Genomic DNA, 71,392 nt, shown 5'->3' with positions numbered 1-71,392 from the left:
AAAAATGGTTTGTAGCTGCAGCGTGTGTCACCTGTTCATTCTTCACTACGTCAGGGTTTAAAGAAAATAATAATTCATACAACCTTTGTAGCTTCTGAAACTGAATTTACAGTGTACAAGGAAAAGCAAGCCTTGGGGTTTTATTTTTATCTTACCTATTCCTTTTTATTTTATGTAAATCTTTTTAATTTAAGTATTTTGTTTTATAAGTTTAAGTGTCTTTCTCAGACAAAACATTTCATTTACAAAACGTAGCATCAAGATGGATAAATTACAAAAAAAGAGACACTAGAATTAGAGAAAAAAGAGGAAGAGGTGGTTCAGTATGTTTATATATACATGTGTGTGCACATATATATTTGTATATGTGTATATTCCTGTACACACAAATTAATACATAAGAATATTTTTTTTATAATTCTATTTTATTATATTTAATACACTGATCAGAAACAGACTAAAGCAGGAGATATGCAACAAAATGTAAATTATATTTTACGAGAGCTAAGAACTGATGAGTTATTTTAGCTTATAATTAAAATCATTAAAAATCACTAATTAGTTAGACATTCAATTCTATCTTTCCTTAAAATGCAAATGTTACAACTGGATTTAAAGTACATGGAAAAAATCCTTATTTTCTTCTTGACATCAAACTAAAAACACACCTGTATTTGTGAATGTGTCAGGTACTCTCTATTGAATCTAACATGATTGCATCCATATATCTTTAAATATAATCAGAATTTAAAGCAATTAATCTACAAAAAAAATCTGTGCTTTCACGTGGAATAAAATACAGATATGCAAAGGTTTGTTATCTAACAAAATAACAAAAAAAGGAAGCTAAAGGGAATAGCTTTGCTGGTTGTTTTTAATGTGCACACAGAAAAAGAAGATTCAGTGTGTGTGCTTGCAGAATGATTTCTGTTCTGATACTGCATCAGTAAGTAATAGCGTCCGTCTTCACTCTCTCTCTCTCTCTTCATGTTACTTAACATGACGGTTATCGCTGCAGGGCTACAGCTCTCATGTTGACCCGGTTGCACTTCATCACCATTCCTGACCACCCAGACTTATCCTTAACCCTTCACAGCATTACTAGGTCCAAAGCTGCCGTGTTTAGCCCTGGGGCACGTATGCAGGCCGGAAGCATTAAGTCCAGCTAATACACCAAGCCCTGAGGGGCCAGAGAGCCGCTCATTAGATATATCGCCACAAGCTGAGTAGAGGAAAGTGTCACATGTTTGTGCAAAGAGAAAATGGCAAGAAACATCCAGGCCTGGGGCAAAAGGCACAGATGTCCCTTCATCCCTGGGTACTGGTGTGGGCTGCAGACCACTGACATCAATTGGCTGAGAGACACTAGCTCCTCTGATCATGTGGGCTCGGTGGCAGTTTTTATGAGCTCTGATAGTAATTGAGGGAAGTTCAGAAGGTTGGCAGAAGATTCAGTGGTAATTTTTTGTGACCAGTAAAGCTGCCTGAAGTGCAAATTTAAAAAAAAAAAACCCTTCAGAAGTCAAGTAGAATCTGTGCTGAAAAGTTCAGATCTCACTTTACCAGCTCCCTAAAGAAAATGTTTAACTATAAAAACAAGTAGGTTGGTGTCAGTTCAGCCGGAGATGTGAGAAGCTTTTGTGAAACAGCTTTGCACTAGTAAAGTCTGTTTTTTCGCGGGTTCTTTAGAGGCCTGCGCTCTGTTTTCACACATATTCCTTGTGCCTTTTATTGAGCGCCCTATGACAAAAGCTGTTTTAGTTGTCCACACAAAGGCCCGAGCCTACTCCTCCCTCTGAGCACAAGATCAGCACAAGAATGTTTCATTTCATTCCCCCTCCCACCTTTTCATCCCTGCCTTTCTCACCAAAGTTTTCTCACTGATTAAAAAAGAATATTTAACGACAGGAACCTTTTTTCCCCGTCAAACACTCCATTCCTCTCCTCCTTTTCTTTATTTTTTTTTATTTAAGGAATAAAAAAAAAATTCTTCCCTCCCTCCTTTCATGCCAACGGAGTGGAGAGGAAAAGGAGACAGAGAGGAAAAATGTAAAGCAGTAATTTTTCCTACAACTGTGTCTGCGCTCCCATTGTCTGCACTGTTAGGCTGCGAAAAAAAGTGAAGAAAAGGATCATGGGGAGAAAAAGAGCCTTCAGTGAATGATCGAACCCGCATGATGGAGAGAGCTCGGGAAAAAAGAGAGTGCAGGCAGGAAAAGGCCAGCCCCTACACTCCCACGTTCAGACACTTAATTTATTTGAACTTTTAATCTAATTATTAGGTATCTGGGAGGGGGGGTTTACTAATTCATCATCCATACTGCCCTCTCCTGCACCGGGAGAAACTTTTTTCTTCTTCCATGGGAGCCTCTGAGATTCCCGCGATATGAGAATGGGCCGTCAACAAAGCCCTTGTCTAAAAAAATTTGTCAAGTGCTTCACGTGTCATTCCTATCGGGGGCTTTGTGAGCGCTGGCTGAAAGGCCACTAGAAGTGCTGCTCTTCTCTTCAAAGCCGTTTGAGTGGCGGCTGCAAGCACGCCAACCTGTCCAAACTATGTACAAGTCTATGGGAGATTTTTGGATGTTATTTTTGTTTCTCTCTCTCTCTCTCTCTCTCTCTCCTTGTGCTCGCTCTTTAAATGGACGTATTGCCTTCTCAAAACACACATGGGTCATGTTTGTTTCCTCGCCTCCACCTTTGCTCCACGCTGCTCATTGAGAGTCCCTGACAGTGATTGATGTGTACTCGCTTTAAGTGGCTCTGGAGAGGAAATGTGCGGAGCTTACGTGGGTGTCATTATTTCAAAGTGTGTGTGTGTCAGAGACATATTAATTGGAGGATGGTTAATGAATCCACAAGTGGTTTTTGTCTCCCGCACATGCGCAGGAACACTCTAACTTGTTGGCGCAAAAAAAAAAAATCTCAGCACCGAAGAGAGTTTGGGTAATAAAGCTGCGTGAGTAATTGAATTAGGTAAAGGCCTGCCCACGATTTCACAGCTTTCAGACGAGCAGGGCCTTTGAATTTATTAGCCTTTCTCACCACCTCATTTTGAATTGGTTTTCACTTTAAGCTGATGACTATTCATTTCAGTGACTGACATAATGAGAGCTTGTCAGCAGATTTGACCGACTCCTTACGCATTAGGTTGGTTAGTTGGGGGGAAAAAAATCCATTTTTATTTTTTTTCCTCCTTTAATCCATTTCCCAAAACGGTCTATACTGTTTAAATGATGCTGTGCAAAGGCTCTTTTTCATTCTAGTTGTTTTCTGTGAAGTTAATGTGCACCTATATAGTGTTGTTCTGGAGGTGAATGATACCGTTTAATTCCTGCAGGGGGGGGCAGGTTTGTTTTCTATAAACATGTTTTGTAATTATAACCGTAAGCTTTGTTTTTAACCCTCCTACAATTCTAGGATTTGTGTTACACCTTTCGCCCTACGACCCAAAAAATGCTCCAATAAAGACTGCCATAGAAAAATTATCTATTAATGTATAATTCCAATTTTTTTTAATGGTTAGTATTATTAACTGCAGTCTTCACCATACATAGCAAATATTCATTGTGTTTCAAGCATCCAATCCACTAAAAGACACCAAACAAGAGTCAACAGCAGAATACACTTTTTGGCATTGGCAGAGAAGATTTGGCACGTTTTTCATGGGCGCAACCCACATACTCAGCTCTGCTGCTCATCCCACAAATGACACCATTTAAAAGGGAAATAAACCGGCTTTCCAACGGTATAGGATTGATTGCCAAGAAGCATTGTTACAGCAAAGAAATAATCTGCCAAACACAAATTTCCTTGCATTTTGTGTAATGTTTATAATAAATGCTACACCTTTGGCCCTGTTTCCCTAGTTTAAACAAAGACATACTAGCAGGCTTTTGTTTTGGATACTATGTCGGTAAAACAGTAAAAACTAAAATTCCAGTCCCTCACTATCATGGATCCATGAAAAAATTAATAAAAAAAATAATTTCATACTGCAATGGCAGTGTACTCAAAACATGTTGTTTAAATGGGAGTTAATGGCACACAAAAAATGACGAAGGGCTAAGGGTGTGATTATTTTTTTTAACATACATAAAAAAAAATTCTTGAAATTTAAAAATTCACCCCAAAATACACACCTGTGACAAAATCTGTGCAATATGCATCAACACAGCCAAAATTATCCACCAAAAACTGTCTTTAAATGTCAAAAAATGCATTAAGACTACAGGAGGGTTAAAGGCTGTTCATTTCATAACATTAAATTATCCTCAATCAGAATCACAGGACTTTAATTTGAAGGAACTGAAATAGAGAAAAAATAAATCTCAAGTAATATATGCCAACAGTCAGATTTTACTGTTAATTTTCACAACTTAAGAATTTGCCCACTATTATAGATGATCAACGCTTTAATACTCGAAGGGTTCTAACTGCAGAGGAAGCTGCGGTATACAGTTTTTCAAATCAGGGATAATTTGAAGGGAATGTACTGTAAGTAGGCATTAAATGTGTAATTCTGCTTAGTGCATAATACTAAAGTCCTTTTAGGTAAATGTGTATGTAATTAATCAGTAAATGTGCAGTATTAAATGTAACAACTACTTGATTTCTGCTCTGCTGCCAGTTAAATTTTTTATTTAGACTTTAGCTGTGTTCTGGGAATGATTTATGTATTTTATTAACATTATTTGTGAGTTCTAGATGAGTCTCAATAAAGTTATACATGTCATCTAAAACAAAGAATAAGTGCACCGTAATTTGAACTCCTCATTTTTAAAATCTTAAAATCTCTCTCTCTCTCTAGGAGTGCCAGTTATGGTGAACAATTTGAAAGAAGGCCAATCCAAGTCTTCACCTCTGGAGATCTTTTCTTATCTCAATGAGATTGGGTAAGTGCATTTCTTTGAATCCTAATGTCAACCAAGCAAATATTGAACGCAGTTTTTCCTTCCTTTCTTCCTTTCTTCCTTTCTTCCTTTCTTTCTTTCTTTCTTCCTTCTTTCCTTCCTTTGCTTTGCTTTGTATGATTGATTAGAAATTCATTCTAAAGAAGCCTTCCAGTAAGAAATGTATTATAGTACTCTGAGGTCAAGCAGTGGTTGAGCCTACCACCTTTGGATTAGTGTGTGTGTGTGTCTCTGTCTCTGTCCCACCTGGGTTTTCTCTACTAGTTTTATTTTTAGCAGAAGTCTACATATGAAGATTTTCCAAAAGTTGTTTTTGGTAAAATGTCTTATTTTTTCAGTTGTCGTCATTTAAGTCATATCGCTTCTTAAAACAATGCCTCACTTCTCGTCCACACAGAATAAAGGGAATGACATTTTTCAGTGACTCATGGTGGAAGTTTTGATGAAGTGAGATGTCCTTTTCTGTAGATGAAGATGGCTTAATGTCTCCTATTGTACAGAGAACAGTTTTAGCATTCATTCATTTCAATAGTGAAGGGAAACATAATCATTTTTTAACATATATTTTATTTTATTATATTTCCAGTGAGTAAATTATATATAGTTTGTGTCCACTAAAAGTTCTCCTCTCTTTGTCTTCACGTCTGCAGTGGAAAGCATGGTGTTGGTCGGATTGACATTGTAGAGAACCGTTTCATTGGCATGAAGTCTCGAGGTAAGGAATTAAACGATCATATTTATGTTAATCGGTCTCGCTCATGAAATCTTTCAATTTATGCCAAACTAGCAGACAGGCTTCACCTCACTTACACACACGCTGATATAGACTGTAAATGCAGTGAGACGGAAGTATTCACACTCACTGTGAAACACGTCTCAATATTTTTAATTCAACATCCATTCAGAAGCTTTCCTTTCAGTATCTAGGGCTTTCAAGCCATTGGCAGTTATTTTACATGAGTGCTTTAAGTGTCACACTTGCTTTTCGACTTTTATGAAGAAAAAGGAAGGGGGGGGGGGCTGGATGGCAAACACACTCGTCAAAGGAAATGTTTTTACTCTGGTTCACCTGGAATCATAGACGCTGAAGTTACTTCAATTTATTTATGCATGCACACACTTAAAGAAAACACACACACAGTGACAGCGTGCATGCTTCACTGGATACACACAAATACAGACTCACATGTTCAGAGATGTTTTTGTCTTTTTCTGTTTGCTTTCAAAAGGGTACAGGAAAAGCTCTTTTGTTAGACCCCTACATGTGTTACAGCTGCTAATACACAAGAGCAGTGAGCTGTTCTGTCCCTGTATGAAGCTCACACACACACACACACACACACATACACACACACTCCTTTATCCCTACATCGCTATGTGCTATGATTGGCAAATTGACTGGCCAACAGGCTGTGGCTGCGGTGCAACTTGGCAGGTAGAAATTGGAAAATGGGATGCACACTTTTCTCTCCCCTCGGCTGAACAAAAGATCAAAGCTCTTTCCTCCACGGAAGCAATAGGAAGAGGTGGAGCACAAGGTGTCCAAGTGGTTGAATAACTACCACAGAGTGTACAGGTTGGTCTTCTCTGGAGTGATGGCAGTCATGTCAGCACAATAGATGATTGGTGGGATTGAATGGGGACATGTCATACCTATTTGTGTTGGGTCATTTTTATTTGTGTGGGGTCAGGGGGGCGGAGGGGATTGAAATGGTTTGTCATGAATGTTGTCACAGCGCTACAAAACATTCAACAGTGGCAGAGGAACGTTTCCCATCTGTCACGACGCTGTCAGGCCTCTGACCTGAGCACCAATGATGACAATGTGCACCTATCAAAAGCAGAGGGAAAAAGGCGCTTTCTCTTGATGATGAACGGGCTGCTTTAGATCCAGTTGTTGATGTAGTGGAACAAAAATAGTTGTTAAACGCTCCAGAATAATTTGACTTTATTTACATGTTAAGTTTTATAATTTCATATTTAAATATTGGGGGGGTTACGTTACATTCTTGTGGCTCAATAATAGATGAAATGATCAACCATTCAATGAGTCAATACAAGTGAAAACATCGATCTGTATTGTCTTTGTAAAGATACAGCAAACAATACATTGGCCAACCAATATTTATAAGTATAAATTTCATCCAAAGCTCCTTTGAGGAACTTTTTTTTAGACTTTGTGAAATCAGCAAATATGGCATCGTCATCCACAGATTTGATATAATATTGTATCAGGATTAGATGCGAGTTTTGATTTTAGCAGCTTTGTAAAAAAAAACTTAATTGCAAACTCCATGCATATCCTAGCTATACTAAGATCTTTTTTTTTTTTAACCAATGTTACCTGTTTATGGAGGACTAGCAGTTTGCCCAAAGGGTCAGAGGGGATCAGCTCAGGAAGAATTAATTCCTGACCTGCGACCCGTCAGGCCTGCAGCATGGGTTAGCATACCTGCAGTAGCTGTATAAAAGATTAAAACCTCAGAAACCACTGGGGGTGTTGTCTCTTGAAGCTTAACTAAACTGCCACTGTCGGAGCTTACCCAGATAGCGTTTCATTGTTTGCTCCTCTCCATTAAGCTCGCTCTCTTTAGAGCACTTAAGCCAAGTTGTGTTGGAGGGCAGTTTTAACTTCTCTATCTGATAGAGCCAGCGGAAATGTCCCTACGCGCCCTCTGTGGCCTTGGATCATCAAAAAAGCCACAAGTCATGCTAGCTCTAGCTCAGGTGACAACCTTTTGAGGCTTATGACAATTAGCAGCGTTGCTAAGCTCTGCTTTTGGCCGCTAGCGCAAAGTAGGAGCTTCTCCACTTTCAGATCAAGACCAGTTTGTGCTGGTGTATTTTGGGGTTTGCACGGATTTGAACTCCGCTGCTCACCGGATTGTAAGAGATTGAAAAGAGTTTTCAAGTCAGTCGAGCACTTCATCCATTCTGAAATGTTGGATCTTGGTGTTAGCTGTAGTGAAGTATCTGTGTGGCAGCTTGGCAGCGTAAAGCGTTATGACCATCATTCAAATTGACAGATGAAGTGAGGAACCATGTATTGCTTTGGGGGGAACGGCACTTACAAAAATGGATGTCATTGATAAAGCTCCCATTTCTCTTGTCAGATCTGCCTGCTAGCGTTTTCCCCCCAGCCCTCTTTTTGTTTTAGCTGACATTTGAGTGACAGCTTCATTTCTCCTGTCATCCACCTCATCTTTTCTCTTCTCACCCCTCCCTCCCTGTCCAGAGGGGGTAAATTGCAGGGTAGGCAGAACCCTGGTCCAGGCTCCAGGTTGGCAGGGGCCTCCTACCCTGTCATTTACCCAGGACAGACTCATCCGTGTTGTGTGATTGCTCTGTGGGCCTGTCTGTCAAATAGTCAATGGCTAATAGAGCTGTATAGCTTATAGTTAGTTCAGAACAGGGCTTGTATAATATTCTTGAATGATTGGCTTTTGACGATGATGATGGAGGTGTCGCTGGCTGAACCAAGAAAAAGGGGATGTTTTGGAGGAATAGTGCAGAGTATTGTATTTTTGTCTTTGTTTCTTTCAATTGGGAATCAAAAAGCTTATAGAGCAGAACTTGGAGTGTAACGGATCCTAAATCACAAACTTGGGATGAGTTCATTGATTTCTGTCACATTTGATGTTTTTTACTGATCGGCCAAAAAAAACCAACATATTTATAGCAGAACCTTTGTACTCGTCGGCCTGCCATGACTCAAACTACGCTCTTTCACAGCACTACAAGTCAAAATGCATCCTCATGCAACTTGGTTGTGTCTCACATCTTCAGTTTTGTTCACTTATTATGCACAGCGCTACAATTCCACTTCGCATAATACAAGCAGTTATCTACAAAAACACCTTTTTTTTTCTTTTTTTTTTCTCTAATGAGCTTTGAAAATGTTGAACAGGTAGCTTAAGCTCACATTTCATTTATCAGATGTGTGTGTATCTGTGTACTGGCTGCTCCTGCAGTGCAGTGAGTGTGATTCAGACAAACAAGAGATTTGCATTTAGGGTGTCTTCCGTTCTTGAGTCAAACGCAGCGCTCGGTTATGTTTGTTTTGTTAACGGCTGCAGAGTACTGCTGGCTGTGAGATAACGCTGCTAACTTGAGGTTTTCGACTGTTGTCACACTCAACCAGCGGCTGATTCATGCCTGATAATTGCAGACATGGTGAGAGTGAGAGGAGAAAAGCCGTTAGATACATGGTATTCTTACACAACAACACTTAGAAACCGGTTTTCTAGAGAACGACTGAATTGTGTGTTTGTTCAGAGGATCTCCATGGCACCTCCACGCACTACTTGAACACTGCCTTCTTTTCACTAAGCACTCTGCATGCACGGGGATTCATTTGCATTAAATGTATTTTACACAACAATGATATCTTTTCCATTGATCTGCGGATCACATGTGGTTGAACCATTGGAGGTGATTCAAACGGATCACAGATCAACTTCTTTCTATTTGGATCCCAGTTGATTCACTCTGAAAGAAACATGAATATTAAAGATAAACATTGAACAGGCTGATAAAGTTGCTCACATCTCCCTGATGTCTAAATTAAAAATACATCATCCTCTATTATATTTTGTTCAAAGACTTATATCTTCTAACTTTTATTCTTCAGGAATATATGAAACACCAGGAGGCACAATTCTGTTGGCAGCCCATTTGGACATCGAGACCTTTACCATGGACAAAGAAGTCCGTCGGATCAAACAGAGACTGGGTGTCACGTTCTCTGAGCAGGTCTACAACGGTAAGTTCCTCCCTTAAGTAATCCTAATGTGGATTCTTCACTTGTTTTGTCTGTGGTCAGATTCACTGCTGGTGTTAAATTGCATGTGAGACAGAAAATTGTCCACAAAATTAACAATATTTGATTGGTCTTTAATTCCCTCTCATAAATGTCACAATTGGCCTCTAAAAGTTCCGGTCAGTCGGGCTACAGTCAAGACAGCTAAACGTCATTCTGGTGTTTACGTAAGAGAGAAAGCGACATGCTCAGTGACGTGTACCTTTGGTGTTTCTGTGTGTTTGAGCTTTTCTTGGCTCAGGTGTCTTAATCATCCCTTCTGCTTTGGTCTCCTGTCCCCTGCACCTTCATCCTCATAATAGGATCAGTGCCATTAGAGACTCCTTCCTCTCTCTGGAGGGTATAATTGAAGTGGCCTAGTACTCACACACAAACACACACAGAGAAACACACACACACACAAAGGTGCTACCTTCAGAGGCAGGGCAGAGATTAAACCCATTGTGGGTTTAAATCATTAATAGCTCTGCATATAGATGGCAGACGGCTGGCAGTGGGGCTTATGTTAACAATCCACCTGTCCTGCATCTGTTTTGAATGAATACGTCACCATTTCATTAAAAAAACAACATTTTCAGGAGGTTGTGCACTGATTAAGGGTAGTGCAGTGGTCTATGTGACATGTCTGCTTTGTGCTTGCTTTATCAAATGGTATTAGTATTGTACATTTTGCCATTTCTAAACATCAACCCCCTATAAAACACGTTTTAGTTACTGAAAAATGATGAATCAGTTATAATGAAATCTCCAGATAAGCAAAGACTGAATAAAATCTACCACCATAAAGTGCAGCCCGTAGTTGTAGTTGTCCTGCCGACCACATTGTGTCTATTCAGAAGCGGGGAGCGATTGTGTCTTTGAACATGGCCCCGTTGTTGAGGTGGAGGTCAGCTGCTGATGAGAGAAGGACCCCTGCTGAGTGGGGCGTTCCTGACCTCTTAACATACACAGACACATCCCTCGCCCATCTGTCTCCAAAACTGATGGGCCAGGGCAGCCGAGCGAGACAAAAGAAAGAGGTGTGTGAACTTCACCTGGAGCAGAAATAAGACCAGAGCACAGATACAGATTTTAAGCTCGGGGAAAAAACTGAACGGATCACACACACGCACACACACCCCTGTGGAATCAGCTACACATGGAGGATTTGCAGAATAAGGTTCCCTTTCTTTACCTTGCCATTCTGTTTGTTTTTGTCACGGACTGTCTAATTACACTTATATAATATGTAGATAAATGTCTATCCAAATGAAAACAGTCAACAACACACAGGACATTTTATTTAACAAATAGGTAAGTTACGATGATATGATCAGATTGTGCATTTGGGCCCTGTGTCCACCAGAATTTTTGTATTTCATTTTTTAAAATCTGTGGCCTTCCCTTTTTTAAAATTATTTTGCAATGGGGATGCATGCAGTGGGGATGCAGTGTTTCTACACTCTTCTAAAAGCTCTCCAACATGTTTGGTAGGGTGGTCACAGTACCAGAATTTTTTAGCATCAGTGCCATACTAGATCATACTTTAAATCAAACCATATTGATACCTTTTTCGATACCACAGAAACACAAATAAAGGTCCTACGCGCCCAATGTTGGATTATATTTTGTTTTATTTCCAAAACATGCAGAAAAATCTCCTGCAGTGCACACTGTCAAAATTGTAACAGTACATTGTCAACGTTTTGGTAAAAATGTCTAATTTGAGTTCAATAATGTGCTTGTCAATGTTACTTTTCATAAAGGTTTTAAATTACAGGGTGGGGCTTAACAACAACAAAAAGAAAACATGAACACCTTAGCCTTCCCTTAATCATGTGACTCGGAAAGAACAAGTTTGTTCACTCTCCTTGTTCCGACATTTTAACTTCTGCAGAGAAGTGTCGACTTTTTCAGCTGGGAAAAATGCTTATATGTCAGGGGTTTGTCTGTGGACTTTAAAGCATACATTTTGTATTCATATGTTCATGTTTCTTGCCTCAGGTTTCTGGTACAGTCCAGAGTGTGAATTTGTTCGACACTGCATTGCCAAGTCCCAGGTGAACGTGGAGGGCAAAGTACAGCTGTCCGTCTTCAAAGGTCACATCTACATCCTGGGACGAGAGTCACCCAAGTCCCTCTATAATGAAGAGTTGGTCAGGTAAGCAAGGACTGGAGAAAAAGAGTGTGTGTGTGAGTGTGTGTGAGTGTGTGCTTGGGATACATAAGAAGCCATGTGTCAGTGAATCACTGTGCTTGTTCTGACCGGACAGCTGTGTTTGGCTGCTCTGGGCGCAGTGCAGCGATTCCACATGTGTTCAGCAGCCAGCCTGTTGTCAGATCGGCCTGCCCGGGTTCTCTTATGACCTCCACATCAACACACTGCACCGACCCTGCCTCACAAAGACATCAGAGAAGTTTCCAAATCAGTTCCTGGAGGGCAGACCCCGACCCCAACCCCTCCCACTGCACCCCCATGGCCCTCTTAGCCCTGCTAACAGTGGGTTTGTTCAGGGGGCTGACCCCTGATGCCCCGTGGGCAGGCTCAGCACTGACCAAAGTAAAAACCCCTCCATATGCCCCTCCATCTCCTCCTCAGTCACACACACTCCAGTTGTACCCTAAAGTCAGCGAGCTAATGGGGTTTTCAGCCAGAGGAAAGAGGTGATTTCACTGGGCTTTTAAAAGGAAAGTACGTGGGTGTCATGCTAGTTTAGCAGGTCAGAGCGAGGGACAAAAGGAAAGATTTCTCACACAGTCAGCCTCTCAGATTCTTGAACCGGAGCACAGAACACACACAGAAAAGAAATCTAACACTGATGGCGTTTTTATTTTTTCATTTTATGAATGAAAGTTATCAAGACAGAGATAAATAGATATTTACAGAGCACAGATTGTGCATTCATTCAACCCTTTCGACCCCGTATTATATTAGCATGTCACTTTACCCCAGCGTTCTGTTTTCCAGTCAAACATTTCAGAAATAACTGCTGAGTCACTATGAAGATAAAGTGCGACTCACTTGACCTCTCAACTTGTGTTGCTAAGAAACTCTCACTATTAAAAGGCCCGTGTTCTGAGTACAACACCTGACCTTGTACAGACACATTTCTTGGACACATGTGTGTGTGACAGAGGTGTTGTGTTGCAGCCTCACAAAGACCTCCAGGCCTCTGACAGATGGGCGCAGTGACTCCTCACAAGGGAGCCCATCACAAGAAGTCCAGTCCGAAAACCATTATAGATCAGTTTGAAGACGTCCATTTATTGCACAATTGAAAACCTGCCAATGAGGGATCAGTTATGTGTGGCTGACACGTTGTTGTTTACTTGTTGTTTTTGAAGCAGAATATGAGTTAACTTGCATCGCTATACATACAAACGTAAAGGCTGCAGGTTATGATTTCTTTCTACTTTTATTAACTATTTGTAAATTATTAATTTTAACACTAAGAAAGCAGAAAATCATTTTTAAAAAGCTGATCATATTTTAGATTTAAAACATGAAATATTCCTCTAGCTTCTCAGCTGTATCATCAATAGGATTCTCACGATGGGAAAATTCTAAACTTCGATATGATTTTTAAAAAAAAACGAATATTATTGCTACCTATTGTGATACCATGGCAACAAAAATGTACGCCTTAGACACCCAGTATTGGATTATTCCTTGTTTGCTTTTTTTGACAAAGACATTGGCGTACATAAGTTTGAGTACCAAAACTTTAATGCCCAAAGGGTCTTGGAAAATTATCTGGGGAACCATGATGAAGGTCGACGACCTGGATAAGGAAGTTATCGTGAATACAACTCTTAAAGTGTCACTCGCATGTTCTGTTCCTCACAGGTATACTCATGGGAGCATCAGTGTCCCTCTCTCGCACACTTCTTTGTGACTACTTGATGACCTGTCACAATCACTCACACACACACACACACACACACACACACACACACACACACACACACACAGACAGACACACACAGAGCAGATTAGGCATGAAACCTCTGCTGACATCCTGTTGGCTCTCCACAGGCAACAGTAAACGGCGTCATTAACACAGTGGTAACACAGCCCGTCACCGCACCCATCTGAGACAGAAATGTCACCCTCCTCGCCGTCCGCTGGCTCCGCTCTCAATTAGACTGCAGGGTTTCTTGAAGGAATACACAAAATATCACATGCTTACACACACACACACACACACACACACATATTCTTTGTGGCCACTCGCCCATTATGGTGTTCAGGTGCCGGGTAGGGAGCCTTGTATTGAGAGTTGATGATTTAGTTGTCGGCCTTTCTTTTTATAGTGTTTATCCTATCATTTGTTGGCAATTTCCTCTTTTGCTAAGTGCTTCTGAAGAATGAGTGCAATCCGTACGGTGTGCGTTGGGAGTGTCGTAGCGACGAGAGGACTGTGTGAGGGAGTGTATTAAGCACTGCAGGTAGAAACTGCTGTAATTACACAGCACACGGACACTCTTTGTGAGACACACTAAGAACAGAAGACTCGACAACATGCAGCCTAAAAGAAACAAGACGCGGCATAAGTTTAGATTAACTTCTTTTGAAGAACAAACTCGGAAACAGAAACATTAGACAACAAAATCATATCGACACTTAGCTCGGAGTTGATATGATGGGATTGTTTTAAAATGGGTTATGTGCCTCTTTAGTGGGCTTGTCAACATGGGTGTGTTTTCCTTCTCTGGTATTGATTCTCTGTTATTCAGGACAAACAATGCTAAAGAGGAGCATTCGGAGGAAAATCGATGGGAACAATATTTCAAAAGAGCACATTGTCAATGATCCAGTTATCCCAGTAGTTGACTAGGCTTCATGTCTCTTATGTTGTTGCAACAATACCAAACATTTCAATCATTCTGTAACTAGTAAACCCTCCATTTTTATTATTTTCTTTCCTTGAGTACTTTGTTTCTCTTTGGCCATTTTCTTTTCTTTTTTTTACCGAACTTAAAATGTGAGAATCAGTCTCACCTGCCTGTTTTTTGTTTTTTTTTCACTCCAGCATGGACGTGCAGGGAGACTACAACCCGTGTGATGCATCTGGATTCATCAAGATTAACGCTGTCAGGTTAGCATCCTTTGAACCCTTAAGAATTCTTCCATACATCTGTACAAAACTGTTATAAATCCGCCCTCATCCATTCACTCTAAAATCTTATCGGTATACCTTCTTATTCTCCACAACAGGTTAAGGGAACACCACCGTCTGCAGGGTTACGCTAACTGCAACGGCAAGCAGTAACAGCAAGCAGTAACAGCAAGCAGTAACAGCTGCAGTCATCGGAAACATCTTTCTTCTTTCCACCATTCCTGGGGCGGTAGTAGGTTTAGACTTTGTGCTTCTGTTGTCTACATTTTGCCTTGCTGGTACTGTTATTTATTAGCATAAGGGTATTGAACACACTACTAGCCACATGTTGCTATTACTGTATAACTGGGATCTTCATAGCTAGTGAAGAGCGGAGGAAGAAGTAAGATGTAAAAATAAGTGTCATGACAGGAGAATAGTTTGGGTGTAAATGTGTTCAATTAATAGCTTGTGGTTGAGCATATTAGTAGAAAGTATTTCTTAGTATTTTATTTCATGACAGCATCAATAGGTGTCATGGATATTAAAACTCAAACATTGTTAAAGAAATAAAATTGTGTTTTTTTCTTCCCTAGTTCTTTGTTGAATTGATTACAGTGCATTATGGGTATTTATACAGGTTTCCAAGCAAACACCGAGGCGCTGTCACTTTGAATGTGTGAGTGATTAATAGGTTGTTTCTTTGGCAGACAGCCTTCTTATTAATGCCTGCCTGTTTAACTCTCGGGGCCGTACAGTCACTGCCCCGTGAGAACAAAACGGATCATATTTACAATATGCAGATGAAGCAGAGCAATGTGTAAGGCACCAGGGGTAGTCAAACGTGGTGGCTCGCTGATCATCGCTGGAGCAGAAATGATGGGGCCATTTCTGAGCTCAAATGGCACAATGTCAAATGGAAGGAAAACCAATTGGCCACATATGTATATTTCCCCGCTCTGCATGGGGTCTCCAGGTTCAGAGAACAGAAGGAAGGGGGTAGAAACAAAGACAAGACAAAGCAACAGTAATGTCACAATCATATCTTTATATACCTAACATGTTTCCATTCTTCAATGTCACATATTTTCTTTGAATTAAAAACAATCAATATGAAAAAATATCAACCGGGAGAATGCAATTTAGATTGTTATGGAAACCAAGCAAGGAAAGCAGTAAACCTTGCACTTAAATATCACAGGTGACATGCAGCAAAGGTCGGATTTAAACCCACGGTCGCTGTGACGACAACTGTAGCCACTGTACAGGGGATGTGCGAAATAACCACGAGGCTACCGGCACCCTTCTGGAATTGTTTAATCTCAACAATTTGTGAATACTTAGGTTTTTTTTTTTTTTAATTCTTCAAGAAAATCTAACCTCTTACACAGTTATGAAGTTATTTTTTTCAGTCCAATGCATCCCCAACATCAGTTCCAAAGAGAATGAGTATGTGTTCAATGTTGATGTAATAATAATAATAGAATTATCTTCACTGTCCTCTGTACACTTGAATATTCTCCATACGTGCTCAACACTTGAGTCTATAGGACACAGCAGCTGCTTCTGTGGGTACCACTCCCTCCTGAAGGCTGTCAGTCCTGCATTGTGGCACTGGGTACGGTGTGGGCTTCAAGGTGGAGTCCACAGGCACAGGAGACCCCCTGCCAGGTCTAATGGGCAGTGACGGATCCTCGGACCCTTTCAGTCCTTAAAGAGCACCGCAGCCCCCCCCCCCCCCCTCCCCTTGTTCAATTACACGGCAGGCGTCTCAGTCTTTGCCTGGTCAATTACCAGCCAGGCCCTGCATTTACTGTCGTGCACACACAGGTTGTAAGATAATCAGCGTCCAAAATTGCTCGGTTAGAATGAAGGGATGGATGGAGAGGTATTGAGATTAGTCAGTCAAGCTGAAGGGGAGGTAGGAGGGACCGGGACAGCTATCAATCTCAATCTGGTTTCAGTGGTTGGAGGGGGAGGATCGTGGTGACCTTTCGTTTTTTTCTTTGAAAGATATGATCCTGGGAATTTTTTATTGATGCAATACCTGTTGTATACAAGATGTTTGTTTTAGGAATAGAAAGGTGTATGTGAAGTTCTCTCTGCCTTACTTTTTAAACACAGACTCCAATAATAAAACATGGCTCTGCATGTACTCTCCTTACCCACTAGTCTCATATTCCACCCCCACCCCCCTTCCTACCTGTCTCCCCAGCCAGCCAGGTATGAAAACTGGCTGACACCTGACCAAGGGAATTAATCATCCTTGACCCTGGACCAATTACCCCTCATTACCCACTCTGTGTCCACCTCTCAGGGGAGAGCCGTGTAACAATAGCATGACATGAAAGTCGGCGGCGTCACAGGGCCGAGGCCTAATGGACGCTGCTGTGCGACTGTGTCTCCTCAGGAGTCCAGGTCGACTCACCTTCAAGTCCTTGTCACTCTCCCGACAGCACATGTACAAAGGGGGCTATTGTTGGTGATCAGAGTCCATGACCTCTTGAGATGAAGTGCAGAAGGCCACTGGCGGTAAACAGGAACACAGTCTGGATTATAGAGGAGCCAAGAAAATGAAGACACACCTGGTTTAAAAGTTTTTTTCTTATAAGGGATCCTTTTGGGAATGGTTTTATACTGAAACATATTCAGGTGTGCTGATAAATTATTGAGACTTAGAACAAATTTAGTTTTGTCAAAGTAAATAAATGTTGCAAGTGAACAGCGTGATGAAGTCATCATTTACAACTCAAACTCCGTATTAGAAGGTAACACATTAGTTAGTTCAACACTTTAGTTCAAAGCGTAATATCTCAACAACTGCTGCATGGATTGCTATGAAATGTGGTACAGCCGTTCAGTGTCTCAAGAAGATCATTCATTTACCTTGTTGAATTGCTGACTTGCAAATCTGTCGTTCAAAGAAGAAAAAAAGTATCAACTTTTGAGACCATTTCTAAAGCCGCAATGCTGCAGGTCTTCGTGATCTGAAGAACAATTCTTTTGACTTTTGTTTGAGACAAAACTTTCAAATTTCTTATCACAGTTCAAACTTAAAAATCAGCCATCAGTACACTCAGGTTTTTTTTTTATTCTGCATCGCTGATTTTCTACTTATGGGGACAAAATGAAACAATTAAGACAACAAACCACATCAGAATGTCTTTTTTTTTTTTACAAGTCAGGATAATCATTCAGCTTTAATTGGTCAGGTATGCGTACTCATACAAGGAATTTTACTTCGATAGCTTGTGCTCTTTATGTACAAAAGTATATGTTAAATATTATACAATGAAAAAAACAATAAAAACTTAACATGGGCAAGCCTGCATGAGACAGCAGTGAGTAGTGCAAACGATGCTGAAATAACCTGTGGGCATATAATCATGTACCTGTCTGGAAAGGGCAACTGTGTTCACTGACCTCTCCTCTTAAAACACAATAAGACAGGAACAATGACCGGTGAGTGGGGGGGGGGGGTAATTATAACCAATTAGAGGCAGATGTGGCTCTCTAAGGTTTGTGTAACCCAAACCAAGTAAGGTTGTATCAAGGCTCTATTGTTATGTCAACCATCCTATCTCTGATCATTAGCCATAGATTCCCACATTTAAAACAACCTGTGCATTGATTTATAGTTTATTTTTAACATCCTCCAGTTAAAGCTCCTGTGTGCAGTTTTTATCTTGTTATGAAACCCATTGATATTAATATCGATGCCTCTGTATGATCTACAGAAACTAACAATATCATACTCGACAAGATTTACTTTTTCTATATAGTTATTTTAGGCGCCTGAAACCTCTGCCAGGGGTAGGTGTCAGATTAAAAGCATGCTGCAGAAACAGCATTTTACTACATTTAACTTCTAAAATAAAGCAAAGCACTGAGGTAAGAGGTTCTGCTTCGTCAACAGGGGGCGCCAAGATTGACGCAAACCAAGATGTTCCTCACAGGAGCTTTAAGCTTCTTCTTAACCAGACAATTAGACCCTAAACCTCTTAAGTAACTCGGATTACTCCTTCATGATGAGCTTTCCTTTTTCCTGCTATCACCACTATTACCTCCTATTTTATCTGTGGACATGAGACTGCCACTCGTTGAAATCTCAATAAACAGTTGCTTTTTGTTTCATTTCACTTACTGTTACTTTACTTAGCAGGTAAGGGGTTAATGGACAGGTCTCCTGGGGTTTGTGTGGAACGCTAATGGGCCAGTCAAAAATGATGAGGTCACTCACTCCACTGCTGAGAAACATTTGGGGATGTACAGGCCAGCATATCATGCCAATGCTGCTGCTTAACATCAATATATTATTTATGTTGATATCTTTAATATTCCTGGGGAGCATTACAAGGACTCAGATAAATACTGATGCTCACAGGGTAAAATTCTCATTTTCTCTTTGGATGTATTTCACCAAATTGGATTTCTGAAAGTGACCCTGTATAATTCTAGGTAATTAAGGACAGAAAACTATATCAGCAGTATAATCCCTAGTGGTTTTTAGTTTAATTCGTCAACAAATAAAGTGACTCAAATCAATTATTGGCAACAAATATTCTCCAGCAGATCAGATTTTTAATAAGGCCAGACATCTCTGCATCTCAGCTTCTGAAACATGATCTCCAGACGCAACATCAAGAGACCATCTGTGAGGAACCATTAAAATAAGGCAGGATACACTTTGCCTTCCAGGCTAGCTAACATCCATGGATCCTGTGAGTGGGTGCAGTGTTTTTCCTTGATGTAGAAGCCTATTTTCTGGTGTCAAAGGACACCCATACTGATGTCCTTAAGATCCATAGACAGATGGGGCCATTACTGACAAAGCCCCTGGCTTTGTTTGGCCTGAGCTGGTGATGAAATATTGATGGAAAAATACAAATATTTTGCCTGCTGCTCGATGTTGCCCATCTAAAAGGGTTAATGAGTATGATGACTTCGCTGTCTCCTGTTTCAACAAAATGTAGATCAACTACCCACCAACATCGACTGGACCAGAGTCTGCATGCTCTATGGGGCCACGAGGAATCAATAACTTTTTCAATGCAGGATTAAGTGACCATGTTATAATTGCCCTTGTAGCTGAATTTGTACCTTCGGTAAGTGGTAGGTTGTTAACTTTGACATTTTCAAAACACCAAAAGGAAACTCTTGAGAGACGAGTGTACCATTTTGGAAAATATATTTCCGTTTTCCGTTAACTTCTACCAGGATATTGACACCACTCTTGTCTCTGTGTGGCAATTTACTTTAAGTTAAGTTACTTCTAGATGCCTGTTAGCTTAGCGAAGCACACTTATTAAAACTGTGGCTAACTTGCTTTTGCTATAGGTAACAAAATCCCATCCAAAGCTTGCAAATGAACATGGCCTTGCCTGTTTATCGTATTAGTTAAAAGCTTTTTTTTTTTTTTTTCTGTTTAAAGTTGTGGTTTCATGGAAGGTTAGACTATTTCTTGGCCAAAAAGTGAATTCCTGGAGTCTCGTTGTGACGTCAAGGTTGCCAGAAAACCTGAACTAACTCTTTTAAACAGACGAGCATCGACATTAGTTAATGACCTCGTTCATTTTAAATGCTAAGAGCTCACAATGACAAAGCTATAAAGCTAAGCAGATGTCATGTTCACCATGTTCCACATCTTCATTCATCTTGGTGATGGCATGCTCGACTTTGCCAAGTAGAGCTTAACACAAAATAAAGCCTTGTAAAAATGTTGGTTTAAGAATGTAATCGGTCATATACAAAAGTTTGAAGATTCAAATTGTCACTAGATGATGGGGCTTCATGAAAATGGAAAATCTCCAATTATTACAACTAACGCAAATTCTTGCCAGATGTTATCCCTCTAACTGATATTTTGACAGTTTACTAAAAATCTGGACCTTCAAATGGTTTGCATTAAGTCGGTAGATAATAAAAGTTATAAGGGTTCACCCTATGGGCATTTTAAAGGTCCAAGATTTCATTGCACTATAAACGCAAAAGTTTTCAAAAATATAAAAAAAAATGGGAAACTGCAAGTGGCACTTCAAGAAATGTAATGAAAGGAAAGAGTGAGTAGGGTTTATCCTCTGGGGATCATGAATGTACACGCAAAATTTCAAGGCACTCCACCTAGTATGGACCGAATTTCACACTGAGCCATGTCCCATCCATGACTTAAAACAACCTTCAACCTTTACACCCTCCTCCACTTCCCCGGTCCCGCGGGCAGCAGCAGTAATGTAGCATGATGATCTCAAATCAATAGATTTATCCCCTTCATTTAAAAGGAACTTGGCTCCTGCCTCTCCCCTTCCACTCCTCTCCTGGGAGAACCACTGGTGGGGTTTGTTATTGCTGACACACACTCTTTATGTTCTTCGATCTGTTGGTGTGTGAGGTGGGGAATGGACGAGTGGCCTATCAGGTTCAAGGTGGCGGTCTTGGTAGCTTTGTCTGCTCCACTCTCACAGAATCCCTTGGATGATCTAAATGTTTAATGGCGCTGGTTATTTGGTTGATATGGGGTGTGTTATGATGGATGATAATGCAGCGATGGTTATTTCCTGAATTACACCATAGGGTACGCAGGCTGTTTTGGCTGGGTGTTTAACTGGTACTCATTAGTGAGCCTATGTCAGTAATGTCTTTGCCACAGACTCTTTGTTTTTGATCAAATTTTTCAAGGGGCAAAATGAATCCAATGCATAAGTGCAAAGAACTGCAGTTCCTTGAGTGTCCTCTTGAGGCTGGGTCCAAAAGCCAACGAAGCCCCCATTAAGCTCCTTAAGTCCCATGCTAAAATGCCCATTTTAACATTGGAAATAAACATGGTTACAGCTTTGTACAAAAAGATTATAGTCTCTGTAGCTAATATCTTTATCGGTTAAAACTGTGCAGGGGTGATTTTTTTCCATCAATTGTTGGTTTTGATTATATCAAGGCCAAGAGTTATGAATATCTGGACATAATTAGGGTGGCTGATTTGACCAGTAGGTGGGCCCATTGTAGTTATTTTCCAGGAGGCTTAAAGCCCACTAAAAACCTCTTCAGAAAAAGACGTGTGAGGTCAGTTTTAGTATATGATTTGTTTTCTTTGTGTGTAATATTATTCAATCTTTGAACACAAATACACTGTGTAGGTAGCACATGTTTTATATCTTACGTAATATATATTTGGTCCTCCAACTTTCTTAACCAATTACTGCAATCACTGGTCCCCTAACCACCAATCCTAAATGCCATCCTGCGCACTATAACCTCAATATAAAATATAAAAATGTTTATAAAAACATTTAAAATAAAAATAATGTAGAATAAGGGAAATTTCTTAATGACAAATTTGGACTCATTTTTCAATGCCTTATAGAGATTTTTTTAATGTCTTACATTACATTACAGATATTACAGATACATTACATTTATTTCAAAGGCTTTGTTGGCATAGCAGTTTTAAAGACAATATTCTAAAGTCTGCAAATTGATAGCATTTTTGCACAGTCCCATTTATTCTTTATTGAACAAATCCGAACATACTCAATGAAGACAAACATACCCACAGTGCTAATTTGGCTTAGTTGGTAAAGCAGACACACTGGTCGCACTGGTTGTAGGAGCGACTCCCAGTCCTGTCGCTGGAATTCCAACTGGCAATATTTTTTTTATTTGCTCTTATTGTTGGGTTGACATTGAGAAGGAGTGGACGGAGAATCATTCAGGCATAACAAATTCAAAAACCAAAACTGTGCAACACTAGAAGACTGTTGTTTGCACAGAAAGCCCAATCCTGCCTTTAAACCTAAAGGATTTGATGTTTTATTTTAAAGCTCCTGTGATGAGTTTTTAACAAATAATGAAACAGACCGAAACGTACACTGATTCCTCTCTACGGCCTTCAAAAACAATTTAGACCATTAGGAGTAGACAGTTTCTATATTGTTATTTTCAAAGCCTGTATCTGCTGCCAATCGATAAACGAAAACAGCCTTTGTGTACAGTCTCCACGGCAAAGATTTACAGTGAGTGATACGTGTGATTGTTTAAAGAAAGCAGGGGGATTTTTGTTGGTGAACACTTTTGAAGGTACAGGAGAACATCAGCAATGAGATAACGTGCCAATTTATCAATTGTTACCAAGGTTGACAGAAAACAGAAGTTTCTCACAGGAGCTTTAAGTTGTTTAAGAACATTGGCTTTAATGTACCACACTGATTTAAGCTTCACTTCCTTTAGCAGTAAGTAACGCTCTCAAGTGTTTGTTGTTGGCCATCTCTACAAGAACTATGCTCCTTTTTCTTGTGTGAAATGAGAAAGACATGTTTTTCTCCCTGGTACTTGGGGATGTTTTTTTTTTTTTGTCACCTTAAAGCCGATCGAGCCGTACACTTTGGTTGAGCATTACTTGCCGCTTTGCACCTCAGCGAGTCTGAGCGACACAGCAGTAGGTGAGGGGTTTTTATCTTGAGAGAGTCAACACCAGCAGAGTACATCAAAGATAGATTCCACTTTTAAAAAGCCCTGCACCCCCGTAAGCGGTGGGTTTAAAGTGCTGAAAAGAGTCACAACAGTGCTTTTGCTTTGGATGAATAAAAAAAAATAAAAAAAACATTCTGTCCATCTCTGCAGCTCTGCCTGCTGATGTGCTTTTATTTCTGTCATGCCTGGTGTTTGGATTTGAACAGCGCCTTGTGTCATCCTTAAGAAACTCTTTTCTGTGGCTCGTCGTGTGGTCACAGCAGAAGAATTACCTGCAAAAAAAACACTCTTTGTCAGCTCACCGTGCAGAGAGCTCACAAACAAGACCATTTAGCTATTATTTCCTCTCAGTCGCAGATACACACACACACAAAAAAAACGAAACGTTTATCAAGAAAAATGGGTGACTGTGGGAGAGAGGGGGAAAATAGGACAGGTGGAGGGGGAGGCGAGGAGGGGGGAGGGGGGGGGAAGAAGAGAAGGAGGAAGGAGTGGGTTATTGGACCCGGGGAGGGGTCATGGTGTCCCAGTGGAGAGAAATAGTGGAAAACATCCGTAATTTTCACCGCGGGATCCCATGTAATTGAGTCATTTAAAATACAGATACAGAGCCGAATCAAAGCAAAGTGGCTTGAGGAGGAGGAGGAGGAGGAGATGGAAGTGAGGTAAAAACAAGGAGGTAGAAGTGAGTGTCTTCCATTACTAACAAAGCTGGTCTGTTTATCCCGTTCACTCGTCAATTCTCTCCTTTGAGACAGGATGTTACCTGTCAGAGATTTTTGTTTGTTTGTTTGTCCTTTATGTTACTCCGTCACCTCCCATGATTTTCCCTCTTCATTTTCTTTACTCGCTCTCGCTTTAATTTTTCTCTCTCTTTCGTTTTAAGCATTTAAATCTATGGTTTCTGGACGACCGGGGTAAATTTCCTTTAAACACCTATTTTTATTATATTCTAGATCAGTGGTTCTCAACTGGTCTAGCCTCAGGACCCCACCACCAGCTCCTTCATGAAAAATTGCGACCCGAAATTTCCGACATTTTTAAACCAATTAGATTTGTTTGATGTGAAGTAGTGCAGTTTGGACAGTACAACATGTGACAGAACAAAGAAACTAAATAAAACTGTCTGTCATACGTCGCTTTGGATAAAAGCGTCTGCTAAGTGAATTGTAGAATTGTAAAACAAAGATGTTGGAAAAGCGCTTCATACCCTTTTTTGACGCAATATTTTTGCCAGGCACACATATAGCGGACCCACTGAAAATGGCTCCGCGCCCCACTTTTGGGTCCCGACCCACCAGTTGAGAAACGCTGTTCTAGATATTCTAACTGAATTTACAGATTTTTGTGTGCATCCTGAATGTTTCTCAGGAGGCAGTACATGATGCAAAAAGAACAATGCAGAAATAGCAGACAATGACGATGGTTGGTCGGGTTGGTCAGGGGAGGTATGAATTCACCCCATCACCTCAAGTGATGTCATATGAGTCAGAAACAGTCAGGACTTTGGAGGTAGAGAGAAGTGGAGTTACCAAACCAGTGTAGCCACTCTCTCCACGAGAAACAGGGCTAGCAGCTAGAGGCTAGTGGCTAGTTACCAGTTACCACTACGAGCATAACATTCTCAGGTTTTCTGATTGAACTGTTGCTGCCCAAGACGTGGGCACCAGGTTCTTATAATAAAGAATAACATGTAGGAGGGATTTTTTATTTTTAATCTTATAAGTGTTGATAGTTGGTCTGGAATGAATTCTAAAATATTTAGGCACATAATAATAAGACAGTGAAACATTGAGGATTATATTTTATAAATATTTAAAAAAGATTAAAAAAAAATACATTTAAACATCCAAGAATTGGCGTCAAAGTGAGTTCAGAAATTTTTTAAGGGATTTGCTTTCTGTGTTGTTCAAAGTTCTTTTCAGATTTGACCTGCTAATAGGTCAAAATCACAAACCTTTTTATTCCCTCTGCAAAGAACAATGTGTAACTGAATGAAAGCCGTGGCTACCTCGGCGATCTCTGGTTGAAACATTATCTTGTGGCCTGCCTTTAGAAATTCACGCCCATAGCAGAACCGTGGCAATTATGAAGCAATTACAGTTTCATATGGCTGCTTCTTTTCAGATTGAAGGCGAGGTTAAAGCTCAGTAGTTCAAAAGAATAAGTGTGCCAATATAGCTTTTTTTATTTTTGTTTTTGGTATACTCTCCATTCGCCTGACCACAAAACCTCATGTCTTTACTTCATTGAAAAATAAACTAATGATTGATCCTTTCTCTTACTTTTTATCACTTTTTATCTCCAGCCTGAGAACAAGAGTCTTTTCTCTGCAAAACAATGATGGGGAGGAAGCTGGGTATGTGTGCGACACCTGATCAGCCAGCTATGGTAACCACAGCTCCACGTACACACACCAAAACAAAAAAAAACTACACACTTGGTCTAACTCAGTTGTCACTGCTTGACTGGCAGGACGCCTCCCACCCACACCTGCTCTAACTTCCTTTACCGTCTGCGTTGTTTCACCAGATGTGTGATGAAATCATAATAACTATCTGTATGTCTGTGCTCTTGAATGCATCGTCTGAGTGAATATAATGACCACCACCTGACTAACCCTTTGATACCAGAGCTCTAAAATCACTTCCCATGCAGCCACCCTTGAATACATTGCAGCCACATGGTAGCAATATGTTAGGATCATACTTCAGTCATGCTAAATTGAAGGTCTTTATTTTGGAGCTGCTGGTCTGGGAAAATCCTTCAGCTCCAGTTTGATTTCTCTGCTTCTTTTTTGGAGGTGCTAACGTGCCCGGGGGCGAACAAGGAAGGGAAGTTGATATCTGCACTGATGTCTGACAACACAGCAGCCCAATCTGTGTGTCTCAAATTCGAGGTCAATCATCCCTGTTCTAGCAGCTGCATGTTGCATAGAGGTAGCCATCGGGGAAACAGGTATTTATGTGTTAAGAAACAGCATAAATGCAATATTTTTTTGTTTTATTTATGGACTTGTATGCCTTTATTTAGAGATAGGATAATGGATAGAATCAGATAGATAGAGAGAGAGAGAGAGAGAGAGAGAGAGAGAGAGAGAGAGAGTGTGGGGAATGCTATGCGGGAAATGAGCTACAGGTCGGATTCGAACCTGGGTCACACACTTGGACGACTCCAGCCACCTCACATGGGGAGCGTTCAGAAGATTTCAAGCCCTGAAGAAAAGTTTAATCAGAAACTCAGAAACAAACACTTAAATAACTCAGAACTGTTTCTAACTCTGCTGGACCACACATCAATTTTAAATCATTTCTGGCCGAGTTTTGCTCATTGAGGTTTGGACTCAATTTATGGAGCAGGAACTGTTTTGCATAAAATTTGCAGCAATTTGACTTTCTTCTGTCTGGCTGCTGGCATCTTCCAGATGTGCAACAATAGATGTTTCCACATGTGCAGAAAAGGAGAAAATCACATATTCCTCAAAGTTCATGATGTTGTGTCAGATGGGATTTTTTGATTCTGAGACAGCTCGTAATTTCGGGGCTATAAACAGCATACATTTTGTGGACCATCAGGACGTTAAGAAACTATGAGTCCCCCAAAAGTTAAAACAAGAAAGTATCTTGTGCACACAAGTTCAAATCTTTGTGTGCATAAAGATTTCATATATATTATATGTTGTTTGTAGGAGTTGCAGTATCTTGTAGTTATAATTGTTCCCGCAAGTTATATATTTGTTTTTACTTTTTGGGACTTAAGGAGCTCTGTAAGAAAGAAAGACGTCCGAAGAAGAGCCTAATACAGTCCAGAATATGTTACGTCAAGTTCAGCTGCCATTGACTCCTACAGCAAGGTCATCTGTAGCTGACTTCCTTCAGGTGAACATGAAGGAGAATTGTCATCAGTAATGTATCACATCATTATCAAAATGTACGGAATAACAGGTTTTGGTTTCATTTTTCAATTATTTATGTTTCTACGTTTTTTTTAATATTTTTAATATTTTTTGTCAGCATTGGAATTTTTTTTTTTTTTTTTTTTTAAGATTTATTTTTGGGCTTTTGTGCCTTTAATGGAGAGATCGGACAGTGGATAGAGGTGGAAATCAGGGAGAGAGAGAGGGGATCGACATGCGGGAAGGGAGCCACAGGCTGGATTCGAGCCCGGGCCGCCCGCGTTGAGGACTACAGCCTCCATACATGGGACGTGCGCACTAACCACTGCGCCCCCAGCATTGGAATTTAAGCAAAAGAAGGAAAGCCTTTATCATAACAAACTCAGGTTCAATAAGATGAATTTTGTGTTTATGTATAAAAAGAGATTTTGTGTATGACTTTTGTTGTCTCTTGATGTGCTAGTTACAAACATGCAGTTACTTAAGCAGCTCCACTTATCTGTTTTTCTCTTCTTTACATTATGAATCTCACATATATGTTTTTTGGGCAGTTAATCATACAAATAAACATTTAATATCCGGGCTCTGGGTAACTCTGACGGTATTTATAAAGCAATTTTACAGATTGATTGGAAAAGGGACAATAATTTAGCCTATGAATTGTAATGCATTGGTCCATTAAAGCGTAACTGTCATTTGTAAGTATTTTTATCATTCATTTATTAACAAATAAACAATCACATTATATTTATATACTACATTAGGCCTAATATATTATGTATGATCCAATTGGATAATTATGCATCATTGCGGACTTGAATTTCATATATAATAGAATTACTTTATTGATCCCAAACTGTGAAATTGTGGCGTTACAGCAGCAGTTTATCCAAACACACAATATGAGTAAAAAACACACAATGTTAGCAAATCTAAACATAATATAATATTAAATACAAAGTAAATAAACACTGAAAATATCAAAACTAAGAATGTGAATATATAAAACCAGGATTTAACTAAGCATTACTAGTCTTAAATATGAAAGATTAAATGTAAATGTGCAAAAACAGAGTCGTAAATGGACAGTATTGACATAAGTTAAAGTGCATGAGTGTAGACATATAAGCAGAAACTATTCAATATAACGGTGAGTAGACAGACAAATGAAGTGAACATGAGTGCAGGGATAATTTGTTTTTATCAGTGAATTTGAATAAATGTAACTATATATTTAAAACATACTGATAATGAGCAATTAATTTTTTCCATGTGTTATGTAAAAATGTGATCACCCATTTCCATCATTGGACATATGAAGGGATTAAAACATGCAGGTACACACAGTTTGTTTATTCCTGGACTGTAAACTAAACAGGGGAAAGCTCAACAAGTATGACTAAAGTCCAATTTACACTCTATACACTGAAGTCACTAGTATGCTAATCTGCTCTCAAAGCACACGAGACTGCTCTACTTTGACATACTTAGACTAGTAATGCTTACTTAAAGCAGTATTGACATGAGTTAAAGTGCATGAGTGTAGACATATTATAAGCAGAAACTATACAATATAACGGCGAGTAGACAGACAAATGAAGTGAACATGAGTGCAGGGATAATTTGTTTTTATCAGTGAATTTGAATAAATGTAATTATATATTGAAAACATACTGATACTGATAATGGGCAATGAATTTTTTACATGTGTTATGCAAAAATGTGATCACCCATTTCCATCATTGGACATCCTGGTTGTATATATTCCCATTCTTAGTTTTGATATTTTTAGTACTTATTTACTTTCTATTTAATATTAAATTGTGTTTAGATTTGCTAACATTGTGTGTTTTTTACTCATATTGTGTGTTTGGATAACCTGCTGCTGTAACGCCACATTTTCCCAGTTTGGGATCAATAAAGTAATTCTATATTCTAATGGTAGCACACATAAGCAGAAACTATACAATATAACGGCGAGTAGACAGACAAATGAAGTGAACTGTATATATAATTTTTTTTTAATATAATATTTTCTAATTAAGTCGTTACATGTTAGATAATGTGCTTTTTTTAAAGACATGTTATAGGTGTTGTGTTTTGGTTTTGTGGTCTTCTATAATATAATCTCGCGAGATCATGGGGCTCGCGTAGCTTTGGCTTGGCACGTGTGCTGTTCTTTTTTTTTTTTTTTTTTTTTTTTTTTTTTTTTTTAAAGTGTGGCTCTCAGCTGCCGAGGCGGATGATGATGATGGCGGAGCTGGTTCAGGGACAGGCCTCGGTGGCTCAGCCCGGAACGAAAGATGACTTCGCGGACACGATACGCCGGGTTCGACAGGTAAAACGTCCTTCAGCGAGCAGGAGGTGCGATGCTTTCGGAATCGCGAATATCTCGGGTTTTATGTGGAGCTGGGCTGGACTTTTTTTTGGGTCGGGGCAACCCTGGACTCCCCCCCTCCCCCTCCTCCTCCTCCCTACTACTACAAACACTCCTCATGTACCCAGCGAGCTAACAAGCTAACGCTAAGTAAGCACAGTGCAGAGGACAGATTAGAGTTTTTTTACACTGCGTGAAGACGCGTTCACGGACACTGGTTTAACTCTAAACTCTAAAAAGGGCAAAGTCGTGTCTCGATTGTAAACGCTAAGGCCTGTGGTAATGTCGAAGTTTGTGCAACTTTACTAAGTTAAGCCGACACTCCTGCAACCTGTTGTCAAGTCGCAGAAGTTGCAGTTAGGCTATGTCGCGGACCTTCTGTTGTAAATGTGATGCCTCGCAGTTTGACCCACAACGCGGATTTTCCTTATTTCAGACACGAAGCGAAGTGTCTTGACACGCTGTCAGAAAGTTAGCATGCTAGTTTTGAAGTTAGCTGCTCACTGCCCCCATTTTAAAGACACGCATTGAGAGCCCCCCCCCCCCAAAAAAAAAGAAAAAAAAGAAACCAGCAACCACACTCATAAACCTGACATTTAAACCCCCTTGTTTCTGCATCTCTAACTGGTTTATAAGCTTTGGTTTCACAGGGTGTAGCGTGTATTGCACATGACAACGCGGAGCTAGTGTTAGCTGGCTGGCTAGGTAGCATGCGTGGTACTGTGTGTCCCAACAGGCAGCGTTGGAGTAAGGCCATGCCATGTAATGTAACGTCATCTGGTCAAATAAGACCCCCCCTCTCTGCTTCTCCTGTTGAGCACACTTGGATTTTTCCATTGCTGCATGAAAAATATCACCTGAAACCCACCTGCACAGACCTGCACACCTGTTTCAGGAATACCTGGGTAGTTTAGGTAGTGGCTGTGTGAAAGTCAGTGCAACCATTAGAATATAGAGTTACTTTATTGATCCCAAACTGGGAAATTGTGGCCTTACAGCAGCAGGTTGTTCAAACACAAAGAGCAAAAAAACACACAGTGTTAGCAAATCTAAACCTGATATAATATTAAATACAAAGTAAATAACTACTAAAAATATCAAAACTAAGAATGGGGATATATACAACCAGGATTTAACTAAGCATTACTAGTCTAAGTATGTCAAAGTAGAGCAGTCTCGTGTGCTTTGAGAGCAGATTAGCATACTAGTGACTTCAGTGTATAGAGTGTAAATTGGACTTTAGTCATACTTGTTGAGCTTTCCCCTGTTTAGTTTACAGTCCAGGAATAAACAAACTGTGTGTACCTGCATGTTTTAATCCCTTCATATGTCCAATGATGGAAATGGGTGATCACATTTTTACATAACACATGGAAAAAATGCAAATTAATTGCTCATTATCAGTATGTTTTAAATGTATAGTTACATTTATTCAAATTCACTGATAAAAACAAATTATCCCTGCACTCATGTTCACTTCATTTGTCTGTCTACTCGCCGTTATATTGAATAGTTTCTGCTTATAATATGTCTACACTCATGCACTTTAACTCATGTCAATACTGTCCATTTACAACTCTGCACATTTACATTTAATCTTCCTATTTAAGACTAGTAATGCTTAGTTAAATCCTGGTTTTATATATTCACATTCTTAGTTTTGATATTTTCAGTGTTTATTCACTTTGTATTTAATATTATATTATGTTTAGATTTGCTAACATTGTGTGTTTTTTACTCATATTGTGTGTTTGGATAACCTGCTGCTGTAACGCCACAATTTCACAGTTTGGGATCAATAAAGTAATTCTATTTTATTCTATGACATGCCAAGTACGTTAAAACCACCTCCATTAAACCTGTTCTCCCTCATGTAAGGGCACACCTTGTCCACAGAAAGAGAGCACCAGAAATAAGAGTTTTCATACATCTTAACCATATATTAGTAATAATAAGTAGGATAAAAGGACTTGAGTCTTGCATCACATATTTGTAGAAGGCGTTGTAAGCCTGTTAATGATAAACACAAGAATTAATCACATAAGAGTTTTTTTTTATATGTGGGGCACTTTGTGTGTGGCTTATGTTACAGAGGTTATTTAGTTTAGTGAGTAATCACGAGTGCTGCAGAGTACTTTATAGAAAAGGGAAGTCATACTGCGATATCATATGACATATGTGGCCTAAGTGTGATAGATAGGAAGTGTGTGTTCTTATGCCTCTTTCCAGTGTGGGGTGTTGGTTCCCACAGATGCAGTTATAGCAGTCACCTGCTTCTCCTTGCACACGGAGCAGCTGGTGAAAATGTCTGACATTTACATGTTTCGGCCGTGCACGCGTCAAATCACATTTCCATTTTCCTCATGTCAACTTGTTTTTTTTTAAATAATAACCAAATACAACACATGCTGTGTACAGTTAAACATTAGCCTAGATCCCCAGATGTTGACGTCTGTTATAGGTCTCTCAATTACTATATCTTGTATTCTGCGTCCTCCTGATCTGCTTACCGAGAAGTGTTGCTAAATGTGAAAGTTGTGTTCCTAAATATAACCATTAGGATTTGCCCTGTGCTAACTTTTTTATCGAAGATATAACCACTGGATTTATTTCTCTGTCGACAAATAAAAACATGAACACAACTTCTTGTGAAATGTAAAAACGTTGAGTTGAAGGTAGAGTCATGAATAGTAATAATGCCACAGAGCTTATTGGACAGCATGTTCTTGTAACCTAAATATAAACTATACATTCTAGTTCTCATGTGACCACAATTCACGTGATTTCTTTGTCTTTATTTTTAGACTAATTTGATATTAAAGTGCATTTTGTGAGGTGTAAGTCATGAAGCTCGAGTGTAGCAGTCCTTAGAATGTTTTCTCTTTAATCCATATATTTAAGAAGTTCATTTGTGTTTGAGGGTCCAGTCCAGCCCACAGAAGTTTTTACCCAGAGAAGTTAGTGGACACCCAGGAGTCTCTTTTTAGAATCCACAGCTTGTTAGACTCTGTGCTGTAAAAACCGCCCAGACTGCATGACTGTAAGCTATCTAACAGCAGCAAATGTGTTTAATTAGCACACATGCATCCATATGTAGTATGCTAATGTTAATCAGCATCTGACAAAGAATATTCTGTTTATCAAACAAGTTTCTCAAGTGCTTTTATCTTTCAAGCTGTTAAGACTTTAGTCAGAGCTGTAATTGTTTCTTCGCCATTATTCATTTAAAAAAACGAGTTTGTCTCCCTTAAAACAAGAACAATGATGGAAATCAACACGCAGCGTGCGCAGTAGCATTTCCAGTTCCAGACGTCACCCGGCGCTTTTCTGAAAAGTTTAAATATTTCAACTGAAAAAGGCGTCATCCTTTTTCTTTTTTCCATAGGCTTGTATGTAAAAAAAAAAAAAAAACGCGCTGGCAGTTAAAAAAAGAAGTCAAGTGTGAACACGGCCTTACTGTCCTTAAAGATACTGCACAGGTATCTAATGGCTGTAGCAACAAAACAAAAAAAACTTCTGAATATAGTCCGTAACTAAAATGCTTTTTGGCCAGATGAAGCTGTGGCAATGTCATGGAGAAAAGCAACCCCACACCTGCTTCCTTTTCTGCCTCCTTATTTCCAGCTCACCCCTCTCACTTCCACTTGTGGGCTCTGAAGTAGATAATCGTCCCCGAAGGTGATGGTAGACTCTAATTGCCGTCACTTTATTTTCATATTGTGAAAAAATTCCAGTCTTGCACAGATGTCAATTTTGTGTAATTTTCTGAAATTCTATACTTTTGTGTGGAAGGAGAGGTGGCAGATTAACATGGAGCGGAAAATACTGTTTGCACTCTCAAGCAGCGGAAGTGAAGATTAACATGTCCATCACTGCAGAACTTCAGCTTTGGCTTTAGGTTGTAGTAGAAACACCGTTACTAAGCTGTGAAGCAAATTAGAGCAGTCTTCTTGAAGTGGCCTGTCTATACTTTTCTTCATAAAGAAGAAACATGTAGGGAGCCGTGAGGCTGGGAGTCAATTTGTGGATTTTGATTTGCCTCATTGTAACTGAATAAATATAAAACTGCATTTGTTTTTTTATACAACATGACCAATTATTACATGGTGAATACTTTTTGACTTGTCCTAAAAAAATTGTATATCTATTGTTTTCTCGTTTCTTAAACAATTCTTGTAAAAAAAAGTTTGACCAGATCGTCCTCGATTTTATTGTTTATTTGTTACCTCCTTTTGACTTTCTTAAGTTTTGTTAACTGTCTGATAAGTTCCTGCACAGCTGCTTGTGTTTAACAACCAACATTTGAGTAATTTATCTTACGTCAAATAGGGTTTGTGTATAAAAAATAGTAAAACAAAGATACAAAATGTTAAACTAACTTAAGTTGCAGCTCGTAAATGGCCATATAATTTAACTGGCAGCAATTTGGTGTTAGCTTGAACCAACCACAACTGGCATTCAAAAGATGTTGTTCTAGGTTTTAAAGCTAAATATGTGATATGGCAACACGGTGTCATTTCCGTCAGGTCTACTGCACCTCTTTGTAATTTCCTTTGGCTTCTTCCAGCAGTGTCTCGTTGACAGACTTTGTGTCTGAACATGGAGCTGAATGTTTATTGTTGGGTAGTAGTTTAAGGTAGTTCTCAAACCTGTCAAAACTTTCAGGCAACTCGTCTACAGTTGTTCTGAAGAATTGCCATGCGCCATGAAAATCTGTGCCATTTGTCAGTGAAGCATAAAAAAGAATTGGTGCACTTGTTTCGAGGAAGCATCAGCGTAAGTTGTCTCAACGAAAACTTGAGCGGACTGCTTCAAGCCGCTGTTATATTGTACAAAGTGCAGGTTTCTGTTGCTGTCAAAAAGAAAACGCTCTGTAACAGATTGCCATGTCAAAACCCGACTTCACTGCAAACTTGAAGATGTAAGGGGAGACGAGAAGAAAAAAAGGTTTCACACTTATCATGAAGGGGTTGCCCTGGAAAGGAAATGTATGTTCAAAGAGAATGTCACCACACATGCACTGTTTACCTTTATTAAATCTGTCTTACTTTTTTTGTGTCTCCAGATGGCAGCCAAGATGGGAGGAGACCAGCTGCCCAACATGAACAGCTCCTCTCCAGTCCTCGACCCCTCCCTCTACGGCTTTGGAGGCCAGAAACGTTCCCTAGACAATGGAGGTAAGGCTTCAGCACTCACACAAACCCTACATCCATACACCCACGCCATCAGATAAAGACTGTGGTCACGTCATTAAAAAATAGTTCCAAATATTTCTGACAAAGATCGTCCCTACACCTGAGCGTCCCTTAGAACGGTTCAATACACTGTTCCACCACCAACCAGTTGCCATGTTGATATGTTCCTCCATGTGCATGACCATCTTCTTGCACCAAAGGCCCACAAAGCAATACTGGAACACATGTACAAAAACCTGGCCCAATATGGTAACTAGTAATCAGCAACTCCACAACATAACTTTTAAGGAATGAACAATAAACCTTAAAAAAAAAACAATCAGGAAGGCAAGTGAAAGATGACAGACAAAGCAGCAGAGTCCTCTGACATAATGACAGTACTGGCCTTGTATCAGAGCTACATGTAATTGGATGTATTCACAGTATCATCCAAGAAAAATGTGGGCAGGAAAACATAACAACACTGTTTCATTATGTGCACAAATATCTCTGCTCGCTGGGATTGTTCTGAATATGAACACACACACAGGGCTGGAAGTCTTTGGCTGATTCGATTCAGAATCAGGTTTCAATTCAAAACGATTCTGGATTTGTGGAGCCATGGACTCAAAGTCTGTTTATGAAGTAGTACATACTTCAGGATCTACTCCAGTCATCTGTGAGACTGAATTTCTTGTTGCTCTATTTGGTATTCTACTGAGTTAAAAAGCTAGCTTTAGCACTGAGCAGGGAGTGACTGATTAGCCACCCCCCCCCCCGCCCAAAAAAAAAAAACCAACAACAAAAGAACAATTTTCTTAAGTTATTCATTTTAAATCTTAGAAGAGAAGAATCTCGATTTTTACATCAATCGAATTTTTTACTCACATCAGCTCGCCCTGACTTATTGACATTTTTCTAGGGGACTGGCAAGAAAAGTCCAGAGTTGGAGTGAAAATTCAACAATTTCTGTTCATACATGCAGCTCACACCGAAAGTCTCAGGAAAATGTCAGTGTCTGCAACCCCCCCCCCCCCCCCATTAGATATTTCTGTCACTTATATGTCTGTGTAGTTTTGTTTTCCAGAACTGTGAAACACCTTTAGAGCTATGCAGGACATACACTATTATCTGAAGTGAGGCATGTCTTTGTATTTTTACGAGTATAAAGCATCAGAAACTGCGGTGTATTCAAAGTGTCACCATTCCTCACACACACAGAAAGGTTTGATCCATTTCATATCCATGGAGTGGAAACATGAGTCATTTCTCCTGTCTCCCTGTTATCTTGTCACAGTTGTTTGTATTATAGCTCAGCTCTGAATGCATGGACAGATAAATCTAAATTATATGCAACTCTAGTTTAAGTTTTGACGCCCAGTTATTGTTGCAACAATTTGTCCTCGGTTTCTCTCAGTCAAGGTTGTCCCACAGTCTGAAGGGAAATACAGAAATGGTATCTGTGTTGCACGGCACTTAGCTCGCAGCACTAAATTATCAAATGTACACAAACTGAGTCAAGGTATTCACGCTTTATCTTTTGCAGTCTTGTCCTTGAATGGATTCGGTACACCTCCTGTTTTATATTCATAGCTCTTCCATTCTCAAGCGTTAACCTCGCTGCATTTCCAGAAGAAGTGAAATCAGTGCAAACGACCATAAAATTGATTGAAGCTGCTAGGTATCAACTCAGGTGTTCACGTCCATGGCAGCACATCCTCCGCTGACCCTGCAGGACCCTTGCTCGGTGCTACCTGTCAAAATTCAATTCATGACCAGCAGCCACTGACCCGGCTGCTGCCTCTCGGCTCTGATTGAAACACTCACTCAAACACTCCCAGGGCCTGATTACCATGCTGCTGCAAGTCCCCCACTGAGGGTCAGACACGAACAAGCAACGAAGGATTGGCAGAACCAGGTCCATCTGCTCCTACCACCTCCACCCCCACCACCACCTCCACCCCCAGCCCTGACTCAGTCCTTTTCTTTTTGCTGTTGGTCTCTGTCAGTTTGAAAGATATTTAGAATATTATCTGATCTCGTATTATTTCTCACATGTTAATTTGGTTCCTCTCACTTCTCTCAGTAGGGAACCACCTCGGGGCGATGGTACATCAAAGGTGAGCAGAGAATAATCTAATTTCTGGTTTGATCACTTAAATATGTTTTGAATGCTTTCCTATATTATTGACTCTTGAACCTTTTATGCTCCAACAAAAAAAGCATACATTCTTAAATAAATGTTTTTAAATACAGCTGTAGTTTACATTCTGGATTAATTTATCCCTAGAAATATCAGAAAGAAATTCCATTTTCATATTACTTTGTCTGCTCAAAGTGCAAGACCAAAAGAGAAGTTATAAGAAACGCATCTTAACGTTTCGAAATCACAAAATTACAAATGTTTAGAATTTGAGCTTAAATGATTATTTCATGCAGCTTGATTTATAGATAAACAGACTCTACGTAAAACTGATCTACAACAGTTTTGAGTACCTGTCGATTGTTTGAGTTATAATTTAGCACAAATAAAGCACAAGTTAGTTTCTCAAATGTGAAAAAATCATCAACCTGAGCACTGTATAATTTATGAGACCAAAACTAGTTGTGAAGTATTACATTTATTGAAAAGTTTCTGTCCTACTCGCTTCAAACCTACCATATACGCTTGATTTGGTTTCAAAAGGGTCGTCTATTTGGATGTCTCTTTATTGTACTGCCTTTGGTCAGAGGTATTGATCATGTTGTAATCTCTCCCAGGGCTCTTGCGACAGAAGACTTCAAAGTGCCTGATAAGATGGTGGGATTCAGTAAGTAGTCCTATAGTTCATTATAATCACTTTAAATGTTTGACATCCAATCATCAGTATTGACGTTCTATTCAGTCTTTGGGTCACTGCTCACGGCCCCTGTTGAAAATCAAAGAGGCTTAAAACTGTCTACTTCTCTCCCTCCGCCCCCTCCCCTGTAGTCATTGGAAAAGGAGGAGAGCAGATCTCAAGAATTCAACTGGAATCGGGTTGTAAGATCCAGATTGCTTCAGGTAAGTCGGAATAACCTGAAATCAATATTCCAGTCTCTCTAATCTGAAGCAGCTGGGTTGGAAATGTTTGACTCAATTGATCAGATTTATGAAAACAAGCAGGCGTGTTCAACTTTCATGTGAAATGTTTCCTGTAGGTTCACATTTGTTTAGGCATTAAAACCATCTTTACAACAACGCATGCCTTCAACACTGTAAAGTACATTGTTTACATGAAACATCACTTAGACAATTTATTATAGCCCCATATCTCCCCTTGGGTCTGTGTTGTTTTTTTAATTTATGCACTTCTGAAATAAATGCATCAGGGAAACACGCAAATAAAATTACAATTGAACCATTTAAAATAATTTCTTTTTAAAAACAAATAAATATTGTTTCTAAACGTAAAGTGTACAAACTGTTGTGTAGCGTTATGGCTGCATTTATCTTAAGCATGTGCTTGATGTAGCATCTATATACTGACAATAAGTGCTGAAGATGGTCACATAAAGACATTTACATCAAGCCTGGTATAATACAAGATGTCTGCAATTAAAGCAACCTGTTTTTAAAGCGTTGGTTGAGAACAGATATTCTTTGACGTTGGGGGATGTTCTGAACAGAAACAGCTGAATAGAAACTGATGCGTCCCTGTTTCCTGTCCAATCTTTACCTCATTTCAAAGCAGCAACTTTAAAATAAGGTGCCGTATACAAATGAAAGGGAAAAAAAAACAGATGAAGATAAATACATGATTACAGATGCCTTCAAAATACAGCGTTGGTGTCAATAGCTCATTATTCGACTGGTATTCTATTACATTTGTGTATGTACTTTTTTTGTATATAAATGTTTTTATGCGTAGTGTCTTTTTTAAAAAATTGTTGTGCTCTTTTTGTTGCAGACAGTGGAGGCATGTTGGACCGGCCCTGCACGCTGACTGGGAGCCCAGAGAACATTGAGTGAGTCTCAGCTCTCAACATTGACAGATTTACTGAAACTACACGGACCATTTGGAAAGTGTGCCCTATTGTTGTGACACAGAGGGCATGAACCCGAATCTTTCTTCACATCTCTTTTTTAATCAGTCACTGAATCACCTGAAAAACCTCTTTCACAATCGACAAAGAAAAATGTGACTGAAACGGTTTTTGTGTGGAGTCTGTAACTGTGGTGACAAATGTATTTGTTGGTCCTCCGCCCCCCCCCCCCCCCCCCCCCCAACAGGCAGGCCAAGAGGCTGCTGAGTGAGATTGTGGAGCAGTGTCGGTATGGTCCTGGCTTCCACTGCGACATGGACGGCAACAGTTCAATCCAACAGATCCTTATCCCCGCCAACAAAGTAGGCCTGGTCATCGGCAAAGGAGGAGAAACCATCAAACAACTGCAGGTCTGCAATGTTACGCATTAAAACTGTTTGAAAAGCTCCCTTCTCTGGCCTGCCATCACTCATCCTCTTTAACATCGAAAACACAACCACTGTAACGGTCGACGCCGTGCAACTAGACAGGCTTTAATAACATCTGTTATTTGAGAAAGTTTAAATCAGTCCTCAGTGACTATCACACTAAAATGTTCCTTAAGATACATACCCACTTGTTTTTTGCAACTTCCAGAAACATTTTCAAAAGTTTTTACTTTAATTTATCATGTTCAGTTTTCTCACATTTACACAAGGCGTGCATCATTGCATTATTTGTAATCCGCCACTGCGGCACAATATAACTGCACATGATGTGATCCATGACACACTAAGGCTGTTCCCTGAAACATGCTTCAGTATTGGATCTGATTCTTGAAATGTCTTTGTAATTTTATGATTTAGGAATCGGGAAATAAGAAAAAAAAAGTTTTAAGCTTTCTGCCATTTGTGGGGAAGAGCTCTAGATATGTTTCAATTGTTTTTTAATAGAGTATCTGAAGAGTTAGTTCCCTGAGTGATAGGTTGTATTTATGTGGATTTAGGTGTCAGTTGTTTTAATTTGACACACCTTATTTCTAGTGAAGTTCATCATCTAAATGCTGAACATGCGTTCAAATCTATGAAGTTCATCATCCTAAAATGGTGATCTATGATGGCTCAAAACTGCATTTTCTTAAATCCCAGAGATGAAGCTAACATGGAGGGTTGTTGCATGAAATATTTTATAACGGTCTAATTGTACAAATAGCATGTCAGATTTTTTTAGTTCAGATTTAGTACAGTTAAGTGTAAAATGACTTAAAAGGGTTATTTTCATCAGCAAAGATGAGCACCAGTCAAATAGATTGGATTTTTTTTTATTTTCTCAATGAAATGGCAGAAATGTTCCTCTGCAAAGACACTGTGCTGAATTCTGCAAACCTAGATCCTCTGCTGCATTTCCAACTTATTTCAAAACCTATTGAATATATGAGAGATTCATATTACTCTGAATATATTTACATTCTCCAAAGTTATTCGCCACTTACTTTAGGTTGTGAAGCTCCCATCAGAAAATAAGAACCTGTTCTTTAAGGTGCTGCAGACTCTCTGCCCGTCACAGTGAATAGTGTTTTAGGCCCCAGGTAACTCTCTGATGTGTGTTTTTGCTTCTGTCCGATTAAACTCCTGCAGGAGAGAACAGGAGTGCAGATGATAATGATTCAGGATGACCCGATGCCCACTGGAGCAGACAAGCCCCTGAGAATCACTGGGGATCCCCACAAAGTGCAGGTCAGTCTGTGAAGAGCTCAGTGTGAGCCGCTGTATTTCCCGTTTACACTCAATTTTACACATTTCACGCCTTAAGTCTTCCACTCTAGCATCTTTACTTTTATTGAGAGGATTTTAGCTAGACTTTTGTTATGCGTCCTGTTCTGAGGCTTTTTTTGTTTTTACTTTGTTAACAGCAAGCCCGCGAACTTGTTGTGAAGCTCATCCGAGACAAAGACCAAGGAGACTTCAGGGTCGGCAGGGCAGACTTTGGAACCAAAATGGGGGGAAGCAGTCTGGATGTAAGAGCTTTTTTACCTGCTGTTGAAAGGCTGCACAGCTACAATTATTTGTTGAATTATTCACTTGCCTAAGAGAGTATTTTTTTTATATTTGTGATTCTGTCTTCGTCACCCAGGTTGTTGTGCCCAGATTTGCAGTCGGCATCATTATTGGCAGGAACGGAGAGATGATCAAGAAGATTCAGAACGATGCAGGAGTCAGGATCCAGTTCAAACAAGGTGAAAAAACATAACAGGGACTGATGTTACCGACTAGTAGCACAAACTACAAACATGTATTCTATCTGGTTTCATAAGTGTGCAATTCCTTGTCTCAGAAAAGCAGTTTAAAGGTATGTGTATTGCCACATAGCGTAACAGAGTCGAACATACTTCTGCCAGTGATTGCCTGTATACTGGGACAAGGAGAGTACTCTAATTAAATTGCCTAATCAAGCTTTTAATTGTAGCTTGACCTAACTGGGGATGTAGACGTAATGAATGTGATAGTTAATCCAGTAAAATCATCAGAAATGTTCTGTGCAGTCCAAACCTGCAAGCAGTCGAGGTGTTTAATGTGTTTTATTTCAAGCAAAAAAAACATTTCTCTGATTTTAGAGCAGCTAGAGACATTTTGTGTTCTTTGTGTGCGTCCAGACGATGGAGTGAGTCCTGACAGAGTTGCTCAGGTGATGGGTCAGCCCGACCACTGCCACCATGCGGTCCACCTCATCAATGAACTGGTTCAAACTGCTCAGGTATGTGTTCCTGCTTCGTCCATACTGATTAGATCCGTCCAGAGAAACAGCATTGGGCTGTTCTTCTGCAGAATCCCAACGCCTAATACGCTCACACATTTTTTTTACAGGGTTTAAGAAGTTTGAGATTTTCTTTTGCTTAATATTTCATGAAATGAGAAATTCTAGATTGGAAGCATTTTGAAGAACTGATGTCAACATTTTGTAGGAAGAAATCACTGAGTGTAGGAATCTCTGAAATCAATCTTTTCCTAATGTTTCCCTTCGCTTCCCTTGTAGGAGCGAGATGGATTTGGAGGTATGATGGGACGTCGGGGGCGAAGTGACTGTAACATGGGAGGACCTGGAGGACTCCAGGAGGTGACATACGCAGTACCAGCTGACAAGTGTGGACTAGTGATTGGCAAAGGTAAGAATCAAGCTTTTATGATTTTTCTATTTAAGTAGCAGTTGATTCTGTAAGCACCTCAGTAGAATGGTTTGTTCTTTGTGTGTTTAGCCGACACATTTTTTTTTTTTTAGTTCATATTTTAAAAGTTGCTTCAAGTTTAGTTCATGAGCCTGGTTTCATTAGTTTCTCGTTGTTAGGTCCCAGCTTGTGCTCGTTTAAGAAAACATTTTGCTCTTCTAAACATTTGCTGTTCAGTATAATCCGCTTTTTGCAAGATGGCCATTTTCCGTTTTAATAACTGAATGCCGTTTGGTGTGCTGCCTCTGCGTGAAACAGATGAGAAGAGGGTGGGGTGGTGGGGGGGGGTGGGGGGGTGAGTGACCACCCTCCTATTCTCTCTCCGGGGCTCATGTATACAGCACAAGTGGCATTCATTGGCTTCACTAAGGGCTTAATGACGGGGATAATGCGTGTAATGTGACATTAATTGTTAAAGGTGCATAATAACAGCCCTCAATCATGTGGAAGGCTGCCTGGCATCTAATGAGGGTCTTTCAGCCCAATAGAGTGCAGCGAGGGAATGAATAGGAGGAATTAGCTTATTGGCTATTCATGCCCACTCTATTGCCAGCTATTTAAAAGTCATTGACCATTGCATTGGAAGGAGCTGTGTGTGTGTGTGTCAGTGTGCATGCTTGTGGCCTTGGTGTGTGTGTGTGTGTGTGTGTGTGTGTGCGCAGTGGTGGGTGGGGTCTGAGGGGGCCTCTTTACCTAAGATAAAAACATGGCAATAGAAATGTCAAGTGGCTTTTGTGCATGTAGTGGGCCGAGGGAAACAAATAAACCTGGGCGTAGCGTCCCCCTCTCTGTGCATTAGCATATGAAGTGGGCCAATATGGTGGAGATGGCGGTGGGTCTGGGTGCTGTCAGCTATCCCTTAAAGGGTGCGGTGATTAATATCTTTACGATGCCATATGCAGCCCATTGCCCCTCTGTTTTGACCCCCTGCACACACACACGCACACACACTGGTTGATGAACCAAGCCACCCACAAACCTGCTCATTGCAAGAGCCAATAAGCGTCTCACAACTTTACTCAGTTTTTTCTAAACTAAAATAATAATCTAAAAGTTCCATTCACCAGGTTTTTTCCAGATTTTTACAAGCGATTATTTTGTGAAGTTAAAAGTTAGAATTTCTTTGTTTGAAAACTCTTGAAGAGCTACGAGTACTTTTAAGTGAATAGTTATTTAGTGTTGCATTTTAAGTTAACCTAATCCTTGTATATGTTTCTATGTTCTCACTTTGACATGGATGTTATTATGTAATCTTTTAGATAAATGTTTTATTTGCTTGCTTGTTTATTTGTTTGCTTGTTTTTAACCAGCCAAGGAATCCTAAAACTGAGAGTGACCAAACGTAATGCCAAGCAGAAACAGACATAAAACATTTGCAAGGATTATTTCTCAAAGTTTGATGATTTAAAACAAAAAAAGAAATGTGAAACTCTGTTTTGTAGGAATGCATGACCATTTTTGCTTTAATGGTCGGGCAGTTATATGTCCTCCTGTTAAAAACAACTTACTGGTCAGGTCAATTGTCCCATCCTAAAATCAATATAAACTTTGTGTGAATGTGATGATGAATATTTGCTGACTGGCGACGAGGCATGTTATGAAACCAGATTTTTAAACTTTGATAAGTTTACACCAAATGCTATTGATGCTTATTCTATACCACGGCAAATATTCAAGTCCAAGGCACCCAATATTTGGTAAGATTTTGTTTTTAATTCTCAAAATTTGCAAACACATTCCTGCATACTGTCTAAATTGCACTAATAACAAAACATTGCCAACTTAATTGTGCAATTAAGACAGGTCATTAGCTCCATTTGACGGCAGGTTTTGGTTTAAAAATAATGCTTTGGATTTAAAGTCTTTTAAAATGTTCTGTACTTACAATAACTATCGTTTAAAAGATGTGGTATTCAAAAGTATAATAAGTATACCATTAAAGTAAAACCTTACTGGTGTCAGTTTGGTTCATCTCACTTAAAAATCCTTTAACCTTAAAATGTTTCAGAGAGTGAAAAAAGTTCAGAAACTATAAATGTATAATTTCTGCTTAGAGCAAACTTAAAAGATAATTTCATTAACAACTGAGATTGTGTTTTTTGTTGTTTTTTTTTAAACCAAAAACCCTCAATAAGTCACTTTATGGGTTTCCTTAAAGTCTCTGTGATGGAGAGATATTTATTGGAATGAGATTTAATCCAGAAAACAATTGAGAGGAATTTAATTAAAATGTGTCTGTTACTGAAATACATTTTGTTTGGATGCCCTTTCGACATATTGATTTCATCCTCTCGCTTGCATCAAAAATTAGTTCCACACTCTGTTAGTGACATTGTCCCCTGAGGCCTGTGACTTTCTCCCCATCAGCAGCTAACCAGTCCCCTGGCTTTCCCTTGAATGCAGTCACCAGTTGCACTTTTGTGTCCCTCCTTTTCTCCAGCTCACTAAACCAGTCTCATTAATAAGGCCCGTATTATCTGTCCTCACTACAGCCCAGTCCATGAAATGAATAGTCAGGGTCTTCATTGCTCTCTGCTGTCTGACTAGAAGAGCTCATAATGGCTTCATTAAGGCAGAAGTTTCATTTGGTTGACAATGGGTTAATGGCCCATGTGCAGTCTGTTGGCAGCTAGGAATAGGCTGCGGGAGGGGAGAGGTTTTTGATGAGCGTTTTCATTCGGAGGTCAGCCAGGGTCGTCCGAGTGTCAGCCACAAGTGAACAAATGTGTAATTGATGTTGGGACAGCCCTGGTGTCCCCCACGGGAAGCACCCTCAGCCTTTTTCGTTCAGATGGGCATTGTGGAGGGAGGGGTGGGGAGCGGCTATATGCCCCCACCCTGGTTCACTCCCTCCTCTCATCACAGAGGACAACACAGAGTCAAGAATGAAAAGGGTAAAAGAGACAAACGATATCCCAGAAGGAGGATACGCTTCAATTTTGGCCCTTTTCTCCTGCCAGCTATGTTTCATTTCTCCCCGCTGGTGTAATTGCTCTCCCCACACGTCGGGAAGCTGGCATCTGATGCCGGGGAGGGGGGGAGGTGTGCAGGAGATGTCTCCTTTTGTTTCCTGATTTGCATGGATGTTACCACAGAATGGTAGATAAGTGCTGAGACACATGCCAGAGTCTTCATTAAGGTAGCACCATCACATGACTTCAGTCTAGAGGGATGGGAAAGGTTCCAACATTGATGTTTGGGAGTGTCAATTTGTTTGTACTACCCATCAGGAGTGCATGGGACAAAATATCAGTGCAGCAGTATTGTTTCCCTGACTTGTGCGATTATAACTGGTGCCAAATATGAATATTTGAAGAAAAAACATGTCGCTCAAAACAGATTTCCCTGGCAATTTGGCTCAGCACGCTAATACTTCATGACTCCTCACAGTGGGGGGGGGGGGTCTTGACATGAATGAGTGTAATGTGAACGGAAGTTAATTTGCCAAAGAAGATGTTGGGATAATGTCAAACAGCAGTGCAAATAAGTTAAGAGATGGAGGGTGATAAGAGGTGAAACTGACTCCCTTATTTCAGTGCATGAAAACACTTAACCCTGCACATTGTGGAGCGTTGTGTATTCTTCAGTTAATCTGACATCATTGATGCATCATTTTAAAATTGTCTTGCAATATTTCAATCAACGCAGAATCGCTGTGTCATGATATTACAGTCATCGGGGGCCACTTATCGTGGAGTTCCTCTGTGATTCCCCCCCCCTCCCTCTCTGTGCATCGACAAGAACCTTAAAACCAGTGATTAATGTGAGGCTCAATGTCCTTGAACAACAAACTTGGCTCGTATGATGTGCCCATGTTTCCTTGTTTTAAGGCATATCTGTGGGAACGTCAGGTTATTCTGTAAAAACTAGCTCTTCATATAGGTTTTTTTTTTTACCACTGTGCAAAACAAAAGTCTTAATAGTTTTATAACCAACCTGGAAGCTACCATATTGTAATTTCAGACAGCCTCATGTTGATGGCATTCATATTGTTGCTCTTTGCAGAAGCAAATATTGTGTGAATGACAAAAGTTAGAAAAAGAAAATCCCTGCCTACTTTTGATTTTTCACTTCTAAAAGGCTTTCTTTTTTTTAAGGATTATTGGTTTTATTTGGTTAGATAACCACTGTGGAGAGATGGTTTCAGATGCTGTTGACAGAAACTAGCATGTTAACACCTGTAAAAACCTTCCATTGACCATAAACACCCTGTCATTCTATGATTTGGCAATAAAAGCGTTGACACTGATTGATCTATCGTCAATTTGAAATAAAAATGAAACCATATTTCTTGATTGTTTTGCAAAGTTGGCAATCAAGATGAGTAACCTTAGCTTAGGATTGTTTTTGTATTTATGACAAACAGTTAATCGACAAAACGGTTAGGATGTTAATCCGAGGAATATTTGATCGCTCCCGGCCCAAATTTAAAATGCGTCCTGACGCGTGACATTTTTCCAGGTGGCGAAACCATCAAGAACATCAAAGAGCAGTCTCGTGCCCACGTGGAGCTCCAGAGAAACCCGCCGCCCAACACAGACCCCAACGTGCGCATCTTCTCCATCAGAGGAACCCCTCAGCAGTTGGAAAAGGCTCGCCAGCTGATCGATGAGAGAATTGGGGTAGGTGGTCTACTCAAAACTCTTATTGTCTGACCTGATATTCATGAGCGCACATGTCAATGTGGAGAGCTGCCGGGGTGCGGCTGGTGGCTGTGGTCCTGGTGGCCGGCAGGATGTCACCAGAGGTTAAACATGAAGAATCCATCAAATGGACTTAATGGAGTGCATCAGTGGCGGGCACTAACCTTTGACCTTGTCTGTTGGCTTCTTTTTAAACACAAGTGTGGTCTCTCACTCGCCTTCTCTTCCCTTTTTTCTGCTCTAGGGTCCAGGGATGGGGGGCAACAGCAGCTTTGGTATGAATCCCTACAACCAAGGACCAACCACTCCTCCTCAACAGTAAGGTTCAACCTCTCTCCTGGACACGTCATTCATGTTTTAACTGTTCTAATGTGACCTGTGTAAGACTGACACACTGTCTCCTGCAAGAAAAATACTGTCCACTCAATGGTGTTCACATTGAACTGTGTTTATTTTACATAAGTGGGCCTCAGACATTCATGACCGGAGGCGGAGGAGGAGGAGGAGGAGGCGGTGGAGGAGGTGGAGGAGGAGCAGGAGCAGGAGGAGGATGGGGTACGACTTTTCAGATATGGCAGCCTCAAAGCCAACAGGACCACAGTAAGTAAACACACCGAGGATGTTCAAGACTAAATGCTTCTCAACCTTCAAACCCTCAAAGCAAGTTTAAGCACAAAACATATTGTTCCAAAACAAAATGTAGAAATAAACAAAATGTTGCTTCACACTCAAAAGTTATTTGAACTCCGTACACATTTCAGTTTTGGAGAGTTGCTTAGTTTCATTAGTTCAAAGGTGTATGTATAAAGTTTTCTCCTCTGTGTTCTGTCACTGTAAGCACACTGCGGCTAGTTTTAGCCGGAGTCTTCTTCATGCTGGGACAACATATTTGTGCTTCCTTTCCTGTGGCTAACCGCCTCCTTCCTGCACTATGACTGCTTTTTAAATTTGCCATTGAAGGAAATCATTTGGAAAAAGATTTGCAGAAGGTGAAAAGGGTAAAAGGAAATCCCACTCTCAGTAACTTTGGTGTGTTTTCTGTGTCTGGTTTCAGGTCACAATGGATCCCAGACGGGCCAGATGGACTGGGAGCAGTATTATAAAAAGCTAGGCAAGTGTCACTCAAAGGATCATCTCAACGCCCACTTTAGTTTCTACTCAACCCTCTTTAGTGTTCTGGCAAAAAGACAAAAAGCATGAATCCTGATTGTAACTTTTCTTAAACCCTGATCACTGAAACTTTAATATTTTAAAGCAGATCTTCTGATAGAAGCGGTTTAAGGTTTTAACTTTATTTTTTGGTTTGTTTTAAAGGCCAGCAAAACCAGGCCCAGAGCACCGCTCCTGAGTACAACAAAGCTTGGGGTGAGCAGTTTTTTTTTAATGAGGACAACGGATTCAAATAAAATAAAAAAACGGATTAAAGATGAATTTGAGCTCAAACCTGCAAATGTATCTTAATTTTTCTTCCACACTGTTTTATTTCTCCCTCCGTTCAGGCCAGACGGCTGGTCCTGGATCTCAGCAGACCTCTAATCCAGACTACAGCGCCTGGGTTGACTTCTACAGACAGCCGATGGCCTACTTCAACCAGGGCGCACAGCAGACACAAGCCCCGGGCCTCCAGGTAAGAACCAATGCTTAGATCTGGCGCGCTGGTAATTATGGGGTTAGAATCTATGTTTTTGTTCTTGCTTGTAGGCCTCCAACGATATTTGTAATCGTACCAAACCCCAACGGTCTGGATGTCACGGTTCAGACGTCATGACCACAAATACTGAGTGGAGAAAAAGGGTAGTCACTCATGGCGGTACTCGCACCCCGATCTATGCTCATGAATGTAGGGGAACAAGTGGAACATTTTAATGATTATTAGACGTCATCACCCAGAGGAGACAATCACTAGAGCTTGGAAAACTTAAAACAGGTGTCAAACAACTTTAACCCCCCTGTTTTAAAAACAATCCTCGAAGTCATTACCAAAGCTGATACATTCCTAAGGTTGTTGCACATATGCACTAGTAGAGGATCCCCGCTTCAGGTGTGAATTAAAAGTGATCAAACCTCTTTCCTATATTATACATTTTATTATGTTTGATACACTGCAGGCTTTGCAAACTTACCACAGGTAGTTTTAAATAACCCAAGATGTTACTTTCATGGCCGCCGTCTAAAAAATATATTTGCGACATCTAGAATATGCATCCAGGACTTTTCCTGTTGACCCCAAAACTGAGAGTCGAACCTAACCGTGACCTCTGTGAACCGTTACACCTCTAATTGCTCCAAATATCTTTAAAAAAAAAAAAAAAAAAAGCGTAACCGACAGTGTGTGTGTGTCTTTCTTTAATAGCCAGGTTTTAAGGCCCCATGAATGTGAATGCTACGTTCACAATTTAAGCAAGTTGGATATCATTCAAGATTTGAGATCCAAGTTGCTCCCTCCTGTCTGTAGATCCTCGCTTGTATTGCGCTGACTCTCAGATGTACGTCGCTTTGGACAAAAGCGTCTGCTAAATGAAACTGTTACAGAAATGAGTCTCTTCTGTACTTGTACTGCAGGCCGGGACAACAGCCTCCTGCTGGTTAAGGAACATCTCAGTGTTTATAATTAACTAAGTATTGCAAACTTGTTTACCAGTGTTAATAGCGAGAATATCGTAAACTGTCTGAACAGCTTAACAGGAATATTGTCATGATCAGAAAACATGTAGTGCATGTTCATGGAATCATTGATGTTTCATAAACTTTTTTATGATTATGTATTGCAGTCGTTGGAGATGGGATTAGTTTGTCTTGCTTTTTGTGTTTTTATGTGATTTGTTGATAATGGGGCGGTGAAGGGGGAGGGGGGGTACGTTTCCTTCACAGTCATGTTTTTTATTTTTTATTTAAGGCACCTCTAGGACCAGGTGCCTTTTGATTTTAAACAAAACGGTGTCAGCAGATTAACAAACTGGTTTTATTCCACAGGATCATTAGAGAAGACGCCCGGGTGAAAGACTTGAATCACTGAGAGGATGGAAACGACCCTTTTTTAACCGAGGGGAGTTCTAGATTTGCAACGCCTTGAAGACTTTTTTTCTTAGTGAGAAACACTAGCTGTAGAATGACTTATATGATAAAGTAATATTTCTAAAATCAGGAACATTTATTTGTTACTAAATGCTTGTGTACACTGTTATTTTGGATAGACAGTATCTGGGATCCCTTTTTGGACTTGAGAGAGCTGTTTTTGTTTTTGCATATTTTTTTTGTTTCCTGTCTCTGACTCAGATTGTACCGCCAAAATGAACCCAAAAGTTGTAACATTTCAAACGGCAATATGATCTATTTTTTTCTAGTTTTGTTGGAATGAAACCATGGTTTTGTGCTTAGCAGTCTTGAATAGCGTTTTTTGTCATATGTCATGATGTTTAAAGAGTGTGTTAAAATGTTTTCCTTTTACATAATTCAGTGAAATGAAACTGTGATGTTTTGTTACAGGAAATGTATTTTTGTTACAAAGCTTAAAAAAACTTAAAGATTAATGTCCGCCAGTGACAAGAGTTCTAATTTAATTCCTGTTGTGAATTGTATGCTGTTTTTCATTGTCATTTTATTGTTCTCTGGTTTAAAAACTAAAGGTGCAATATCTTATTTCACTTTTGAAACAAAGATGGGTTCTCTAATATTTTTGACAGATTTTTTAACTTGTAGTTTTAAGATGTTTTTTTTTTTCTTTTTCAAATGAAAATGTCATTGATAATTTATTACAATGATCTGATATGATAGGATTTAGGGGGATGTTGCAAATAGCTTTTTTGCCTTTGCTACCTTGTAAAACTATGTATATATGCTCATATATTTGACTGTTAATTTAAAATATATATGTTTCATATATATATATACACACTTATATACAAATTATTTTTTTCCTGTTATCAGTGTTGCAGGAAAACGGTCCCTCTTTTTTCTGTTCTGTTTTCATACTGAAAATGTTCAAAGATTGTGAATGTGTGATTTTTGAAATTTGATGTTGCATCTTGTTATGAAGAAAAATACGACGTGGTAGACTTTTGTGTATGTTCTGCACCTGAGCTATTCAAGACTGCTAAGCCTCTGTTCTTCTACCTGTGTAATAATTAATGTAGTATTTTTATGTTTTAAGTATTTTGATCAAAAACTGTCTTATTTGGTACCTCTCAGTTCACTAACGGCCCGCTGAGCCCACAGCACGGACTCAGCGGGCCGTTGGACTCAGTCCAATGCTAACAACCTTTTTAATTAATTTTTTTATTTCTTTGTGTGATTTAATATAAATGGTATAAATGATGCATCATTATGGAAAAATGATTATGGTATTAACGTCATTTCTTAATGAAAAGGGATATAATTTGAACATGTCTAATTATGGTGTTTGTTTTTTTTTTCCTTACGTGTACAGTTAACAATGTATTAAAAACATCCAGACTACCTTTATGTCTACTTGTTTAGCTGCTTTTCTGTTTCATGACGTTCTTCTCAACATGTGGATGTCTTTACCTGTGAGCGCTCTATTGTGTAAATACTAACAGATGATGCGTAGACTAAATCTGTAGCTTGACTGTATGTTTTCATGTTTTATAAGCAGAAAAGCTATATTTTCTATAGACTGCTGCCAGTTCTCAAATCCAAATAAATTGTCCGCAAGCCTCTCTTGTGGTTGAGTAATAATCTCAGTATCAGCTCTTACTGTAAGCTGCGACATGTTTCCACTGCTGCACTGTGCAGATGAATGTAGTTTGTACATGAGTCATCACACGGCCAGATGAGAGATGTACATTTCTTATCCTTCAGTATTTTTTTTCTACAAACATTATGTTTGCTGGTTTTCAACTTTAAAGTTCTTGATCACTGCTTCATTTTGTAAGAAAAAGATTCCCTTTAAATCTGTTGTTTAGTATCATCTGAAGTTAAACTTCTGTATTTGTCCTGTGATTTAAAAGAAGAAATAAACGTTGTAATCCTTCAGCTTAAACATTTGTCCTAAAAGACATTATCTCCTTTTTGACCTCTGCCTTTTGCTGAAATTTGATAGTTCAAAATGTTTCTGTTAACAAAGTCAATTTCTGGATGATTGACTTCTTGTTTATTTAAAGCACTTTACATGAAACACTTTGAGTTTGGCCATCATCATACCTCAAAGTTTAACTCTAATCTCTTCTCAGTTTAAAACATTTTTTCTGTTACTGGCTTGAGTTTGTTTCTAAAGAATCCTTCGGTATTTTCACAAAAAATTCTATTATCTTCCGTTTTTCTGCTCTTGTACGTCTCATTTGTCCCTAAACAACCTAATGGAACATTTCCCTTTCTGTCCCTCGTTGCTCATGTTAACTGTCGTCCTCGTCGAGCAGCGGCGGCAGCACGTCCTCCCTCAGGCTCCACTGAGATGTCCCCCCCCCCCTCTGCCCCCTCCCCTCCAGCTTTGTCACTGCACATCTTTGCTCTCAGCAGGGGCTCTCCTGACACACCGGCCCTTGTATTGATGCGCTGCAGCTGTTTCCAAATCCAGCCCTTGATTTTGATCCTCTTCCCTTTTTAAGGGCCACGCCCCCGAGGACAGTCCTGACCTGGTGGTCCTTTGTGCCTGACTAATAATTTAGTTGTTCCAGGACGATTCGCAGAGTGACGATGAGAGAACCATTTCATCATCTTCTTAAAGGCCGATCGTAGACACTTTTTTTTTTTTTTTTCTCCTGCAACCCAGATCACTTTTAACAGGCATTAAGAACGAAGCACAGAATGTCCAGAGATGGAGACAATGCTCCTCACAATTGAAGACAATCAAAAACATTAACACCAAATATGACTGACAATAAATAGATTAAATATCTCTTTAAAGAAAAAAAAATGATGTACTGTGCAGGTATTGAATTCAATTGAACTCCAGAAATGTCCCCCCCCCCCCCCCCCCAAGCAAAAAAACAAAAAAGCATGTTACAAAATGTGTTGGAAGAGGCGTTCAGCACATTCAGCTTGACCCTTTTGTTTCTCTTAATGTGATGTGAGAACATTGAAGTTTTAAAGTGAAGTTATTTGTTCCACCACTGAGGCCTGTGTCTCTAACTCTTCATAGCAATGAATCGGTTATCTCATTAATCTGTGATCAGTGAAGTGCAGCAATCACATCTGTGAGTGAGGCAGCAGTATGATCGAGTGAAAATACAGTTACAAACAAGAGACACAAGAGACATGCATTTCACATTTTACTCGCATGACATGCACGAAAGTTACAATTTTCTATTGTTGCAGAATTTGTTTTTCTGTCCTTTTTTAGAGTTTGTCAGCTTCATGAACCACAACCACAATATTTTCAAATTCAACATTTTAAAGTGACTAAAACTAAACATGCAGTATAAAGTATCTTAAAGACATAATTCAGAAGTATAGAAAAACTTAGCACAGTATTTAATTCATGTTATATTAGGTCTCATTTCAGAAGGAAAATTAATGTTTTCAGTTTTTTTTTAACTGACTTTGGTTATAATGTTTTAATTCTTGCGTCAGTGTTCTGGGTTGAAATTAATAATGAATCTTTAAATAATGTCAGTAACACTTTGCTTTTTACATGAAGGTTCACACACTCCATCAAGCTGGTGTCCTGACTCCTCCCGTCCTGTCCAACAACAGACAGGGGAGAGAGAGAGAGAGAGAGAGAGAGAGGGGAAAACACTTTAACTGGGGGGGAGGAGGGGGGGGGGGGGGAGTGCACCTATCTCACCTTTGCAACAGATGAGCTGATCTTCAGTCTCCTCCTCTCAGTGGCTCTACCTTAATCTGCTTTTAATGACCCTGCAGAGGATCCCAGGAGACCCCGTCTCCTCTTCCTCACAGCTGCTGGGACGGCTGCATGTTTTGCACGAGTGTGTGTGAGCGTGTGTGTGTGTGTGTGTGTGTGTGTGTGTGTGTAGTTGTGTGTTTTCCTCGCAGCAGGCCTGAAATCCCAGAGAGTTTTCTTGCGATTATAGGCCAATGTTTTAAGTGGATTTTTAAAAAATATATTTTATTGCAGGACAACACATTTTTAAAGTTTAAATTCTTAATTTACGCAGCGAGAGAAACACAACTTTTCTTGCAAAGTTTAACGTTTTTATTTTTATTTTTTTTGTTTAACATAAATAGTTTTTTCACAAGACTTTACATGTTAAAATGTTTTTTTTGTTGTTTTTTAACACGATCGAGTCTCTTTTCCTTCAGGCTATCGGTTTCCCTCCTGATAAGCTTAACTCTGCTATTTATCCCCAAACAAACGCTTTTCTTTGATAGGTTTCCCAGCAGCTCTTTGAAATAAAACAATTACCGCATTCTTTGTGCAATAATTGTCAATCATCCACATGAAATTGATAGGCTTTAAATGGACAGAATAAAAGCTTAAATTGTTTTACAATGGCACAGCTAAGCGGGATGATTTGCCATTGCTGACATGCCTGCGGCTTTACCAGCTCCACATAAAGCCACAGGTTAATGCATAAATAAGCAAATCAAATCCATGCGTTACCCCAATTCAATTCATTTAATTCCTCTTTAATAAAGAAACGGCCCCACCCCTCTGCCCCCCCCCCCCCCCCCTGCCATTTACCTCGGATTTGTGCGATGAATGCTATAAATGTAAATCAATCTAGATGAGAAAGAATCCCATTGAAAGAGCAGCGAAATTTCATCTGGGAAAAGGAGACAAATGTAGGAGGGGCTCGCTCATAAAAAGCAGCTGTTTCACAGTAATCTTTTTTCGTGCCCTGTCACTCACCTTGCCTTTTCACCATCTCAAGAAAAAAAAAAAAAAAACCTCCGCCATTGTATTTAGTAGCCATATCTTCTTTTTTCCCATTACATAGTCCATATTCGTCCACAGAGTGAGAGAGAGAAAAAAAAAAAGAAAGAGCACAACTTGCCCATTTTTTTTTTTTTTTTTCGGACAATCCCCTTGTAGTTGTTGCAGTGAAAAGAGGAGTGCATGGATGTCAAATTGCCCTCAAAACACCATGAAAGATTGATTTGCAGCACTTTTCAGGGCCCTGACATTACTTGGAGGGGAGCTGAATAGGAAACCTGTGAGCCGGGGATGGAATAAAGATGTCCTCTCTGCTGGAAAAGAAGGAAAACTGCCCATTTAGCCGCAGTCCATCAAGCCCGAAAAATAGGAGAAGAGAGGAAAAAACACTATAGAGAAGAAGGGGAAAGGAGGAGGAGGAGGAGGAGGGGGGGGGGTGTATATACTCATCTAAACGTTGTCACAATACCAAGGAGGGGGCTCCGAACAGCCATGAATATTAAACCGCTTATACCTCAACAAGGGCTTGAAAAAGTGAAACCACGTCAAAGCAGCTTTGCATTTTTTGCATGGGAACAATGCTGTAAAAAAAAAAAAAAGCCTTGATTTTTTTTTTTCCCCCTCATTCTCGTTTATTCCCGCGCTAACTGCGTACAAAAAAAAAATCATTACAATTATTATTACCAGCGCATGAATACGAAATGCCTGAGAAAAAAATGGGTGAGCAACTCCCAGACTCAATGACCCACTTAACTCACATGGATGTCGATTAAAAAAAAGTTGCAAAAAGAAGTTTAATCTTCTTTTGATGCATTAGTCATAATTACGATTTTCTTTTTTTTAAATAACAGCGTTAAAATGTTTTAATTCATATCAATAGAGTGTAAATTATTCGCATTCTTTAATATCAATTTCTGCAACTTTTTAAGGTTTTTGAGAGCTTAAAAACTTTATTATTCTGCACGAATTTGATGTGAAACATTTGCCTATAATTTACATTTCAGTCAATCACGATGCTTTGGGGGGTTTTGCACAAAAATGTTGCATGAATTTAAAATTCAGATAATGACAAAATGAAGTTTTTTCTTGTCTTTGCTGGTGTTGCGGACGCTGGAGCAGCAGCAGCAGCAGCAGCAGCAGGCAGGTCCACACGGCGAGGGGTGTGTCATTAATAAGTAATTAGACAGGGGTCACACCAGCCACTTATATAAAGAGACCCTCAGAGGCAGGCAGGGCGCACAGTTTGGTGCAGAAGCACAGACAGAGGAGCAGCTCCCCTCTTCTCCGTCTTCTTCTACTTCTTCTATTCTTGCCGCTGCATCGCTGTTTATTTCTTTTTTCTTACTTTAATTTTAGGGTTTTTTTTTTCTCCCAGTCTTGCATCATGGGCTCCGTGCTCCCTGCAGACCCTCTGGCTCTCAAGTCTGGATTTAAGTGTCCGAGTCGCGCACTCTCGGACGTGATCACCTCGGACATCCTGCACAGTTTCCTTTACGGCAGGTGGAGGAACGTGCTGGGAGAACACCTGGCAGAGGAGCGGCACAGCAGCAGCCCAAAGACCGCCTTCACTGCGGAGGTGCTGGCTCAGTCCTTCGTCGGAGGTGAGCATGAACATGTGCTTTATTATTTCATTTTTGTAATGCCTGTTTCATAACATTGATGTGCGTGTTCGTGAGCATTTATTCCAAATTGCAGGTTAATTGTAATGATTTTTTTTTGTCGTTTTACAAAAACATGAACTGCTCCAAGTTTTGATTTGTTTTTATAAAGAACTAAACCTAATATAGCCTACATGCAATTTTCTACAAATGTCTTTAATTGAATCAGAAAAACGTTTTTTTTTTTGTTTTGCATTATGTCCCATTAAAAATATGTCATAAAATTTCGGAAGATCCCAGAGCCTGACCAAAAAACACCAGAGAAAAGTGAAACATTCCCACTCAAACTGCACATAAAGTTTCCTTTCCACTAACTTGTTGAATTTTTCTACATTTTCTTCTTTATTTATTTTCTTTATTTATTTTCTCTTCTACTTTTTCTTTGGGCCCATTTATCGCATTAACCCGTTCAGAGCTGTGAGACCTCGCATTTGGAGGCTTGTTAGGCGTGTAAGTGCCGCTGATTGAAAGACGCAGGGCATTAAATTCATTTGGTTAACTTTGTGCTTGACCTGGGAAAGTTTCCACTTAAACCTCGCAGCAGAGAAAGGTTCCCTTTCTTTGAGATGTCCCGGGTTTTTATCCCGCATTCATCAATCTCCGGACAGTCTCTTTTCCTCTCTTGGCAGCTATGGGGCTCCGCAGCTTTTCTCTTTTCTCTCCCCTTAAAAGATTTGCTGTTCCTCGCATAATGCACCGTGAAGGCTAAATCTAATGCTATTCATTGCATGTCAACCATCTAATCGCCTTTCCATTTTTTTGTTGCAGAAATTCCTGAGTCTTTTAAACAAGTCCTCGTCTCATTCAGCGCAAATTTATTGCTACAAAGTTCTTAAAAGGATAATGAATTTGGAATTAGCCGTTTTCTTTTCCAGTAAACTTTAATGAATATCACATCTGAAGCATGACAAATCGCTGGACCCTGGGTAATAGAGGACCATTTAACCCCTATTCGGAGGGCTTTTATTCCTAGCATCTAATAAAAAAAAAAAAAAGATCTTTGATTTTGACATTAAAGAAGCGCAAGGGTTTTTTTTTCCTTCCCTTTTCTCCCCTCTCTTGTGAGGATAAAAATGCTTTTTCGAGGGGATTTCTCTGCGTAACAAAAACTTTCAATTCAAGCAGATAATCGAATTAAACGGCGGACAAAGTGGTAGCTTAATATTTCGTGACTGAAATAAGATCCAGTCCATTTTGATGCTTTTATGACTTTTTTTTCCAGCTCGACAACTCTTTGACCACAAAACCTCTGCTTTCTCACACTCCGTTGCACTTTTATGTCCGCGCAGTTTCAGCCCATCCTACTCCAAATAGTGATGCGCCGTGTCAAAACTCTTGCAAGGCCTTGTGTCACTCATTTCCGTGTCCATGTTGTGTTTGCAGAGGTGCAGAAGCTGTCCAGCCTGGTCCTGCCATCGGAGGTGATCATCGCGCAGAGCTCCATCCCTGGAGAAGGTCTCGGCATCTTCTCCAAGACTTGGATCAAAGCAGGGACCGAGATGGGCCCTTTCACGGGGAGAGTCCTGTCCCCTGAGCACGTGGACTTGCTCAAGAACAACAACCTCATGTGGGAGGTGAGTTTCGAGTCATTTAAACCTGCAGGAAAAAACATCTGTATGACATCATGGAGGACCTGTGTTCTAACGTGTTTCTTTTTTTTTTTTATCCGCTCAGGTGTTCAATGAAGACGGCACTGTGCGTTACTTCATCGATGCCAGCCAGGAGGATCAGCGCAGCTGGATGACATACATAAAGTGCGCCCGGAACGAGCAGGAGCAGAACCTGGAGGTGGTGCAGATCGGCAGCAGCATCTTCTATAAGGCGGTGGAGGTGAGAAGATTTGAATGAAACACAAGGGGTTTGAATGCATGGATTTGGCTCTCAGTGGCTTTAAGGGACCACCAAGAATGTTAAATGTCTTTTAGAAGAGCGCCCCCTGCTGGTCAAAACGTGTGACGATGTGATTTTTTTTTTTTCTGTCAATGGGAAATGGTGAAATCACGTTCATTGGCTGATCCTTGACCCCTTTCTTCCTCTCTCAGACTATCCCACCGGACCAGGAGCTTCTTGTCTGGTATGGAAACACCCACAACACGTTTTTGGGAATCCCTGGAGTTCCAGGAATCGATGAGGAGCAGCAGAAGAAGATCAGGAATGGTGAGTTCAGATCATTGTCAGATCTTTTTTCTGTTTCAAAAATATGTTTTTTAAACCACTCAATCATTAAATTATCTTTTTTTTTTAATCTTCCCCCAGAGGAATCCCACCCCTGTGAAGGCCCTTCCTCCTGCTCCCCCACCTCATCCTCCTCCGCCTCTGCAGGACGCATGCGCTGCGTCATCTGCCACCGCGGCTTTAACTCCCGCAGCAACCTGCGCTCGCACATGCGCATTCACACTCTGGACAAGCCATTCGTCTGCCGCTTCTGCAACCGCCGCTTCAGCCAGTCGTCCACGCTCCGGAACCACGTGCGCCTGCACACCGGCGAGCGACCCTACAAGTGTCACGTGTGTCAGAGCGCCTACTCTCAGCTCGCGGGCCTCAGGGCGCACCAGAAGAGCGCGCGGCACAAACCGGTGACGCACGGTGCAGATGTGGCGTCCCAGGTGTCCCCTCCTCCTCCTCCTCCTCCTCCTCCTCCTCAGTTGACGGCCATGACTCACCAACACCAGATGCCCCTCGTGCACCACATTCCCACCATGGTGCTATGATGACGTCAACAGGGAGGGTCGGTGACTCAGATCAACGTTGCACTTTAGATTACAGCTGTTTGGGAGAAGGGAAGGGAATGAATGAGTTAATGTGACCGTAAAACATCCCACAAAGACATTTCAACACGTTTTCCATTGTTTACAGTTTCCCGTTTCATTGGCTTTCACATGATCCAAATTCCAGCAAAGAGGAAGTTTTTAAAGTATTTTGTAAATTTGAAATGTGCTGAAAAAAACAACCGTCTTTCAAATAATTCATCAGTGTGTCATTTGTTGATGCATATGTGACTTTCTTCAACACTTTTGATTATTCATCACGGTCTCAGCTGCTCAGTTGAACAGTTCATTCAGTCAGAGATTTGTACACTGAGTAGAAATGGTTACACACACTGAAAACTGAATTAGTCACTTTAACTTGCACAGACTGTAAACTATACTATTGTGTACTTTTAAAATTGTATTGTATGCCGCTGTACATGTGAATGTAAATACATTTGTGCTTTCTTCTATTCTAAATAAATATTATATGATATTACATAATGCTGACTATTGTTTCCTGTCAGTTCACTTTACAGTTACTGTAAAGCGCCAAGATGATTTCATTTGATTAATCATAGTATATTATATAAACTTTTAACCAGGGGGAGTATGAGGGAGAATGATTATATAAGGGCCCATGAGAAATATTAGAACATTTATTTAAAATGTCTTCAGTATAATTCCCTTTTGATTGCTTCATGGGGCCTGAAATTCTTGGTGACCCCTCTGATTAACTACAAATGGCTTACAGGTAAGAATGAACTTCTGCGTTAGATTCATTTCACTTTATGTCATAGCACAACATTCAGGTCCAGAGACAACAATTTTATCATGATATTTCTGTCGATACAAATCTGTTGATGATCTGGTGAATTCATAAGCTATAGTATGTAAAGCAACAGAAAAAAATAAAAGAGAATGAACCCCAGATTTGCCCTGTGGGACATTGCAGTGATTTACACGTGTGAATCAACTTTAACTTCACTTGTATTGTCCCCGAAGGTGAAAAAAATAAACATATAGAAACACAGGCACATAGACTCAGACAATAGAAACATTGTGAACAACATTAAAAACATAAATACTAGAGTTCATCAGGTAACAACAGGATACTGAGAATGTATAAAAAACGTCCATAAAACAATTATTTAAAGAAAATAACATTCATCAGTCTTCAGGATCATCAATCGAGTTCAGCCGTTTGAAGTCCTGAGTTATGAAATCATTTTTCAACCTGTTGGACTTGACTTTTGGTCATCTGTATCTACTGCTTCAGGGCAGAAGCACAAACTCACCAAACAGAGGATGTCAAAGACACTGTGAGAAGTCGAGGACAGTGTGAGATGTCGAGGACACTGTGAGAAGTCGAGGACACTGTATGACGTCGAGGACACTGTGAGATGTCGAGGACACTGTGAGATGTCGAGGACACTGTATGACGTCGAGGACACTGTGAGATGTCGAGGACACTGTGAGATGTCGAGGACACTGTGAGACGTCGAGGACACTGTGAGACGTCGAGGACACTGTGAGACGTCGAGGACACTGTATGACGTCGAGGACACTGTGAGACGTCGAGGACACTGTGAGACGTCGAGGACACTGTGAGATGTCGAGGACACTGTATGACGTCGAGGACACTGTGAGACGTCGAGGACACTGTGAGACGTCGAGGACACTGTGAGACGTCGAGGACACTGTAAGAAGTCGAGGACACGGTACAATGTCGAGGACACTGTAAGAAGTCGAGGACACTGTATGACGTCGAGGACACTGTGAGATGTCAAGGACACTGTGAGATGTCGAGGACACTGTATGACGTCGAGGACACTGTGAGATGTCGAGGACACTGTGAGACGTCGAGGACACTGTGAGACGTCGAGGACACTGTGAGACGTCGAGGACACTGTGAGATGTCGAGGACACTGTATGACGTCGAGGACACTGTGAGATGTCGAGGACACTGTGAGACGTCGAGGACACTGTGAGATGTCGAGGACACTGTATGACGTCGAGGACACTGTGAGACGTCGAGGACACTGTGAGATGTCGAGGACACTGTGAGACGTCGAGGACACTGTAAGAAGTCGAGGACACGGTACAATGTCGAGGACACTGTAAGAAGTCGAGGACACTGTGAGAAGTCGAGGACACGGTACAATGTCGAGGACACTGTAAGATGTCGAGGACACTGTACGATGTCGAGGACACTGTGAGACGTCGAGGACACTGTGAGACGTCGAGGACACTGTGAGAAGTCAAGGACACTGTGAGACGTCATGGACACTACGATGTCGAGGACACTGTGAGATGTCAAGGACACTGTGAGACGTCGAGGACACTGTAAGACGTCGATGACACTGTGAGAAGTCAAGGACACTGTGAGATGTCGAGGACACTGTGAGAAGTCAAAGACACCGTGAGACGTCGAGGACACTGTAAGACGTCGAGGACACTGTGAGAAGTCGAGGACACCATGAGACGTCGAGGACACTGTAAGACGTCGAGGACACTGTGAGATGTCGAGGACACTGTGAGATGTCGAGGACACTGTATGATGTCGAGGACACTGTGAGATGTCGAGGACACTGTGAGACGTCGAGGACACTGTAAGACGTCGAGGACACTGTGAGATGTCGAGGACACTGTATGACGTCGAGGACACTGTATGATGTCGAGGACACTGTGAGATGTCGAGGACACTGTGAGACGTCGAGGACACTGTAAGACGTTGAGGACACTTAATGACGTCGAGGACATGTTGATAAAAATCTGTTACAAATCTGTTGATAATCTGGTGAATTCATAAGCTATAGTATGTAAAGCAACAGAAATGAAAAAAATAATGAACCCTAAATTTGCCCTGTGGGACATTGCAGTGATTTACACGTGTGTGAATCAACTTTAACTTCACTTGTTTTGTCCCCGAGGGAAAATTTATGTCGGGGACACTGATGTCGAGGACACTGTAAGATGTCTCAAGCCTTGGCTGCCGCTCTCTTACTAAAGGTGTGAGACAGATCGTGGAGTTTAACCACAATGATTTTACAGGTAACTTTAATAAATGTGTTGCAACCTATTTTTGTCTCCTATTGAGAGATTACCAAACCAGCTGATGAAGCCAAAACAAAACAGACTTCACCATGGAGATATAAAAAGTGTCATCAGTGTACAGCACACACCAAACCAGTTTAGTTTACAGAGAAAGTACAGACGTTGTTGTGCTTTCTTACAAACTGCTTCTGTGTTCTCACTGAAGGTCAGCATGTTGTCAGCTGGAGATCGAACTCCCAACCTTCCAGTAAGAAGACGACTGATTCGACTACTTAATGTTTGATCACATCAGGTCAAAGAAAAGATTCTTATGGTTTTTTTACTGAATAAAGGTTTATTTTTCAATACATTTCATAAACATTTAATGATTTCAAAGTGTATAATCTTACAGATAAATAAACGTTTTCTTTATTTTTCTTGTGACTTCAGAGTTCTTCTGCTGTTGTTTTTTTCTGCCACATGATGGCGCCACACACTCAGGAGAAGACAAACTTGTGAATAATAATTGTTACTGTAATAATAATTGACCCTGCTGGAGAAAACCTGAAGTGACACTTTTATGACAAAAACAATGACATTATCTCAACAATCATTTATTTGACTTTTTCCAATAATTTACTTAAGTACAGATGTGGAACATTTTTTCTTCATTTTGTGATAATAATTGCACCTCTAACACATTAACTACCAGTACATACAGTAGATCTTATGATTCTCCTGAGCTGCTGCTGAACTTGTTGGCTGTCAGACATCGTCCTACTCCCCAAATGAGGAGTTTTGGGATTAGTCATCATTGAAACGAGCACAGAGCGTTCACAGATTATCATGCTGCGAGTAAATAAACCTCAGAGTCTCTTCTGTCCACTCTGCTCTGAGGAATTATGATGGAATTTGACTTTTGGATGTTGGTTCATCACTGGAGACCGTCCACACTTTCTGCCGTGCCCCTTGAGGGAAATAAACAGTTTAGCTATCAGAACCATGAGTAGATATTTCAAAATAGTACAACTTCTCCTAAAAAAAGATGCACCTTTACACTGGTACTGTCATCCTGTCCTGTCTTTCTTTGAGCAGCAGCCACAGCAGGAAGCTATCCACTCAGCGGCATGGCTCAGAGCTGGAAAAAGACAGTTAGGAATGAGTCTTTTATCTGTTAGTTGTATCTGCCACAAGTTGTTTTTTCAGCTAAGATAGTTGTGCCAGGTAACCTGATCACACCCCTATCAGGTTTCACACACCTCATTACACTCTCAGTCCTTCTTCTGTTGACTAACTTTATGCCTTTATCCCTTTTTTCAACACAGGGGAAAATAATATGTCGGCCAATATGAGAAATAATAACAGTAGAAGGTCCTGATAAAAGTGGTTTGTAACAAAGTCGTATGCTTAAATTTGGACTTCCAAAAAGTGTCACAGAGTGTTTCAATACTTACCAGAGAAGAGTAGTCAGAGCATAGTTGTTTTTTTTTCTTCTTTAGCCCAGCTGCTCCTCTGTCTCCATGAGGTCAGTGTGACGATGTTTGACACTAAAAGCCAACGACACAGTTTCTCCGTCAGTCACAGAGACTCTATAGTTCCTCACAGATTGATGCCACCTTCAATGTGATGTCACTGAACTGAAGGACACCACACAAGTAGTAAGTGTTACATTATTTAGTGTGAGAGATGACACAGCAGTATGGTCATTTTCTAATAGACCTTTTCACAAATGGACTTCATTTTGAAACTCATAGTTGCCCTCCTCTGGCCAATGGAAAGAGTGCACTTAGCTTCACTTCTCATATATCTACACCCACGGCTACCCAAGGGAAAAGGGGGACCAACTTCCCTGGGAGAAAGGGTCCCTGGGTATTTTTCTTTTTAAAGGTGGAATAAAAAAAAAAAAAAAAAAATTTAATGTCAGGTGAGATAAACCACAATACATTTTAGTGTAGAGGGGAAATTAACTTAGAGCTTATGGGAATTATTTCAATTTTAAATTGAAGACAAGAGGAGTTGAATATGACTATGTTACATTTATTGTTAGTTATTTATAATGTCAGTAGAATTTTTCACTCAAGAATCTAAAAAAAAAAAAATAAAGCTGTAAAAATTGTTTAATAGTCTTGAGTGTCCGAATTTTGATGTGACCTTTTAAACACTATAGCCTAAGTTATTGACTGTAACAAGATAAATAGTAAAACATTAGTTTACTTCTCGTACCTTCCTGTGTACATTTTGATGTTTGTCACTTTTCTTGTTTGTAAAAAAATCAGAGTAAGTCTTGGTTCTTTATAGCTTTAATGCATAATTGAGGTGTAGTCATAGTAATGTGCTGGGTTGGCTGTGGTGGTTGGGCCCACAGTGATATCTTTTCATGGGGCTCAGAGTTCCCAGTGATGTCCACATAAAAAATATACAGAGAGGAGGTAGGTCCTCAAAAATTTAAGACTCAAAAAGTAATTAGGGTTTAACTGCAGCTTTGAAGATGTCTTTGTTTAAGGCATATTGTACACCTCCGTTTACTGCACTTCCGGACAAACTATGAGAAAGCAGGTATGCAGACACTTTAAAGTAGACTAGCTTACAAAGACGCTTTGAGTAACTGTAATATTTAAATGTCACAGCCCGAGGAGACTGTGAGGTCCCACACAGACGCACCACATTCAGACAAACTGTTCTGTCAGTCAAAGGAACTAAATGTTGGAATATTCTCCCACTCACAGTAAGAGACTCACAAACATGTGCAACCTTCAAAACACACCTCAAACAGTGGATAAAAAGAAAACCAAGTCTGTGACCACTTTTAACCTCTATTATTGTCTTGTGTCACTTGTATTTGTATTTGTATTTTATTTGTAATTTGTATTTCTCTGTTACCTGCCGAGGGACAACAGATTGGAAACTAGCACTTCTGCTATAATCTGGCATTTTTACAGCTATAATTGTTACTGTTCATTAATATGCACTGTCCCTAACAAATAAATAAATAAATAAAAAACGAAATTAAAAAAAAAAAAAAAACGGACAATGTTTTCTTGGGATGTAAAATATCCCACAATTTCTTAGAGTAATCTTCTCTTCTAAACTAGAATAAAGAAAATAAAAGGCTATTGAAAATGCATATAGGATAAGATAAGATAATCCTTTATTTATCCCACAACGGGGAAATTTACAGTGTTACAGCAGCAAAGAGCAAAGATTGCAAACAAAAAGTGAACACAGTACAATTTAAATATAAAAAGAAAAATTAAGAATGTACAAAAAAATAGATACTAAAAAATACATTTAAAAACTAAACTAAACTAAACTAAAATAAAATAAAATAAAATAAAATAAAATAAAATAAAATAAAATAAAATAAAATAAAATAAATAAATATATGTCAACCTTCTAATGTTTTCTTATAATAATGAAATAATCTTATCATCATTTTTGATTTTCTATAATAGCAACAAAACGTATCTTACACATGCTCGGTAGTAGATTGAGCTCGGCTCAGTAGAATCGATGATGCTGTGATCTGTTAGTCGAGTCTGCTGAAGGATTGTTGTCATTTTTTTTATTTTTTTTTATCGGTGGTTAGCCGTCAGAGCTAGCCGCTTGGTTTTTCCTCTCTAACACACTTTGATCCAGCAGGTGGGTCACAGTTTATGTCAACAACTATGTACTGCGCAAAACTGATGAATAACTTCAGTAAATGAAACGCTGCATATTGTAACCGCCTGTAATCAGACATTAGATGTTAGATTTTAATACAAATGTGAGCTAACAGTTAGCTTAACGTTAGCGTGATAGAAATGTCCTGCTAGCGGCTTAGCTTTACTAATTTCTTTACTTATTTTAAGTCCTTATTCAAAACCAGCTCGTGTTATTAATTCTGCAGCTACATGATAGTTAGTAAGTCAGTCTGTTTTTATAGTTAACTCTGTAACTTGTTTTGAGTTTTACGCGCAGCGACCATAAAATGTCCATGTTAGGTCATCTTCACTCGACGGCTCTGATGACCTTTATTTACCATGTTTAGACTACAGTAACGATTCATTTATAGGGTTCTGGTGAAATTCCTGATTGTTTACGCTTGTGTAAGGTTGTTATTGAGGATATGCCACACTGACAAGTCTCCCTGCTTGTGCGATTTGATCATAAATCTCTCCTTCACACTTTCTGTGACTCCTGACAACTCACAGAAAAATCAACTTCCGTGGTGCGTTTTCACATGTGGATGCTCTGAACATGTCTAACCAACATGATGATGCTTTCTTTATGAGCTGCTCGGAAATAAACACAGCTCTGTGCATTGAAACACACTCCAGTACAGCTCTCGGCCAAGCTTAAATTAGTCCCAGTTAAGGTGGGGCCTCCAGTTATTTATGGGTGAACAGGGTAAATAATATGATGATTGTAGGGTCACTTTCCCTTCAACAAAAACATCTTCTGTTCTTCTGAATGCTAAAGCTGAAAATATGTATCAGTGAGTGGTCAGCAGAGGAGGGGGAAGTCAGCTGATAGTCTGTGAGGTTTGACATTTATTTAAGTGCAGATCACAGTTCAAAGAATATAATAGAATAGAATTACTTTATTGATCCCAAACTGGGAAATTGTGGCGTTACAGCAGCAGTTTATCCAAACACACAGTACGAGTAAAAAACACACAATGTTAGCAAATCTAAACATAATATAATATTAAATACAAAGTGAATAAGCACTAAAAATATCAAATCTAAAAATGGGAATATATACAACCAGGATTTAACTAAGTATTACGAGTCTTAAATAGGAAGATCTGCAAAAACAGAGTCGTAAATGGTTGTAAATTAAATATGAAAGATTGTAAATGGACAGTATTGACATGAGTTAAAGTGCATGAGTGTAGACATGTTATAAGCAGAAACTATACAATATAACGGCGAGTAGACAGACAAATGAAGTGAACATGAGTGCAGGGATTTTAAACAAGACATTTGTGTTGAGCATTTGTTCTGACACCTGTATATAAAAACAAATCTATAAACTATATAGTTCACGGCAGCATATTGTTCATTACATTTTTACTATGTACTATTACATATTTGTGAGTGTGACTTCTGTTTCTTTTTTTGTTTGTTTCATTTGTTTTGTTTTGAAAGAAATTCTTAGAACAAATTTTGTTCTGATATGTTTTGTTTTTGTAACCAAACTAGTAGTGTCTTAAATGATATGATTTGTAATAAGGGTAGGTGTAATAAGCTAAAGCTTCAGCCTACACCTTTTCGGTCAAGATGTTTTTGTTTTTTCTTGTGACCGAAATAAATGAATGATTAGTATTATGTATCTTAGCATCTTAACAAGTCTCCATATAACTCAGGTTTGTATAGTGATCAATAATCACCAACTGTTGCCTGAAATACTTCTGGACCAAACGTGCAACAAAGTTAACTCAGTTTCAAAGTCAGTGTCAAGTCTGAAGTCAAGTCCATACTCATGGGCTCAGTATTAAATATAAAACTAGGATAGTTAGTGTATTGTTAATTAATGTATATTGTGTGCTTTATATTTTTGGGATCAGGCCAAGTATTTATCTCTTAGATCACTTCTTATTCATTTATTTTCTAAGATGTATTTTTTGGCTCTTACTAAAATTGGTGGCAGTAGCTCAGTCTGTAGGGACTTGGATTAGGAACTGGAGGGTTCGCTGGTTCAGGTCCTCAGGTTCTTTAGGCCCTGTTTGTGCATGTGTGTATTTTTGGCCTATGTGCGTGAGAAGCATCTCCCAGTAACAGAGTGAAAACCAGAATTCCCCTCAGGGATTAATAAAGTATGTAAATAATAAATAAATAAATAGGACTACTGATAGTCAGAAACCGGGGGAAAGAGAGATAGGGAGGATTGGCATGAGGAAAAGGAGCCAAAATTTGGACTCAAGCCCGGGCCACCTGCTTTGAGGACAACATGTTCATGGAGCGTGAGAACTAACCGTTAGGCTACCGGGATGAACTCTTAATTTAGAGCAGAGACATCCAAGAACAAAATTCAAAACATTTGAACCATCGCTATGAATTTACTATGTTTATAACGTATGATGGTTGTTAAATTAAATGTAGACCTTTGTAGTTTTTTTGAAATAACATTTTGTAAAGAAGTATTTTGTGAATATTAAAGTGAAACATTAAAAACTTGAGTCAGATGTCAGTTCAGAGTTTGCAGTCGGTCTATCGATATCTGTATTTGAATAGAGCGGGAAAAAAATGAATCAATGAGACCATCAACAGAAACTTTGAGCTTTTTAGAAAACATAATAATTTCTGTCTGAATAGAGTAACTTATTTATTGACAGAGTAATTAGCAGATTAATTTGAATGATTTATCTTTTGTGTTGTGGTAAAAAAAAAATGTAATAAAGAAGAAAACTGTTGATAGGCTGAAGTTGCTTCAACTTTACAGCACACTAATGTACCTGTGGATTGTGTGTGTGTGTTCATGCTAAACAGGATGTTAGTATGGAGTGTGTCCCAGTTTTGCCGGACAGCCTGGTGTTGGAGATCTTCCTGCGTCTGCCCCATGATGCCGTGCTGAAAGCCGGTCTGACCTGCAGACAGTGGCTCGCTGTCTCCAGGGATGAGTTCCTTTGGAGGGAGCTGTTCTACAGCTACTACCGCATTCCACGCTCCGTACCCCGACACCCGGGTAAGTATTTAACACACACTCACTTCACCCAACTGGTGTTAAAATTGGTTGTTTTTCTTTCCTCCAATGAAAACTTGACCTATCTTTGTGCAGCCGCGGTGTCATGGTACAGGGAGTTCAGGCGTCTGTTCGACTGTATCCCCTGTGTGGAGGTTCAGACCCTGAGAGAGCACACTGACCAAGTCCTCCACCTGGCTTTCTCTCACAGGGGTCACCGGTTCTCCTCCTGCTCTAAGGACTGCACAGTGAAGGTAGGATTATTAGATTAAGCTTTCATGCTGGATCTTATTTTCTTGCTTTCTGACTACATGTCAAGTGATTGTGTTTAGTATTTGCTAACATCCTTAACTGCAGGCCTTTTCTTTTCTGTGGTGGACTTGTACTCCTGCTTTGAAATGTGAAGTATTGACTGGTTTCAGCTTCTTGAACATTTGGATTTTGCTGCTTCTTGTCATCAATAATCATTGAAAAATAGTCTTTGGATTATTTGGCTTTTGGTTGGACAAAAGAAGCTTTAAGAAGACATCACTTTGGCTGAAATTAAAATTTCTTTTGACATTTTTTGTTGACATTTTACAGACTGATTTATTAATTGAATTAAATTCCAGTCAGAACACTTTGATCAGAAAACTTTTCAGTTGCAGCTCTAAACATGAATCAGATAAATCGCTTGTGCATTTTAGTCCCAGGAACTGATTTCAAAGAACTACAAGGTACTTTCAGCCTCTTGTTGTCTGCGCTTCCACCACAAAGATTATAAAAATTAGCTTGCTGACATAAAATAAACAACACTTGCTTTTACTCATCATGTCTTATGTGATGCTGCTATGTAAGGCAACAGTCAGGTATCATTATTTATGTGACACTTAAACAAAAATTAGTGCATTTTAAGGTGGCCACTGATGCCCTTTCTATCATTTTTATTTTTGCCTATTTGTGATGTTTTCTTCTGTGATCTCCACAACGTGTGACCAACAGCAGCTGTCATCACTTTTATCATCTGCTCTTTTGTTTTCAACTTTGTATTCTGGCTTTTTTTCTGAGCAGCTATGGGACACTGAGCGGCAAGATGGGAACATCTCGATGGTGCACAGCTCCAGCATGCGTCAGTTTAACTGGGGCTACACCCAGTTCTCCCAGTTCAACGCTGACGACACCCTGCTGCTCGTGTCCGGCGTCTACCTTGGTCCACACCACTCCTCGTCTGGGGAAATCGCTGTCATCAGTCTGGGTAAGAACCACAAACATCTCACTCAACGGTTGGGTGTCATCATTTCCGGATGCTTGATTTCACACAAATGTTTAGTGGGATTGTTTCCTTCCACAAACAAAGGAATCTTTTCTAAGAATGCTTTAGTTTAAGCTTGCTGTACCTTGTAAATGTGTAACCAAGTTTATGGTGATAAAATGAAAGATTGATATTCATCTGTTTAAAAGTAACTCTAGTAAATCTGTGAGTCATTTCAACAAAATGAAGACCTTTTGTCCATGTCTTTACACTCTTAAGAAAACTACACGCTGTTGTCCCGGGTGAGGAACAAACCGTACGATGTGTTCGGCTGCTGGCTGAACGAGACCCACCTGATCTCGGGGAACCTGCACTGGATCGGCAACATGACGTCGTGCTCTGTGCTCTGGCTCAACAAAGCATTCCAGGTGAGACTCAGTGCAGCATCTGAAAGCCGGTTAAAGGTCCCATATTCTGCTTTTTCTGGTTTTATATGCCCTTTAGTGTGTTTTCCAAGTGTCCTGTGCATGTTTAGACACATCTATCTGCAAAAATTCAAAGTCCGCTGTAGCATTATCTGCATGTAACGCTCGGTTCTAGCCCCCCTTGATAAAAATTCTTCAGTCTGACGTCTTTGTCAGTGTGAGATCACTGATCTAAGCTCATTGGCTCGTTGTGGCAAGCCCTGCAGCTCATGTTGAAATTTCCGAGACGCGTGCTGAGCAACTGACCAATAACGACAGAGCGGATCGGCAGACCAATCAGAGCAGACGTGGCCCACGTGGGGTCTAACAGTGTGGGCACAGCAGAGCGTAGCTGACGGACTCAGAGCGTAGAGGGAGCAGTACATGAAAACAGACACTTTTTTCAAACTTTAGCTATTGTGAACGTACAAAAGTAGGTACATAGATTAAATATACGAACCCCAAAAAGGGCAAAATATGGGCTCTTTAAGACATGTCCTGAGTACAGAGGGAGGGACTCATTAAACAAACTTTAAACTACTTTTGGTTTAGCTAGTTAGGAATAAACACGTGACTCCAAATAGGGTCCTTCACTTTGTGTTTGGCTAACTCGATTTATCCTGGCAGCTCCCAGGTGTAAATAAACGGAAGCATGTTTCATTAAATATAAAAACGTCCTGTTGTTTTCTCCAACAGGACGTTGAATCGGAGAACGTCAACGTAGTCAAGCGCCTTTTCAAGATCCAGAACATCAACGCCAGCACCATCCGCACGGTGATGGTGGCCCACTGTCGTCGCCACGACAACCCGGATTTGCTGCTAGACTACGAGGCTCAGTCCCAGGCTCGACGGATGAAAGGGCAGCAGCAGCAGCACCACCAGCCTCTTCTCTTCGACCTGGGGACCTCCGGCAGCGAGGAAGAAGATGAAGAGGAGGAGGACAAGGAACGCCAGAAGGAGGCCAGGTGTCATGGTGTCTCCTCTGCCCGCATTTCTCAGCCCACTATCTCTGGCCTTGAGCAAGTTATACAGGTGAGCGAGCTGTGACACTCAGGGACTTGATCCAAGGTTGAAGTAATGGCGTTCTTTATTTTTGCGCCTGTTTTTCTTCTTTAATTTTAGAGTCGTAAAAACGTGGAGCCCAGTGAGCTGGAGATTGAGACCCAGGTGGCTCAGATGATGGGCAGAGTGTACACGAAGGCTCCTGCCTCCAGCTTAATCGAGCCGTCTGA

General features: G+C 40.0%; 4 protein-coding genes and 1 long non-coding RNA gene across 6 annotated transcripts in view; 4 read left to right on the top strand and 1 right to left on the bottom strand.

Moving 5' to 3' along the window:
- The window catches only part of ass1 (argininosuccinate synthase 1), a 28,552-nt gene extending 13,147 nt beyond the window's left edge, over window positions 1–15,405 (top strand). For both annotated transcript variants that reach the window (XM_020650827.3, XM_065965218.1), the window contains exons 9-15: window positions 1–7; window positions 4,811–4,895; window positions 5,564–5,628; window positions 9,544–9,675; window positions 11,716–11,872; window positions 14,745–14,810; window positions 14,930–15,405. The exon at window positions 1–7 is cut by the window's left edge and continues 84 nt beyond it. In XM_020650827.3, the coding sequence (XP_020506483.1) occupies window positions 1–7; window positions 4,811–4,895; window positions 5,564–5,628; window positions 9,544–9,675; window positions 11,716–11,872; window positions 14,745–14,810; window positions 14,930–14,984 (567 nt within the window). In that variant the 3' untranslated portion in view covers window positions 14,985–15,405. The remainder of the gene's footprint in view (window positions 8–4,810; window positions 4,896–5,563; window positions 5,629–9,543; window positions 9,676–11,715; window positions 11,873–14,744; window positions 14,811–14,929) is intronic.
- Window positions 15,406–29,349: 13,944 nt separating this feature from the next.
- fubp3 (far upstream element (FUSE) binding protein 3) lies at window positions 29,350–51,026 on the top strand. Its single transcript, XM_020650816.3, has 19 exons — window positions 29,350–29,506; window positions 34,611–34,722; window positions 36,806–36,839; window positions 37,480–37,529; window positions 37,691–37,762; window positions 38,649–38,706; window positions 38,972–39,134; window positions 40,341–40,439; window positions 40,616–40,720; window positions 40,837–40,939; window positions 41,357–41,457; window positions 41,737–41,866; window positions 46,388–46,548; window positions 46,814–46,887; window positions 47,033–47,169; window positions 47,624–47,680; window positions 47,884–47,934; window positions 48,069–48,196; window positions 49,543–51,026. Exons 1-19 carry the CDS (start codon window positions 29,411–29,413, stop codon window positions 49,549–49,551), a joined length of 1,740 nt encoding a protein of 579 aa, XP_020506472.2. The 5' UTR covers window positions 29,350–29,410; the 3' UTR covers window positions 49,552–51,026.
- Window positions 51,027–55,589: 4,563 nt separating this feature from the next.
- Window positions 55,590–59,270, top strand: LOC109996619 (PR domain zinc finger protein 12). The gene is made up of 5 exons (XM_020650838.3): window positions 55,590–55,962; window positions 57,403–57,593; window positions 57,694–57,849; window positions 58,062–58,176; window positions 58,276–59,270. Exons 1-5 carry the CDS (start codon window positions 55,746–55,748, stop codon window positions 58,728–58,730), a joined length of 1,134 nt encoding a protein of 377 aa, XP_020506494.2. The 5' UTR covers window positions 55,590–55,745; the 3' UTR covers window positions 58,731–59,270.
- Window positions 59,271–62,151: 2,881 nt separating this feature from the next.
- On the bottom strand, window positions 62,152–63,562 carry LOC114921142 (uncharacterized). Its single transcript, XR_003809434.2, has 3 exons — window positions 63,257–63,562; window positions 62,854–62,940; window positions 62,152–62,770 (listed from the first exon to the last, which is right to left on the bottom strand). It is a non-coding gene; the product is annotated as an uncharacterized lncRNA (long non-coding RNA).
- Window positions 63,563–65,318: 1,756 nt separating this feature from the next.
- fbxw5 (F-box and WD repeat domain containing 5) overlaps window positions 65,319–71,392 on the top strand; it is a 12,245-nt gene continuing 6,171 nt past the window's right edge. Inside the window, exons 1-7 of the mRNA XM_020650818.3 lie at window positions 65,319–65,441; window positions 68,273–68,468; window positions 68,562–68,719; window positions 69,516–69,699; window positions 69,976–70,124; window positions 70,857–71,192; window positions 71,283–71,392. The exon at window positions 71,283–71,392 is cut by the window's right edge and continues 68 nt beyond it. Of these exons, the coding sequence (XP_020506474.1) occupies window positions 68,282–68,468; window positions 68,562–68,719; window positions 69,516–69,699; window positions 69,976–70,124; window positions 70,857–71,192; window positions 71,283–71,392 (1,124 nt within the window). The 5' untranslated portion in view covers window positions 65,319–65,441; window positions 68,273–68,281. The remainder of the gene's footprint in view (window positions 65,442–68,272; window positions 68,469–68,561; window positions 68,720–69,515; window positions 69,700–69,975; window positions 70,125–70,856; window positions 71,193–71,282) is intronic.

This window comes from Labrus bergylta, chromosome 17 (genome assembly GCF_963930695.1).
Source record: "Labrus bergylta chromosome 17, fLabBer1.1, whole genome shotgun sequence".
NCBI classification, from domain to species: domain Eukaryota; kingdom Metazoa; phylum Chordata; class Actinopteri; order Labriformes; family Labridae; genus Labrus; species Labrus bergylta.
The sequence above is the reverse complement of the archived record's forward strand: the minus strand, read 5'-3'. Positions and strand labels throughout refer to the sequence as shown.

Bases quoted from the DNA above. Each gene is read 5' to 3' on its own strand.
- fubp3 (XM_020650816.3), top strand. From the start codon at position 29,411: ATGATGATGATGGCGGAGCTGGTTCAGGGACAGGCCTCGGTGGCTCAG. The intron at 40,721-40,836 runs GTAAGAGCTTTT...TTCGTCACCCAG, and splicing joins TGGGGGGAAGCAGTCTGGAT to GTTGTTGTGCCCAGATTTGC. The intron at 47,935-48,068 runs GTGAGCAGTTTT...CCCTCCGTTCAG, and splicing joins TGAGTACAACAAAGCTTGGG to GCCAGACGGCTGGTCCTGGA.
- LOC109996619 (XM_020650838.3), top strand. From the start codon at position 55,746: ATGGGCTCCGTGCTCCCTGCAGACCCTCTGGCTCTCAAGTCTGGATTT. The intron at 57,594-57,693 runs GTGAGTTTCGAG...TTATCCGCTCAG, and splicing joins ACAACAACCTCATGTGGGAG to GTGTTCAATGAAGACGGCAC. The intron at 57,850-58,061 runs GTGAGAAGATTT...TTCCTCTCTCAG, and splicing joins TCTTCTATAAGGCGGTGGAG to ACTATCCCACCGGACCAGGA.